We start from the raw sequence: 72,089 nt of genomic DNA, 5'->3' as shown, positions 1-72,089 counted from the left end.
CTATCAATTCCCCCAACTACACTTAACAGCATGAATGGGGGAATCTACAGTGCTGGCTATTGTAGTCTGACAGCTGGCATCTCTGGTTGTCACAATACCTGATTAGATTCAGCCGCTGTTCAGTCTACAATTTTCCATCCACCCCCTTAAATTTTCAAAATTTTCAGTTCAAAGGATGTACAGTTGGGGGATGTCAACAGGGCTACACATGACTTGAATTTTGTCTGGTTTATCAGAAACTGGATGAAATTTGCTTTGTGTATGACGAGCTTAAACTAGTTGTAAACCCGAGATGAAACAAATCCTCCTACATAATGTAAGGGGTACCTGTTTATCTGCAGCCTCTCTTATCTACAGACGATTAAAAGTGCACAGTTTATACAGCATTTCTGATCTTCAGGAAGAAAGGGGTGGGGATCTGATGTCACACACTGCACAGCATAGAACAGTGAGCTGCGTGTAATCTGAGACCTGAGTAGAGTGAATGAACACACCCCCTACACAGTCTCATAGGGAAACATGCAAAGCTGAGCCTGCCAATCACCTGCTGTTGGCTGGAGTGGGGATGGGGCTACCTCCCAGAATGGCTTGATGTTAGCATAGACAGTCAGTTGTGACTCATGCAGATAGCAGGGAGAGGAGATAAGAGACAAAAATCACACTAAATGTTTTGGGCTGAGGTTAGTAAAAACTATAGAAGGTTATGCTTTGTTCATTTTTAATTTCAAAGGTTTACACTAATTTAACTAATTTAACTTTAACACTAATTGTGTTACACATTTGTGGTATCTTCTTTAATAATATATTTTAATGCTTGTATTGAATTACAATTAAACTATATTCTTCTACTTATTTTATTTAATAAGTAGAAACTTTGTCTTTGAGTTGCCAAATTTAGTTCATTCACTCTGTATTAGCGTTTGGTGTAATAGCTCTTGCCAGTGCCAGGACAAGTTTATCCAGCGCCCAGGGTAAACATGCTAAACTACGCCCCCCCACCCCCTTCCCTTAGGGTTAGCATTGATGTTGCTGTCACTACTTCTGTTAGCCTTGTAACAGAAACAACTGGCACAGAGAGCCCCCATCCCTGCAATAAACCATTGCGCCCATGGCAGCTGTCCCTCCTACCCACCCTTGTCCTGGCCCTGGCTCTTGCCATGCATTTCATAGACAGTTGCATGGAATTAAATGAATGCATGGGATTACATAAATGCATCAGTATTAATTTGATTTAAAGCATTCCATTTACTGGAAAGGAACATGCTTGCAATGCTTTTTTCAACTTTTCTCCTGCAGCAAGCAGTTTCCAGACTGACTGATTGGCTCTGAATGGTCATACAGTATACACTCATCTGTGTGACTCTCCTGCAATGACATGTCATACTTAAGAGAGGAAGGTAGAGGATTTCACAGTTGCCTAGGAAATGTAGGTGACACAAAACCTATATATTGAATCTCTGCATATCGACAAGCTGTGGTATGAATGGATAATTACTTAAGATTAGATAAGCCTGGTGAAGGATACATAACTTGGACCAAGCTTGCATGTTCATAACAGATGCCAATAAAACAGTGTCATGTTGTGGTTTGAACATCACAAAGGGAGGGACTTCTCATGAAGACATTAGTGATGATAAAATTATAAAAAAAAAAAAAACAGATGGCGTGCAGTTGGATCGATTTGTTGAATCATCACACAATACAGATCGCTCACCATCTGTTCTCCTCTAACGAGGAATGACTTGGAACAGGACCATAGACAAAGAAATATAAATTATCTATGACAAGGAATCTTCTTCTTCTATGAATGTCATCATTATTAGCAAATATTTCATTCACTTACAAGAAGTGCAAGTGCAGTATATACAAAGCCAGAACAGGTTTGGCCAAGTTGTGGGTACAATAGTATTCATGATCGTGCAAAGCTACTGACACAGAGCCCATAGTATTATTGTGGAAGTACGACATATATGCATTCGATTTGCACCTTTAAATGTGTGTCTGGGCAACATTTAACAAAACATATTTAGTAAATCTCTGCCATACATGCACATTTCCTATGCTTTGTCTCTTTAAGCAGCAAGTACAGAAAATACCTGTTGATCCTGACAGAAATCCAATGAGATTCTAGCTGCCTGTAGTGAACTGACAATGCTGCCTCTGCTGCACTATAATCCAAAGCAGCATTGTCTGGCCTGCCTGAGCTCTACCCTGTTGAACTACAGAACAACACCCTCCTCATCTCTGTACATAGGGGGAGGGGTTCTGTTGCCCATCGTAAGGTATCCTCATTGGGGTATGATCCCCCCCAAAAAAATCAACTGTAAGGAGGCCAGCACCTGATTTTGATTTTCTGCTAATTAGACTTCTATGCACTTTCTAATTTAATTTTTTTTTTTTCTGAGAATATTGTGTAGCAAAACAGGATGTATTACTATGTGCCCATCCAGTCCCAAAAAATGCCATCTCTTCTAATGTCCTGGAATATGGCTCCACCATGTTCTTTCTTATTATGAGGTCATATAATCATGTTGGTAGAGGTATTACTAACAAGGGGGAAAATAATCTCACCAGATCATCTAGCTACCATCAACCTCCTGGTTCTGTGAACAACAGTAAGATTAGGTTCACACTGACCCATTCTCTGAAAAGTGATTAGTGTTGGGTCTCTTTCCAGAATGTGGCAAAGCAGCCACTGTCAGGCATTCAGGAGGCCTGTATTCCTGAATGCCTCTTTTTTTTCTGCTAAATGGCAATTTACAGTGAGACTAATGTGCAACAACTGTGAGCCAGGCATTTGGCCCCGATTACTTGAATAGTCAGGTTTCACAGACAGTACTGCCTGTCAACTCAACATGCTGCGTTAAATTTGCTGCGATGCTAAGCATTGTGCATTGGGCATGTGAACAGCCCCCTTCTTCTGCATTATGGATTTTAGGTGGGAAGTCAGAGGGGGTAACACCGTGGCTCAACGGACAGTTTTCATAGCCCCCAGCTGTCTGTGTGAAAGAGGCCATAAGGAGTGTGTTGATTAATAATTTGCATTTCCGCACATTGGCCATCAAAGCCACACCACACATTTACTGACCAAGAACAAGTGTGGGGAGGTGGAAGGTGGCCAGCCAAACCTTGATCCAGTATTTGCATAGCTGGGTAGTTTGGGTTGTGTGGTTCCCAGGGGTAGATGGTCAGTGCCATGTGGAAACCTCTATGAAGGAAAGGAAGTTACAGTTACACTGTGACTGGCCATAATAACATTTGACATTTCCAAAACTTGATGCATGTAGAGGGCTTCTATACTGTAGCCTGTCAGCATGGGGCTGTAATTCATTGTATTAGAAAAGGTGGAACAATATTTCTAAAAGTTGTCCACAGTCATAGGAGGACCTTTGCCCAATCTCGCCTATCCTGGTTTGATCAGTAAATGACCCGCTGTGTATGGGCACTCTTTGACTTGACCAACTTCATGTTGCTTTCCCCCCAGGATAAGCTGACTTGGGAGGTGTATAGAGGGGCGTCCCCCCCCTTTTTCATTGGCATACGCATGTATGTTGGGTGACCCCCAGAAAGGAAATGGAAAGGTCTTTCAGCAGTCAAATAACACTTGCATGCCTGACCACCATGTAATGTCTACATCTAACTACAAAGAGTGAGTATGGACAATAGGAGTAGAAATAAAGTTTTCTTTTAAATGACTTTGATTCTTGATGACTATTAGAAATTATCTAAAAGTTTCATAGCAGGGTGCTAAGAAATGACTGTACAGGGTGCATGCAGCAGGTATTTGAATCTCCGCTGAAACCTGTGGGTTTTTAAATACTAGGCCAAATGTACAGCGCTGCCTCTGACGTCAATGATCATTCCCAGTAGATGGTGTGCCGCTGCCGCTCACTTCCCGCAGATACACCTTAGGGAAACAATTATCCCCATGGTTTCCAATGTTTACTGGTGTTTCTATGATGAGGGAAGGAGAGTGTTGTTTTGTGAAACAGTCGTACAGAGGGAGACCTGAGCATGGAGGGACAAGATGATCAGGGAACAGAGGAACATTGGTAGATTTGCTGCCAAAATGATGTGAACAGAAAATATATCAGTAATGCAGGTAACACTTTGAAACTCTGCCAAATATTTTCATTTATAAAAAAAGAAAAAAAACGAAATCATTGATTTGATGAGTTATACTGTATATGCTAGCAACAATATAAACTCTATAGCAGAACTTAAAGTAATAAATATACCCATAACATAGTCCACATACTGAAATTATTGGAAAAAACTGAGGAATTTTACCTTTGCTTCAAGTAATCATTGATCTGTCTTATGCACCAGCTGCCTTATTTGCTGAAAGATGGGAAGAACGGCTAAAATGAGTGGCTTAACCCCTTGAGAGCAGGTAATGTAAGTGGCCATTGCAGATTTGAAGGGAGTTGAACCTTGAGTTTTTATACTGATCTTGGCTCCAGTACCTTAGTGAGATGCTGACCTGTACCAGTGCAGCAGGGCTTAAAGTAGAATGTTGGCCTCCCATTAAAAAATGTGTACTACCACACTTAAAATAAGTAAGTATATCAGCTCTTACAGTTCTCTCTTAGTGTCCCTGCAAAGTCCCACAAATATCGGTTGACCCTGCCAAGTAGCAAGGATCCTGCACTGCTTCTAAATTCAAAGCAGATGTCCACTCACTCATAGGCTGTGTCTGATTGCACTACAATGGGATGAAAAAATGTTGCAGGAGGTATGGCTGTCAGCATTGTCACTGCTGATTCACAAGCCTGTAGCTTATCAATCAGCACCTAGCCACATCTAGCCCTGCACACTGCTTTCTGGATTGACAGCACTGTGTCTGTTACTGAAATCCTCCCACTGTGAGCTGCAGTGTCTGGGAGGTGAGTGTGTAACATTGCTCCACTTTTTGCCCAACCAACATGCTTACACAGTAATAACTCTCATGAAAAATATTAAGGTATGCCTGTCAGGCTTATGTAGCACCCTCTTGTGTATAGTGTAGGGAAATTTAGTTAGGCTCCTCTGTAGGCAGAGGAGCCAGGATTAATTTGTTTGAAGTTAGTTGGCAGAGCTCCAAAGGCTGAGTCTCTGTTGCCTCTCCTTGGCTTCAAGAACCGCTGGTGGGTTCTAAAACTTAGAGGGTTGAGACCAAGAGATGAGGCCTGAATATTTATGGAGTCTCCTCTAATCCCTGGGTGATGATTGCCCAGAGGGTGGAGATATAGCCCATAAATATTCTAGAGCCTGGCCATGTGGGAGCAGAGTCCAGGGTCCAGTTGCCTGGAGGGGACTCTTGTGCTGGGGGGCTCGGCCCCTGAGCAGTTAGAAGGAGCCAGAAAGAGAACCAGAGAGAGACAAGGCAGGAGCCACAGAAGCCTCACACCCTTTCAGCCTCAGCTAGGCTTAGCTTAAGCCATTCTGGGAGCCATTGGTACCTGTCAAGGAAAGCTGTTCAGAAGTCACATGTGCTTCAGGATTCACCATATCCTCACATTTTAGCTTTGCAGTTGGATTCTACAGGTGTCCAAGATGGACAGGCAAAGAAAAAAACAGGCAAAGGTTGCAGTTAGGTTCTGCCAATGCTTACTCTGCTGTGCTAGACACAGACTTATTCATGCATTATGGTAAATTAAGCTGTGGGGGTTAGACAAATCGGTACAGCCATCTTTTTCAAAGTGTGTAATTTACTAAAGGGCGCATAAGGGGCATACGTCTCAGCCATATCATACAAATGTATATTTACATCTTTATGGTTTCCACATGACTGTCTGCTTCTGTACAGTATAGTCTAGTCTGGATTCTGTTCTTCGCACCATAGCAACTGAGTGGGAAAATGTGTTGCTAAATCTATACATTTAATCAGACAGTACACAAAGCCTCACAAAGAGTGAAGTCAACATGCTACCAGAGATATAAGATATTTTCATGCTGAACAATGAAGAAATTACAAAAAACATCACATAGCAAGTATATAGGCAGTGATTAGGATTTGATTTATTTTATGATAGAATGCACACTGATGCAAAAGTGGGAGCAAAACGGAGCACACGTTTCCCATAGCAGCAAATCATTTCTTTTCAAACTAAAATATGAAATGTGCTGCTGATCATTCTGGCCGCTCATACATGCAACAATAAATAAATTCATGGTCAAAGATCTGAACTTTTCAGGTTCGTTTTTGGTCAAAAACAATCTTTTGGGACAAAACACAGAAATATCAATTTGGATAAACCCAAGTGGATTTTCTGTAAGATGGATTATTCCTTTTCAATGAAAATGTATGTTTAGTAATGGAACCATTCCTTTTAATTGACTCAACTGAATGAATACAAGTGTTACATGTTTAGCAAATACTTTACCTTTCCAGAGAGAGATTCTCATGCTTTCCAACTCATCCTTTTTAAGGCCTTGTTCACATGTCCAGCTGTACTTATTTACTTAAATATTTTTTGACGGTTTTGACAGACAGATCTATAGTTAACCACTTTTTAGAGCCCCTGACCTCTATGATTAAGCCCCGGTGGGTGGGGTGAAGCATGTCAGGGGACATGGCCTGAGGAGTGGCATTGTCTGTGGCTTTCACGTGTATACATCCATACTAGTACCGACTATGGCGAGCGGCGGTTTCAAGCTAAAACACCTTTCAGAGCTGGCTCACAGGTGGCTGAGAGGCAATATGCCACCTCCTGAATGCCTGTTTTAGAGGGGGATCTCACTGCACCCTGTGCATTAGGCGTGGTTGCACAGTTGCACTGGGGTTGTGGTGTGGCCCTATTCACTTGGATTGGGTGATTTTTATGATTGTTCTGCTTGCCAATTGGGACTGCAGTAATGTGAAGAGATGTGTCTGCCAGCAATGTTTATTCTGTTGTGCTCAATGAGGTTAATTTACTAAAACTGGAGATTGAAATCTGGTGCAAATGTGCATGGTAGACAATCAGCTTCTAACTTTAGCTTGTTCAATTAGGTTTTAACAAAAAGACCTGGAAGTGGATTGGTTTATATGCAGAGCTGCACCAGATTTTCCACTCTCCAGTTTTAATAAAACAACCCCATTATTCACAACAGAAATAAACATTCTCCAATAAACTACACATTTATTAAAATTCTTACCCAACACTTGCAATTTAAAACTTTTTAAATGTTTAATGCTGCTACCTCCTGCTCTCTCAGTATTGCTTCCCTAAACTTCTGATCTTCACAGGAAAGAGTTACCAGTGGACAATGCAGTCTTGAGTCAGTTTGTTACCTTGAGGAAGGGAGGGGAAGGAGTAGGGAGGAGTAGGGGAGTGCCCAATGGGGCTGTGTGTTTTTATTGATGCAAACAACTCTAGTTCTTGCCTGCAGGGGGGGTCCATAGGATGCTGCAAGAGAAAACAAGAAACATGGAGCTGTGGTCATAGAACCAGCTTATACTGGAACATAGGCAAGGATTAAAGGACAAAAAGCTGCATACTGAGTAGACGATTAAATCAGCTGCTTAAAGTGCATAAAAAGCATGCAAGAACTGAGAGTTTAATAACACTTTAATTATCCAAATAGTCTGTGCATTGACTGTACTGAAATACAGGCCAATATGTATGTATTACTGCTGATTGGCTACTATGGCAAAAGCAACTAATTGGTATTGCTCTAATACAGTCTTTCTCAACCTTTTTTTTAACATGGAGGAACTCTTGAAATAACTTTGTGGTCTCAAGGAAACCCCTACCAAAAGTTTCTATTTCTGCAATGAATGATATATTATAGTGATGGTCACTGGGAAGAATGCTCCTAACACGTGTCGTTATTGGGAAAAATGACCCCCTTACAAATAGGTAAAAAGATCAATGGTGTCAGTGGGAACTTATCTGAGAGGTAGAAATTGCTCATTGCTAAAGGAACCCCTAGTAACCTCTGAAGAAACCCTAGGGTTCAATGGAACCCTGGTTGAGAAACCCTGCTCTAATATAATGAAGCCCTCTACACAGTAACATCCATTGCAAAAATTCTTTATTGGCTACATGGCAGAATACAACAGTAACATACTAACGCATTTTGAAACCTTACTCAAAGCATGAGCAAGGCTTACAACAAAACACATTAGCCTGTTACTGATGTATACTTCCATGTAGCCAATAAAGAATTAATGCAATTGATGTTACTGAGTAGCTAGCTTCATTATATGATAGCATTATTGCTACAATTCAAAGGCATTTGGGCCAGAGCATCGGTTCCCAGTCTTCCAGGTAATTTGCAGTAGAGCATGTTTTCCTTGTTGGACTGTAATCAGCACTAATGCCTCAACTCGGGCCCCTTCCTACGCAGAGGCTATGTACCATAAGTAAAGCTGGGCTCCAAAGGAGCAAAGAACTGACATCAAGTGTGAGAGAAAGGGTTAAGGAATGATTTTTATTCCTTTAAAATAAACTTGTACTTTGCTTATACAGGGACCCTGCCCCCAGAAATACTGTTATCTGAGATATTTTGCTCTTGTGCAATCATCGAACTTCCCAGCACATTCTCATGTGCAATTCAAGCTTCCAATAGCTCTTATAGGGGAACATTTCAGGATATAGTTACAGTAATTGTCATTGCTGACTTTTAAGTGTAGGTTTCAGGGATGTTATTTTTTTCTTTACTTCAAAACCTAGTTCCAGATCAGAGGGATACAGTCGTGTGTACATAATAGCACAGTCGTCTCCAAACTGCGGCCTATGGATCTGATGCAAGTCCTTTGCTTGTCTTTATCTTCCTCATAGGGTACTATTCCTCATGCTGACACCAACAATGAGATACCATTCCTTTCAATGACACCAACATTGGGACACAAATCTACCCACTGACACCAATAAAGGCACATAATTACTCACACTGACACCAACAATGAAGATTCTACTAACACCAAGGATGGGGCAGTATTCCTATCACTATCACCAGTGATGGGGCACTATTCCATACCTCCCAACAGTCCCAGATTGGGCGGGACTTTCCCGCATTTACACCTCTGTCCCGCTGTCCCGCTGTATAGAGGCTTTGTCCCGCATTATTCTGTTGATTATATCCTAACTTCTAGCTCAGAAGGACCTGTAGCGGTGTGTACATGCAGCAGAGCCAGGGATTGGTGAAAAAGTTGGCTGGGTGTGCACTGTGCAGATTCAATAAAAGACTTCACCTGTCAAATCCAAGATGTGATGTCGGGAATGGGAGGGACTGCCACCAACACCCGCCCCCTTTGTCAAGCAACAAGTGCATAGAGAATGAGGAATCTGTACATTGCTGGCCAGGGAAAAGGTGCCAAGCCCCTGCTTAGCCTGCTGTAATTGAAAGTGAAAGCAGAGCAGCTCTTCCACGGCTCCTTCAGCAGCCTCCCTGCTCTTCACTACCTACCATCCATATCGTCTATCTGTTCAGGGAGTTCAGAAGCCTAATATGAGTGTGCAGTCTGACCAGTCTCTGTATTGCAGCTGACCTCTCTCTGCTGACTGCCTGTCATTATTGTGACAGGCGACCGGAGGGGAGATGTCGGTTGCAATACAGAGACTGGATGGTGGTATGTGGCATCACATACACGGTGTATCCCCAGTGGCTACTCCTGCTCCCTTCTCTCCCTGGTCCCCCCACGTACCTTCTCTCTAACGCATCCCTTTGTCAGTTGCAGTGCCGCCTCGAGCAACAGCGCTGTACCCTAGCCTTTGTCACTCTTCTCTTAATGACAGCAGGGAGCTGTCAGCAAGCTGGGTTCCCGGGAGTGGATTGGCTGAGCGCAGACAGCCACGCCCCCAAACCCAACTTCCTGCACATACACAGCAGAGGATGGGAAGGTAGCTTTTGGTGTGTGCTGCCTGTGCGGGGATCTATAGAGAGCTGAGACCCTGGTGAGACACTATGCATGCATGCTGACTGCCCTGCTCCCCCTAGATGGGGTCTGCTCATGGTAAGCAACTTGCTGATCTATTCTCTGGGTCCTGACAGGTCAATTTTTAAATGATAGCACCCAGCTGTGACCAGGGAGAGGAGCACTTCCAGCAAGGCTAGGGTGGGGAAAGGTTGGAAGGGGCAGGCCACTTGCATCCAGGGGAGTCCCTTCCTCTGATGAGAATGTCCCTGCCTCTGATCCACCTAACCACTAAGCATGGGGCCAAGCATGGAGGAGGAGGTGTCGGCCATCATCCACTTGTGTGGGATCCAGTGGACTGGGTCTTCTGCTCCTCCCAGCCTGACCTCTGCTGCTCCAGGGCTGACTCCTTACCCTTTAGCACCCCATGTAGTAGCCCCTGCAGCTTCGCCAGTACCCCAGTGCTCGGCGCCACCATTCTACAACCGGAGCCAGAACATTCGGGAGGGAGACAGACAGCAGGGACCAGTATTAAACAGTTTTGTTTTTCTGTTTTTTAAAAAATGTGTGCCCCCTGGGACGTATCTGACCCCCCCAGTACAATTCTGCGCCCCCCTCCCTTTCCAAAGTTTTCCCCAACATTTATCCAATCATCTCCTCTGCCCCACCTTCTAGCACAAGTCCCCTCCTCTCCCAAAGGCCCCCCCCAGCACATATCTAACCCCCCGCCTTCTAGCACAAGCCTTCTCCCCTCCCAAAGCACACCCCTAGTATATATCTATCCCCCACTCTACCCCACATTCTAGCACAAGTCCTTTACCTCCCAATTCAACCCCCCCCCCCAGGACATACCTGAAGCCTGGGTTTTGTTTAACCATGCCCTTAAGCCCCTCCCATGCTATCGTTTGGCCGCGCCTTTATTTCTTTGCTGCAGCATGCTTCACCGCAGGTCACACGCTTCTACCCCCCCAAGTGTCCCTCATTCTCAAGTTTGTAAGTTGGGAGGTATGCTATTGTTCCTACTGACACCAATTGTGGGGCCCTATTCCTCCTCCTATTGACCACAGCGGCTATGTATGTTTTTAAGCCCTGTCCAACCACACCTGAAGGATTGTTTACTTCCACTGATGCTGGGGCATTTTCTACTCCCACTGGCTATAGCCTGCCACCCCTTCAATTCTGAAGGACAGTAAACTGGCCCTTTGTCTAGAAAGTTTGGAGACTCCTGCTATAGGGGCCAGGCAGCTACATGTTTTAAGGCTGAACTCTAGAAGGGGCTGATAAAGTGATAAAAAGTTACAACCTCTCTTAGGTGTTAATTGATATCTAAGCACATTTGGCTAGATCCCCCTCACTTCCTGTACCAGTGACAAGTTAAGGGATATATTCAGTATATTAAAGAAACAGCACAGTTTATCACGGGTACAGCACAGGTCTTTGATTTTTATGATGTCATGGTCTGTGTCATGCTCAGAAAAAAACCCTCAGCTCATCACAAAAGCAATGCACATGCACCAACTGAGCTTCAGGCCAACTCTTCTGCACAAAGACAGACAATGTGCACAGCCACAGTTATTCATGAATAATTCAATAATAATTCATAATTCAATATTAATTTAAATTCAAGAGCATTATTTTTATATATTATAGTCAACCCATTCTTATGTGTGCCGCTGCATTCTTTTTCAGGCTTTTTTTTTTTCACCTGATCATCCTGCCAGTAACACCCATCCTATCCTACCTGACCTAGAGTGACAATGATCACTAACTGCTCTGTATTTATAGGGGAAGAGTATTATCTCCCTAATACAGAACTACAGAACACTTGCCCCTCTCCTTCTCTATATAGCATAGCAAAAGGTGTACTGTAGTTCACAGAAAAAAACTGTGAATCAGAAACTGTGGTCAGCACAGGCAGAGTGCACAAGAAGGTATTAGCTCACAAGATTTCTGGCAGGTTTGACGCTTCTTTTGCACTTATCAAAAAAAAGATTTAACAAAACACTTTCAATTGTATATTTAACAGACCAAAAAGGAGCAAAAAAGAGAAGTCCATTGTTGGGATTTATAAAACATTTACATTTCTGACCTTACTGATGAAAACTTTTGGCAACTAGAAGTTTGAATGTGTGCATGCAGAGATTAAATTCATCACCTAATTCCTAGAATGTCATTACAGAATAAGCCAATATATCTTATATGGAAAGCAAACATAAATGCCTGAAGCAGCAAACATGTAATACGTAAAAAAAAAACAGGTAACCGTATAGGTTTTTTTTTAAAGCGGAGTTCCAACCAAAAGTGGAATCCGCTTTAAGTACTCTTGACCCCCTGACATGCTACATTTATAATGTCATTTTTGGGGGGGGAGGGGGGAGCGGGTACCTGGTTTTGACTCTTACCCGCTCCTACTTCTGCTCAGAGCGCCGTGGCGCCCCAAGCAGAAGTTCTCCTCTCCCCCTCCCTCCCAGCAATCTTCTGGGATATGTCAGAGGTCTCAGAAGATTATCCGTCCATTCAGGATGCGCAGGGTGACTTGCGCATGCGCAATGCGCACCCAGCTTTGAAGCCGCAAGCTGAAACAGCCGGGTGTCCACACTGGTGATGCCGGCGCTGCCGAGAGGAAAGGGGGAGGAGCTAGGCTTCGGGCGGTCGAATTGCTGAATCCTAGGACAGGTGAGCTGCTGACTTTTAATAAACACAGAAACAGCTGGAACTCCGCTTCTGACTAGTTTAGGGGAGAGAAGAAGCGCTTTTACTTACCTGATCCTCTGCTCCCCTACGCTCTGGCAGTGGACTGTCCCTCTGTGCCATCATGGCCAACAGAGGGCTACAGACCCTCTATTGGTTTTAATGACATCAGGACCTTAGACAACCAGATCATATGGGGGAAGACACTGCAAGACCAATTTAGGAGCAGTCTAGCAAGGAGCAGAGGGTCCAGTAAGCAAATCTTCTTTAACAACTCCCTAGACCTAAGCATAAAATGAGCTCTAGCAGTACAGTACAGGCACAGCCCCACTGCAAAGGATCATTTTTAATTCTCCCAGAGCTAGGCTTTAAAGCCAGACTCCAGCAAACAGCTAAATACACAGAGGACATGTACGGTATATATTTTGAACAATTTTACTGCCAAAAGATTTATAATTCTGTTTAGTCATTCATGTGATACAAAAATGCTGCCAGACAACAAGATCAGGCTGGTGACTGCGCACTTCTCTCCTGCAACTATGTAACACAGATGGTCAACCACCCACCCACTGAGTGCTGACCAGATAATTGAGATTCATTCCTACAACAAGCAGGGTATCACTGTGCTCACTCCTCCTGCCAGCAAGCAGGAGTTGTTGGCGTTCGATTGACAGCACTGTACAGGGGATGGCCGGAGGCCAATAAGAAGATATTTTAGCCCTGATTTAAAAATACATTTATTGATTAATTTTTTTCTAATGAATACATAACTGAATGAAATGGTGATCTTTTAATTCCCCACCTGGAGTTGAGTTTTAGCTTTAAAAACAATTGTGCCACCATTGTATATTTTGGCTCACATTTCCAGTTTTGTTAACACAAATCGGCATTTACATATTACAACTGGAGCACAATGCCTTTCCTTTCAATTAACAGAGACCAGCCACCAGGATCCAGTCTTATTATTACTCTCAATATGGATTTTTTGGCTAAAACATGTGTTTAAAAAAACTGCACCACATAAAAGATTTATTTTCAAACAAAAGTAACCGATGTCAAGGGTTCTCTATCTAGCCATATTGTACAGCGCTGATTCACAGTAGGTGTCTGGATGAAAGATGTACTGACTATTGTACAACGCATTCAGACGTTCTGCAATTTTTATATTGGAGCAGACGTATACAGGGAAGTACTATGAAAAGCTGAAATGCATTAACCTATAACCTGGCTAATGTATGAAAAATAGGTGTGAGTTATACAGTTTACGAGTTTGAATGGAATGAATAGATGGATGCTAGCTTTTGGCTTATCATAGACTAGACAGTTGGAAATAAAAATGCCTTGTCACTGTTATTCTCATTGTAATAGAAAGCAATTCTGCGACTGAAAACATCACATTCACCTAAAATCACTAAAATGTCTATAGACGTACAATGACTGTTAAATTGGTCACAAAAAAAACGATTTCTATTATTCATGTCTGTAAATAACACCTGTAAAACCAGCACTTTCTAACGCCACCATGCGGAATTTGTACCATCTGCAAAGTGCACATTAGCCCCCCATCCATCCTCACAGTAAAATGGAATATGGACCTCTCAGGGTGGTCTGTGAATGGTACACTTTGGGCTGATAAGGTTTACTATACTTTCCTGGCTGCAAAATCTATAGTAATGCACTTATCTCCAACAACAGTTCTATTGTCTCCTTTAGCCCTGGCTACCCAGACTCCACATTTCTCAAGCTGCTAGCAAGCTTTTAAATGAGTCTTCAATGCAGCACATTACATTGGGGCAAAAAAATGATCATTTTCAGGCATGGAGCAGCATAAGCCGGGAGCTCACCCTGTCAGACCCTCAGGCTTTTCTCTGGCCTACCATTCTCCCAGCTCCACAGAAAAGGGCTAAACCAGGGCTGAAAAATATCAACCTACCCATTTGGTTCCTCTGCCACCATGTTACCAAAATTATATTTCAAAAAGATCAGCAAAAAAAACAGCTGGGTTGACCATACCTAGGCCACCAATCTGCCTGGGAGGGTAGGTTAAAGACTTCCTAATGAGGTTCAATCTGTTCCCCCCCATAACACATGAAAGTACAGCTGTAGATCTTCGCATAGAGAGACACTGGCAAAACACAAACAAAGCTAACATACAGAAATACCAGGATCAAGTAGGTTTTAACCAGGTCAATCCTTTCCCTGTAAGACTGTAAGCTCCTTGAGGGCAGGAACTGATGTGAATGTACAGTATGTAAAGTGTTGTGTAAATTGCTGGCAGTATATAAGTATCTGTAATAAATAAACATTTGCCAAGTGGCCCGGATCCCATGGTAAAGTCACCAGTGATGGGAATAACGGCGTTAAAGTAAACAGCGTTACTTAACGCCGTTACTTTTGTGGGTAACTAGCAATCGAATTGATTACTTTTCCCCCCGCGGTAACGCCGTTCACATTACTTAAGCGCCGTTACCGCAATTACATCTACCGCCACTAGATGGCAGTAGTGTAATTCCTCCTTCCTCCTCCCTCCTCTACCACCCTGCCGGCGCTGTCTGCGGTACTGGCATGTGTGACATGGAGGAGGAGAGCGGAGAGGGAGAGCAGACCGGCCTAGGGGAACCGTGAGAGCCCTGCACTGTACCTGTATATCCACCAACCCCCCCCATGTACATCTACCTACCCACCTTATATACCTACCTACCCACCCTATACACCCACTGACCCCTATATACACCTACCTACCTACCCACCCTATACACCTACTGACCCCTATATACACCTACCTACCCACCCTATACACCCACTGACCCCTATATACACCTACCTATCCACCATATACACCCACTGACCCCTATATACACCTACCTGCCCACCCTATACACCCACTGACCCCTATATACACCTACTTACCCACCCTATACACCCACTGACCCCTATATACACCTACCTTTCCACCATATACACCCACTGACCCCTATATACACCTACCTACCCACCCTATACACCCACTGACCCCTATATACACCTACTTACCCACCCTATACACCCACTGACCCCTATATACACCTACCTACCCACCCTATACACCCACTAACCCCTATATACACCTACCTACCCACCCTATACATCCACTGACCCCTATATACACCTACCTACCCACCCTATACACCCACTGACCCCTATATACACCTACCTACCCACCCTATACACCCACTGACCCTTATATACACCTACCTACCAACCCTATACACCCACTGACCCCATATATACACCTACCTACCCACCCTATACACCCACTGACCCCTATATATACCTACCTATCCACCCTATCCATCCACTGACCCCTGTATACACCTACCCACCCACCCTATACACCCACTGACCCCTATATACACCTACCTATCCATCCTATACACCCACTGACGACTAAATATACACCTACCTACCCACCCTATACATCCACTGACCCCTATATACACCTACCTATCCACCCTATACACCCACTGACCCTTCTATACACCTACCTACTCACCCTATATACCCAGTGACCCCTATATACACCTACCTGCCCACCCTATACACCCACTGACCCCTATATACACCTACTTACCCACCCTATACACCCACTGACCCCTATATACACCTACCTATCCACCCTATACACCCACTGACCCCTATATACACCTACCTACCCACCCTATACACCCACTGACCCCTATATACACCTACTTACCCACCCTATACACCCACTGACCCCTATATACACCTACCTACCCACCCTATACACCCACTAACCCCTATATACACCTACCTACCCACCCTATACATCCACTGACCCCTATATACACCTACCTACCCACCCTATACACCCACTGACCCCTATATACACCTACCTACCCACCCTATACACCCACTGACCCTTATATACACCTACCTACCCACCCTATACACCCACTGGCCCCTATATACACCTACCTACCAACCCTATACACCCACTGACTCCATATATACACCTACCTACCCACCCTATACACCCACTGACCCCTATATATACCTACCTATCCACCCTATACACCCACTGACCCCTATATACACCTACCCACCCACCCTATACACCCACTGACCCCTATATACACCTACCTATCCATCCTATACACCCACTGACAACTAAATATACACCTACCTACCCACCCTATACAACCACTGACCCCTATATACACCTACCTATCCACCCTATACACCCACTGACCCTTCTATACACCTACCTACTCACCCTATACACCCAGTGACCCCTATATACACGTACCCACCCACCCTATACACTGGCAGTGTACTACGCAGGTACCAGTGTACCACGCAGCCAGCCAGTACCACTCAGCAAATACCACTCATACAAGTTATTTGACATATTTAATACTTTTTTTAAAGTAACGCAATAGTTACTTTCCCTAGTAATTAGTTACTTTTTTACTGATGTAACTCTTTTTTACTAACTCAGTTTCTTTTTGTGAGAAGTAACTTGTAACTATAACTAATCACTTTTTTAAGTGACATGACCAACACTGAAAGTCACAATGTTTTGAAATTTGTCCTGCCATATTCCAGTCCTAAAGAATCCAGGATATTCCCCTAAAACACCCCCAAAAACGTAACCCTTCCCATTCTTCAACCCATAACATCTAACCCTCCCTCCCAAGCACCTTACATTTAACCTCAAATTCCAAAACGTTAACTTTAAATTAGATCTTTGGTCACAGCACAAGCACAAACTTTCATTTTATAACATCACTATTGTAATTACAATACAAACAATAGTTATACTTGACAATCCAATACAAGCTTACTTGAAAAAGATTCTTTCATGTTGTGAGTGCTGCCGGCCTATTAGCCGTCTCTTTCAAAACTTCCTAGATTTGCTGCATGCTTTGCGGCTTCTCCTCTGCTGTTGAATTTCCATTTCTAAGGACTTTGTACAGTATCTCATGGTACTTTAGTGCTGAGTGAATTCTGCGCTAAATTCACCTACTGAAAATCCTCCTCAGTACCTCTATAGTTCAGAAGGTAGGCTTTGTGAGATGTGTGACACAGTGGTGCCCACTCACAGGGCATAGTGCCTACATGTTACAGAAGTATAGTAAGGTATACCTGTGCTGTCTCTGATCTTTGCAAACTGCATATATATCCATTATATGGCATTCTAGAAAGACTCTTATTATTAATGCCTGAATGTAGCTGGGTGGGGTAGAGCCTCCCTGTCTTAGCATGTGCACAACCACATCAACATTAGATGCTGAGTGGTCCCCATTGTTTTGTTTTTTAGTTTTATTATTTTTTTTCCACTTACCCTATGTCTGGCAAGGGACTCAAGCCTTTCTTGGAGGGATTTCAAGATGTTCTTAAGGCAACAGAATATAATTACACCAGAATATTCTATGTTGGCTTCTGGGGCTCTTTCCAATTAGACAAGCCTGGAGCAGCTCCAGCAGAAGCCTCCAGAGGGCACCATTGTAAGTTGTCCAAGCCACCCCAGCTGGCTCCCAGACTGGAAACATTTTCTGCAGAGAAATCTTATTTATTATCTTAGAAACCTCCTAATGCCCCCTCCCTATTTTCTTTCATAACACATTGGCTTAGTAGTTTACACAGTAACCATGCAGAGCTGGCTTCACGCAGGAGATTTTTAGCAAGTATAATCTCTCTACATTTGTGCGGGTTTCCTCTGGGTGTTTCAGATTCCCTGAAACTAAGGGTTAAATTGGCTTCTGACCAAACTATAACCAGTGTGTGTCTGTGTGTGAGTGCCTGTAATGCTTTTGTAAGACATCAAACTGTAGCAATGACTTGTAATGATGGTTTCATATGCTCATGCTTTATCAATAGGGGAAATAAATAAAAATTCTCTCTCTGAAAAATCACATTTTGTATTTCTCATGGGCCCAGCACAAAGCCTTAACTTTGATGCATGCTATAATGAAGGCTGATTGCAAGGGTCAAGATATGGTGAATACTAACAACAATTTACTTGGTAAAGCTGTCCCATACTTCCTATAGTATAGTACATGTATTGTGGGCAGGAATGGTAGACTTCTGGTATTTGCTGTTTATAGGTATTAGCCCTTCAGCATTTCTTAGAAATGGTAGGAGATTGCTAAAAGACGCTTTGCAGTGGATGTCCACCTAACTAAGAACATTCAAAAATGTTTCAACTGATAACTGTCCTCCTTTAGGAAACATTAACTTATTTGCTGTCCTGCAAACTTTCCATCATTGTAGTAACTCAGTGAATCAGACAAATCAGCCAGTTAAGCTAGAGCTAAAGTGGTTGTAAAGTTTGAAGGTTTTTTTTTTTTTACCTTAATGCATTCTCTGTATTAAGTTAATAAATCTTCTATTGTCAGCTCTCCCCAGACCCCCCCCCCCCCAAATACTTACCAAAGCTTGACTTTGATCCAGTGCTTTGCTCGAGAGCAGCAGCTCTCTCTTTCACTCCTCACTAAACTCAATGAGAGCAGTAGGAGCCATTGGCTTCTGCTGCTGTCAATCATACCCAGTGACTAGGGAGCAGCCAAACCACACTGTGTTTGTCAATCGACACGCAGAGCCCACAAACGTGCCACCAAAGAAAACAACTTCCTATGGTGGCACATGGAGTAGGAGCCCAGAGCTCCGGTGGGGGACTTCAGAAGAGGAGGATTGGGGCAGGTAAGTATGACACGTGTTTTATTAAAAAAAAAATAACTGTATAATCACTTTATTGCAACCCTGCCAATATAAAAATCACAAACAGTTATACATGCAAGATAAGAGAGAAAAATACCCAGCTTTTACACTTCCTGTGCCACTAGAATGCTGCCCCATTCAAGAAGTCTACTAGAAAGCGAACACTTCCAGGTGTGTCAATCTCTTTGGTTCCCCACAGCCCTTAATGGTTCCTCCCTCCAAGCACCATGTTACTACAGGACACAATAGTGAAGTGGAGTTTAGTGGAAGGAATCAAAAAGCACGGTGGGGTGCAAAGAAGATTGACACTACCAAAAGTGGGCTTGGACTTTCCAAGTGGGCTTCTTTTGCTTTCTTCCCAGGGGAATATTTCCTGAATGAGCAGCAGGAAAAGTAACAAAATAAGAGAGAAAGATGGGGCTTTCAAGGCCAATAGGAGGAGGAGGATCACATATATCACAATTTGTCTAAAACACATTATTTTTATTGTACACATATTACATAAAAAATGTACATCAAAGGGGAACAATTCCCATATATGACGTATATAAAACAAGAAAGAAACGCATATGTAGAAATAAATTCTCGTGTGGGAATGCAGATACTTGGTATCAGAAGATGGTAATAGGGTCTCTGATGGAGCACGGTCTAAGGGTCCCCAGCATGGCGACGTGTTTTGCACAAGGCTTCCTCAGGGCCAGAGAGACCAAGACAGACCGATATTTCCCAATGCGAATCGGATCATAGCAGACAGAGCAGACTGGTGGACCGAACAATCAGGCTATTCATAAATAACAATGCCGCAGTAATCATCACAAGGCCATATTGAAGTAATGATTCTGTAATCTTCAAGGAGTAAAAATACATCTACGAATACTCGCACCTATAATGGGACTCCCGCTATGACAGCATACAGCCAAAGTGCGTGAGGGCATCTCATTGGGGCACTATATATCCACATATTCTGTAGCTTATACAAGGCCAGACGTTCCAACTATAAATCATCCAGTAATATCATGAGGCATGTAAGTTCAAAGTGGGTTCCACCTAGTCAGTTTGCAACAGCAGCCGACCCATGAACTACCAGGCAGAATAAGCCTGTTGCGTGCCCATATCCGGAATGCCTGCCCAGCAGGAAAAGTAAGTATTCACTGTCTTCTTCTGAAGCTACACCTTAAGAATGATGAAGACTTAAAGAAGTTGTAAATCCCCCTGTAATTTTGTACCTGTAGGTAAGCCTATATTAAGGCTTACCTATAGGTACTGCAAATATCTCCTAAACGTGCACCATTTAGGAGATATTTACTGTATAGTGCGCCGATGACGTCATCGGTGAATGTGCTTTAAAGGAACGGCCACCTGTGCCATTTATTCACAGCCCTGTGCCGTGACTGGCAGAGACAAGAAGATACAGCTTGAAATCAAATAGAATCTCTCCAATGTGGACACAGACAGTGCAAAAAACATGATGAGCACTAACCATTCTTTGCTCTATCCAAAAAGAAAAAAAAAGTATTGGCCAGGGTCAGGTTTTAGATATCCTTAACTATATGCGTGTTTCGGGTCATTGACTCAAAACACCAAAACAATGAAGGAGAGTTAACCTTCCTAGCGATATTCCCGAGCGTGACTCGGAGTTAGATTTTAGAGCCAAAAGCGGTAAACCTGAGCCACACTCGGGGTACCGCTAGGAAGATCGCTGGATCCTGGAAGAGGTTTTACTTACCTTTTCTCCGGGATCCAGCGAAGACTGCGAGCGGTATGTGGTGGCGGAGCTCTCTCCCGATCGTCTCCGTGCCCCGACTTCCGTCTCCGGTGACGTGGCGTCCGCCGGGGGGTGGAACCGGCGGCAAATTCAGTAAAACACACCAAACACACTGATACCATTCAAAATAAAATAAAATCACATTACATTGCCCCCCCCCCAGTGCCCTTTCCTGCAGTTTTACTGTACTTTTTATGTAAATATATGAAATATATATATAATAAATGTATACAGTTGGTTTGGGCTGCTCATTCACAAGAATTACATGCAAAGTAATGGTACCACTTTCAGCACCTAAAATCCAAAAGAATCATACCGCCAGGGAGGTTAAGCAGCGGCACAATGTGCATTTCATTAGTGCCAGTTTGTTTCAAATTTAATGCTAACAAAATTAAATTCCATCTTTCAATGCCAGCCTTAGATGTTTTACATTTCACAACACTTGTTAGCACTTTCAAGCTCTAAAATAAAGAGAAAAATAAAGGTATCTGGTTGTCAGCACAAAGCCAGCTTTTGGACCCCAGCACCTGCCTTTGTTGCCTGTTAAGACCTGTATGGTCCGAACAGTCTTCAAACTAACAATAATCTAAAAACGCAGAGAACGTGTGGAGCCTTTGTGTACCTTTGTTAAATGTTGCATTGTTTTCTATGTGCTCAGATACATGTATATATACCCCATACCCCTTTGATAAGTCCTGCCCTTCTAGTTCAGGCATCTAGTACAAGAGCCTCAGTGATCACTAGAGTAGGGATGAGCAAGATGATTTTAGTGTAATTTCCAATTTTACCAAAGGAGAAGCTCAACTTTCTTTATTGAGTTGCCTAGGTGAAATTTGTTTTTTTAAAAAAGATCTACTGATTTTAGGGGTAAATAGTTTGTCAGGCTGAAAAAAAACAATGTCCATCTTGTCCACCCAATAAAAAATAAATAAATAGATACATTAAATAATGAAATTAATGAATTAGCAGATAAATAATGAATATACAAATTATTTCCCTTTTTTCCCCCTTTTTTTAGAGGTTGTGGGTTTTTCTAGTGTAGTTTATTTAGTTTCATTTAGTGTTTTTTATGTGTGTATTTGATCAATATTTGTGTATTCTTGCTTTACAATATTTCATATTGCACCTTTTTTCACTGTCTGCTTTTTCTTTCCATAAAATATGGAGTGGTTATTTACAGGCACTAGAACAGGTCCAAGATAGCGCAAAAGGGCTTCCGTAACTATTTGGAGCAATATTAAGAAGAAGAAGGGCCAAAGTTCTTTTGGTTGTACTTCTCCTGTGAGTCACAAGAGTACACTTCGTTCTGTACTCCTGTGACCCATGACACTCAGCCAGACTAGACTCTGGGGGATCCACCCAGATGCCTGACAGGCTCCCACCCTCTCCACAGCGTGTTGCTCTAGTGAGCGCTGGAGGGACAAAGTAGAAAGCAGTGACTTTTAGGTTCTGCTCCTGCTCAAAGCAGACTGAGAACTGAGCAATCAGCAGTCTTTGATCACTCAGTTCTTAGTCTTAGAGGCGGTGGAGGATCTAAGCTATGGCATCACATCGATGCTACATCCACCTAGGTGATGTATGTTTTTGTTTTTTTTTAATCCCATATTTCTCTTTTAAAGACCACAGCACCCTCACCACCAAAAACCTTCCCCATTGACTCAAAGAAGTAATTTCACTCAAACTGTAAAATCCAAATGAATAATTTTCCTCATCCCTACATTAGTGGCTCTAATAATGGAACAAAGGCCTAAAACTGTATGTAAGGTATGTAAGTTCAGGATATATATATTTTTTTTTTTTTTGCGGTTTTCCAGTCACTAAGTATGGTGGCTGAATTACTTTTATTTTCCATTTTTTTTCCTTTATTGTTACTCAGTGATTCTGTCAGTATAAACCCTTCCTGTCCTAGGTGAGCAGCGTTGTCAAAACACATTTGTTACAACTACAGAAGACCCCACCTTCCTCCTCAACCCCATAACAGAAAGGAGAGGGTTGTTCTATAGTCCACAGGGCACCTTGTATTTCACACTATTAGATTACAGAAACACACACTGGACATTATATAAAACAGTCATAAATTGGATTCTAGGACTTTACAAACACTAAACTAGGGCTAATTTTCGGGGTAGGGCTTATATTGCAGCCCTCCCCGAAAATAACAGTAGGTCTTATTTTCAGGGAAGGTCTTATTTTCGGGGAAAAACAGTACCAAAAAGCACAGTCAGATACTATCTCTCTCTCTCTCTCTGTAGACTATCCTTCAGCTAAGCAATACATCCTGGTCCACCCAGTCTGTTACTAGGCATAAAAAGGGCAGCAGCATACTAATAAAATCTTTCTACCCCCCAACACATTCACAAACAACCCAGTGCAGAGTAATAGAGCCCTGTGTGCTGGTACTTTGGGAAATACAGCATTCAGGGCATGATATCAAGACAGATTTACGTATAAAAGGCAGTTGTATGCACAAACACATTAAATATTTGTCTAATGAATGTCTTACTAATAGTGCCTACTGCCTAAGGTTCAATTTAAAAACCTCTCTTTGTGTAGTTTAATTATATACGCACAAGGGATGCTTCTTATTGTGCATTACATTTGCAGACTTTGCTCACTGATTGTGTTGTGCTGATCTTCTTATCTCCCTACAAGACACAGCTGCTCCATATTTTGCACTATCCAGTTTTAAGGCTCTTTCACACTTGTTTTAAATTTTGAAGCAGCCTAAGGGCTCTTTCACACATGGAGTCCATCACATCTCTATGCGGGAAATCGGATGGTAACGGACCGTCGGTCCATTTTCATCCGATCCATCCGATCCGATCTGATGCACAAATGGAAAATAGGGTTTCCATCTGTCTATATTTGACGGATCTGATGTCAGCGGATATGTCTCCGCTGACATCCGATGCCCCATAGGTATGCATGGGGGGACCATTCAGATCCGCCAAAAAAATGGACAGGCGGATTTAAACGGATGAATGCCCTATTTTTAATCCGTCAAAAAAACGGATTGGACAAAAAACGGATGACAGCAGATGAAAAACGGATGACAACGGATGAAAACAGATGACAATGGATGAAAAACGGATGACAACGGATGAAAAACGGATGAAAACTGATGAAAACGGATGAAAACTGATGACAATGGATGAAAAACGGATGACAACGGATGAAAAACGGATGAAAAACGGATGAAAACGGATGAAAACTGATGACAATGGATGAAAAACGGATGACAACGGATGAAAAACAGAAGAAAAACAGATGAAAAACGGATGAAAAACGGATGGAAAACGGATAGAAAACTGATACATTTTGACGTGACTGAACTGATGAACTGAACGGACCTGTCCGTTTTTTTGGCATATCTGCATGGTCCCCCCATGCATCCCTATGGGGCATCGGATGTCAGCGGAGACGTGTCCGCTGACATCCGATCTGATCCGTCAAATCTGAACGGATGGAAACCCTATTTTCCATCTGTCCAGCGGATCGGATCAGATGGGATCGGATGAGAACGGACCGACGGTCCGTTCCCATCCGATTCCCCCATAGAGATGTGCACACAGTGCGGAGAACAGCTGTCATTATCCTACTCAGCGGGGGATCGGCGGATCGATCCCCCGCTAAGATAAACGGAGTCCGTCTGACGGACCGACTGTGTGAAAGGGGCCTAAAAGTGCATTGACACACGTATAGAGTTAATGAGCATTTCAAATGTATTGTACAGGCATTCATGTTGCATCAGGGATTACTTCCTAAACGCCTTGTGTTTTTTTTTTTTTTTTTAACAAGACTAAAATGGGAAATAATCACTTATGACACTCAGCAACCAAGTGCAGATGCACTGTAAATGCCATCAGTGTGTTTACAGTGCGTTTAAGGTACAGTTGTGGTGCGTTTCAATAGAAGTGAATGGAGGGAGTCGCAAAGTGTCAATGCCTGCCAGACTCTGCAGGCAGCGTTTATTTTGCCTTGAGGTAAAGCTAACGCTGCAGCGTGAACACCTCCATTCGCTCCCTATTGTAACAATTCTGTGAAACATTGATTCCCTCCCTATTGTAACAATTCTGTGTGGCACTGATTCGCTCCCTATTGTAACAGTTCTGTGTGGCACTGATTCGCTCCCTATTGTAACAATTCTGTGTGGCACTGATTCGCTCCCTATTGTAACAGTTCTGTGTGGCATTGATTCCCTCCCTATTGTAACAGTTCTGTGTGGCACTGATTCGCTCCCTATTGTAACAGTTCTGTGTGGCATTGATTCCCTCCCTATTGTAACAATTCTGTGTGGCATTGATTCCCTCCCTATTGTAATAATTCTGTGTGGCATTGATTCCCTCCCTATAATAAAAATTCTGTGTGGCATTAATTTGCTCCCTATTGTAACAGTTCTGTGTGGCATTGATTCACTTCCTATTGTAATAGTTCTGTGTGGCATTAATTCGCTTCCTAATGTAACACTTCTGTGTAGCATTAATTCCATCCCTATTGTAACAATTCTGTGTGGCATTAGTTCGCTCCCTATTGTAATAATTCTGTGTGGCATTGATTCCCTCTCTATTGTAACAATTCTGTGTAGCATTGATTCCCTCCATATTGTAACAGTTCTGTGTGGCATTGATTCCCTCCATATTGTAACAGTTCTGTGTGGCATTGATTCCCTCCCTATTGTAACAATTCTGTGTGGCATTGATTCGCTTCCTAATATAACAATTCTGTGTAGCATTGATTCCCCCCTCCCTATTGTAAAATTCTGTGTCCCTATTGTAAAAATTCTGTGTGGCATTAATTCGCTCCCTATTGTAACAGTTCTGTGTAGCATTGATTCCCTCCCTACTGTAACAATTCTGTGTGGCATTAATTCGCTCCCTATTGTAATAATTTTGTGTGGCATTCATTTTCTCCCTATTGTAATAATTCTGTGTGGCATTAAATTGCTCCCTATTGTAATAATTCTGTGTAGCATTGATTCCCTCCCTATTGTAAAATTCTGTGTCCCTATTGTAAAATCTCTGTGTGTCATTAGTTCACGCCCTATTGTAACAGTTCTGTGTTGCATTGATTCCCTCCCTATTGTAACAATTCTGTGTAGCATCATTCCCTCCCTATTGTAACAATTCTGTGTGGCATTGATTCCCTCCTTATTGTAACAATTCTGTTTAGCTTTGATTTGCTTCCTATTGTAACAATTCTTTGTGCCATTGACAGGCTTTCGGGAAGTGACCATTGACCATTCTTCCAGAAGCGATTTTGTCAAGTCAGGCACTGATGTTGGATGAGAAGGCCTGGCTCGCAATCTCCACTCTAATATATCCCAAAGGTGTTCTATCTGGCTGAGATCAAGACTCTGTGCAGGCCAGTCAAATTCCCCCACCCCAAAATCGCTCATCCATGTTTTTATGGACCTTGTTTTGTGCAGTGGTCCAAATCATTTGGTGGAGGGGTTCTATGGTGTGGGTTGTTTTTCAGGGGTTGGGTTTTGCATCTTAGTTCCAGTGAAGGGAACTCTTAATTAGGGATGATCGAACGGTTCTGGTCGACTATCGGTTCGACCTGAACATTGGGTGTTCGAAATTCGGCCTAATTCTGAACTTTTTGCAGTAAAAGTTCGGAATTCGGCCACCAGAACCGCCCAAAATGCAATGGGACAGGAACTGGGCTTTAAAAGCCCATGATTGGCCCAGAAACATCAGTAAAATGTGATTGGAGTGACTACAGGGTCCAGAGCCCAATGAGGAGTTAATACGCACCCCATACGCCCCCCCCCCAGTATATAACATAGCCCTGCCAAAACTCTAGCACTATAATACAGAGCCTGTGGAAGAGAGTGGAAGCATTTGTGTTGCTCCAGTGTCATTTTGCAATTATTAGTGTGAGTAAAGGGATATGCAGTGTAGTTAGGGTACTATATACCACTATAGTTAGATTCAAAAATCTAGTTTTTGTAGGGATAGCTTTAAGTGTCAGGGTGACCATAGTGTAGTTTAGGATGACCTGACTCTGCCATGTCAGGGTGACCGTAGTGTAGTTAAGGGTGAACTGACGCTGTCATGTCAGGGTGACCATAGTGTAGTTAAGGGTGAACTGATGCTGCCATGTCAGGGTGACCAAACTCTGCCATGTCAGGGTGACCGTAGTGTAGTTAAGGGTGAACTGACGCTGCCATGTCAGGGTGACCGAACTCTGCCATGTCAAGGTGACCCCACTATGCAGATTCTGGGTTAGGGGTATACATATATACATATATATATATATATATATATATATATATCAAAAACGACAATTTTTAAGAACTTTTTTTTGCCTGATTCATAGTCCCTGGGGCATGACCCAGAACCCTAGGCACTTTTTAGGGGCATTTATTGGGTTTTAGGGCTTCAAAATTGTGTTTTTTGATTCCAGAAATTCGGGTCCCATTGATTTCAATGGGGTTCTGGAATCCGAACCAAACTTTTGGGAAATTCTGGTGTTCTGTTTGAACCGAACTTTTCAAAAGTTCAATCATCCCTACTCTTAAGGCATCAGCATTCCAAGAAATTTTGGACAATTTCATGCTCCCAACTTTGTGGGAACAGTTTGGATATGGCTCGTCCCTGTTCCCACATGACTGCACACCAATGCACAAACAAGGTCCATACATGGATGAGCGAGTTTGGGGAGGAGGAACTTGACTGGCCTGCACAGAGTCCTGACCTCAAATCGATAAAACACTTTTGGGATGACTTACAGTGGAGACTGCAAACCAGGTATTCTTGTCCACATCAGTGCCTGACCTCACAAAGGCACTTCTGGAAGAATGGTCAAACATTCCCATAGACACACTCCTAAACCTTGTGACAGCCTTCCCAGAATAGTTGAAGCTGTTATAGCTGCAAAGAGTGGGCCAACTCAATATTGAACCCTAAGGACTAAGACTGGGATGCCATTAAAGTTCATGTGCGTGTAAAGACAAGCGCCCCAATACTTTTGACAATGTAGTGTATCTTTGATCATAAGCCTTCAGGTCTGCTGCTCACCTGGTTTCCTAAAACCTGGGCAGCTGCTACTATGCAGAGGAACATACTTGTTATTGCAGGTTTGGCAGTCATCAATCAGAGAACTGACCAGTAGTTTTTTTCTTTATGGCTTCAACCGCTCATCTTGTTTTAATCAGGTGGTCATGTGGAACAAAGATAAAGTTAAAGCTCTGAAAATTCAGGGTTAACTGCTTGTTTAGGTCTAGAGGGCATAGAAAAGAAGTTTACTTACCGCATCCTCTGTGCTGCTAGACTGGTCCCCGAGGCCCCAGCAGTCTAAGGTCCTGACATCATCAAAACTGATGCAGGGTACACAACCCTGCTTTGGACGTTATGACGTCGAGGGATAGTTTCCCAGCCAAAGTATAGGGAAGCGTCATCTGCCGGGGGGAGCAGAGGATAAGGTAAGTAAAAGTACTTTTACTCTCCCCTAAAAAAAAAAAAAAAAAAACAGTTAACCCATACACTGCGGGTACAGCCCCACTGCAATGGAGAATATTCTGATTTCCTGGAGTTGGACTTTAAAGCGGAGTTCCACCCTGGATTTTTTTTTTTTTTTTTAATACCCCCGGGACAGTCAGGGCTAGTGCATTCCACAATGGCTAGCCTCTGATCTGTCCCAGGTTGCACTTACCTGCAAGACGAAATACTTACCTTGCAAACGTCTTGTCCAGCGCTACCATCTCAGATGTGGGCAGCTTGAAGCCAGCGCGTCCTCTTCGGCGTCTTCTTCCGCCTTCTGTGGTCCCACGATGCTCTGCGCCGGCCCCGACGTCACTTCCGGGTCGCGCGCGTCACCCCTCCACAGCTTCTGGGCATGCCCAGAAGCTGTTTAGAAGGGGATGACGCGCGCGACCCGGAACTGACGTCGGGGCCGGTGCAGGCGCAATGATTCCTGGGAGCTATGACGTCCAGCTCCCAGGAATCATTGCAGAGCCAGGAAGTGACGACGGGCCGCGGCCGAGGAAGGAGGAAGAAGGAAGTAAGGTAAGTATATTTTCTTCGCTACGAGGTAAGTAAAAAAAAAAAAAATATGCGATTATCCATTTCTTTTTCAGGTGACCCGGAGCGAGAAGATGGAGGTAAGTATAAAAATAGGGTGGAACTCCACTTTAAGCTCTCCATACACTGTTATATTTCTTTTGTTCAGCAGATTGAGCAGAAGAAATCTCACAGATGAATCTCACAGATCAATGAATTGCGCTGGATTACTAGACTTAAAGCGACAGTCCCACCAGGACTCAATGAAGCCCAAAGCTTCCGCCCTTTCCTGGAGGGCTTTTCATCAGGGAAAACTGATTAATTTTCAATATTACCCCAACTTTGATTTTTCTCCACACACATATGACTCCTATTAGATTAAGGAGATCGGGGTATCAATCAAACTGTTTTTTACCAATTTTATTTTTGATCCCCCCTCCTTTTTTCTGGAATGCCTGGAATGCCTGACACAATGATCCTCTCCCCTTTACGTCTCCCTCTCGGGCCCTATCCCGGCACACTTTGTGCCCCTTGCTTCTATACAATTTACTGCTGCTAATTATCGTTATAGTGAGACTTAGGTGACCACTAATGTGTATCACCACCATTTTTTGCTTTTTTGTCTTCATGTACTTGTCTTTCTGTGTTACAAAAGAATCATTATGTCAAATCCCCTTTCTTGGTGCCTTTCCCGAAACTTCAGGAGCTCCCGGCACGGAAAGCCCCGAATCCTTGAGATCGGGGCAAATAGAACCGAGGGTCGATGCTTTGGTATCCTCCCAGATCCCCACAGGATCATTCGGTTTCTTCCTCCGTGTCGGCGGCCTAAGTGTCACGACCGGAGGGTGTCAAGGGATGCGCCGCGTCATGTACGCAGGCGCGCCACTGACCGTGTACGGTTGCTGTCACAGGGCTTCACACAGCGCTTATGCGCATGCGTGACAGCCTATTTAAGGCCGGGGAACGCTCCAGGAACTCCAGTCTCTCTCCAACCGAGGGAGAGGAAGCATCTTGGAGACTCTTATGCTGCGGACGGACGTCTTTAACCCCTACAACCCTACAAAACTGTAAGTTTTCTTTGGTGGAGAAGATTCTCCTTGAACCTATCTCCTCCTCAGAACCTACGGCCTTTGCAGCCGTTTCTTTTTCCTTGTTGGAAGTCACCAATTCTTATGTTAAATCACCACCCACACGGACTGGCACAAAAACAAAAAACCAACAACAAAATTGATATCTTTTCAGATTGGTCCCACTGCTAGATATATCCTGGACCCCCCTTTGGACTTTGAATTGAATTCTCAGATCCCAAGTAAATAAAACTACTTACTACAATCATTATTTTCAATTTGGTTGTTCTTTCCAGCCCCAATACTCAAATTATCCGTCTATCCTACACAGCATATAGTTCCTGCAGCACCTGAAGAAAATCTCGGGAAGACACATTCACAAGAAATCGGATACAAAAGTGTATGTTAAATGCTAATTAAGAAAAAAATTCCTCTGTATATATATATATATATAGTGTTACTGAGCTACTCACACATTATATCTCAATAATTATAGAATCGGTGATACAACCTTGATAAAGGCCTAATCTTGGCCGAAACGCGTCGGATTACCGATTGGACACCCGCTCTGAACTAATCCCTATTCTACAGGGATCAACAGTGCAGGATTGTCCTGTTTTCAAAAACGATGAAGTCACATAATTTTCACGTGTAAACACACTCTACCTTTTCTTCACTGGCACTCAATGGGCCTCTACCCATTCACACTCCAATGTTGTATATATCCTGTGTTTTTTCCCCCCTTTTTATTTCAATAAATATCATTATATTATATATTACTATTTTTCTATATCTTTACTCCTGCCCATAAAATCCCCCCACCTGACTTGAGGCACCACAAACGACATATAAATTGTTGGGATGGTGGCAGAAAACTACTAACTAACTTACAATACAAGATCCACAACCTCTATCTTTCAAGAAATCTCACAGATTTTCTCTATCCATACTAAACAGTACAAATAATCTTACTGGGCGGTGGCAATCAGAATACCCGGAGAGTGGCTGCATCTGATTGGATGTGACTGCTGTTCAAATGATAATTTTCCATCAGGCTCCTTTGACAAAAACAAATTGACTTTCATTATACGGAGCCAGCAGGGCAACGCACTGAGCAAATTTTGATTTGTTCATTAAAAACCAGCCAAACTTCGCTCACTGTATGGCCACATTTGAACTGCATGTACAATTTTTGTCTTGATACAGAGATTTAACCAATTTTGTAGGAGTCACCTCATTAGACTAAAGCTACACAGGAATTTTTTTAGTAGCTACTAAAATTGCTGGTAATGAATTGCTAGAAGTAGCAACTACTTCCTAACTTAACTACTACTTAACTACTAGGTTAGTAGTTAGGTAGCTCTGAATGGAGTAGGCTACCAAATAGCGTATAGCACCACGTAGCAGGGAAATATGTAGCATGATAACAGAATGTTCCAATTGTGTATAATTGATCTATACAAATTGTTACTTTGTGTGTTTCAGCTGTTTTTGTCATTGGGATTGGGGTGCCATCTTATGTCTATGGGCATGGGAGGAATTATTCACATCTGAGATAAGCAGTGTTGGCAAATTATTCTTGTGCCACTCATCTATTTAATTTTTCCCCAGCACTGAAATTCTTGTATATTTGTAAGGTTGGTTCTCCTGAAGGCCTTGCAGTCCTGCAAATCTGTTGCCCTGAGGGTAGCCTTAAGCCTCGTACACACGCAACGAATTTCCACCGACCGGTCGTCCGTCTTTTGTCCAGAGTGGTGTCTGTTGGTTGGAATGTGCTCTAGACTGCACACGAATTTTCCCGCACGACAGAATTCTACTTCAGAAGTGATGTCATGTGTTGGATTGCTTTCTATGTGTTCTTTCATCTCTGAGCATGCCCAGTCTTGCTCATAAGATTTTCCCCGTCGAAATCTGTACTAATGAGACCAAAATCGGACGTGTTTTGATGGTCGAAAAAAATTTTTATAGCCTGCACACCAGGATTTTTTCGGCCGAAAAGTCGGAGTCGGTTGTCGGAAGCATCATACTAACAAGCCGAAAATCGGCAGATCCGTCGTCGGACGAAAATTCCCGGCCGAATTTCCACTCGTGTGTACGGGGCTTTACATACTGTATCCTTACATCCAACCACCCTGTAAGATCTATGGACAGCCATAGGTTTTTGGGGTTATTGTTCACAAAAAAATATAACATTTACAAAAATTTAGAGGGCCAATAATCATTGTTGATATCCTTTAGATGTTTTGCTTTAAATATGGCATTAATAGACATCACATTTATTGCACTGGAATCTGTTGGGAACCACTTCATCTAATTATCTAATTATGGCACAGTTGGGAATCCAGAAAAAAATAAAATAAGTCAGCTTGACACCACAACATAAAAAGGTAAACACTCTTCTGCTAAAAGATCCAAATCATCTTGATGTCCCAGACTGGCCAATAACCCCAATCTCGGTTTGTCAATTGCTTAATTTTCATAGCTGCCTTTATCCATCGGTTAGAGGAAAGTGTGAACATTTATTTCACATCTGTATTTCGTAGATTGATTTCTTAAGTAGAACAATGAATTGCTCCCTGGCTAGCTAACCACCCTCAGGAGGTCCATTGCATTATAGTCTTTCCCTGTTGTCACTATACCTACTATAAACCTTATGTCTTTGATGTGCTTAATAGTCCTATTAAGTACTAGCTGATCATCACCACCATTTAAATGATACTAATTGTTCTTTACTTCTGAGAAATACCAAACCGCAGGCCCCTTGTAGGTCATTTAAGGACAGACATAAGTGTGGTTCTAGGCCGTGACTTACAGTACCACCCTTACTGACCATGCAGAAGACAGGGGAATTGCTTGTCAAATGACCATATCATGCACAAATGTGTTTTTCACCTAAATGTTCAGTCCTTCAATATCCCAGTGGTTAATAGATAATCAGTGTAAGGAGAACAGGGAAAGCTGGTATTGGCAGTGCTAAACTGTGCACTCAGCCTTTTTGCCGAGCAGCAGGTTCTCACAACCGAGAGAAATAGAGAACCCTCAGTATCAGTCAGCTCATATATGAAAAGGCCTGTGCAGATCTGAGGCTAGTTAAGGTGGTATAAACAACAAGTAAGATGTGGCTCTGGAAGTGGAGGCTTTATCCTGCCCAAAGCTCTACAAAGCTGTTCTGGCTCCAGAACCCAGAACATCACTTATTAAGATCTGAGAAAAAGTGTGTTTTCTTAAAGGAGATGCACAGCCAAAGCTATTTTGGCAGTACATCTCCTATGGATCACAGGAGTGCAGAACGTTCTGCCCTCCCGTGTCCCATTTTCAGCAAAGAGTGGGCTGAAGTCCGCTCTCTGCTAACGTCACAGATGTCGGTCCAGGCACTGCGTCATCACGACTATGGAGTTAGGATCCGCCAGGGGTTTAGGTTGATTTACTAAGGGTTCTTTCGCATATGCATTGAAAATAGGTGGTAGGGTCAAGTTTTTAACACTTCCCAAATGCCTGACAGTCAGCAGCTCTCTGCTCGGAGAGCTGTCACAAGCGAGCGATCGGCGGCGTTCGATCGTTTGGTTTCCAGTGCGGAAGCACCAGGGGACAGATGCTGCATTTTAGGTTAGTATAAATATGCAATAACCCCAAACCCCGTACTTCTCTTTTAATGGCAGACACAAATTCTGGAGCCCCTCACTATGTGTAGCTCAGAAACCTATCAACACATATATACACTGACACTGTCTACAACCAGTGCCTCAATGCAGGAAATGTGTTTTCACAATATACTTGAACCATTTTAGACAAATAAGGTCTAGAACAACCAGATTTGGCTAGTAAAGGACCCATACAGAGAAAGTTGAAATGTATGCCCAAAAGACATACACAGTGTACTGAATGATATTGATTACCTACTAGTTGATCTTGGTCAATGTCGCTAAACAATTTTGCCGTTTTTTTTTCATTCAATGTTTTTATTGCATTTTACAAGGTTTAACATATAAATGAATAAAAGCAGTAACATAATGCTAAAGAGAAGGCTAGTACATCGAAATGTGCATCACATAGATAATCCAGATCACATAATATAGAGCATACGAAAGGTACAATACAACATATCCAAGGACATTAGTATAGTATTTGCTATCCATCTATGGTTTCCACAATTTGTCAAATAAGGCACATGTGGAGTTTTTGTGTGAATACATTTTTTCATAGGAAAATTGCATCTTAATTAGATCTATGGTTTCAGAGGGGTTGGGTGCCATATTTTTCATCCAGTGTCTGGCTATCACTGTTTAGCTGCCACTGAAGTGTGTAAGACGACCGTCCTAAGGTATGAGGACATTTCTCTATACCCAGGTGGAGGTTGGCAAGGGCAGAGTCATGTTTAGATAGTAACCCTGTGGATTCTGAAGTGATAAAGAGGACCATTTTAAAGTTTTTGGCTGTTTTAAAGTAACCCTAAACAATATTCTTTAAAATAATCCATATGCATTCACTATTTAATGTGACTGTAATGTATTTTTCATTAAATAATTTCTTATTGTGTTTTTCTGCTTTATTTTCTAACATCCTTCAGGAGCTTCCAATTCTTCCCTTTTCCCCTTCACTTTGCAACAAGCAGTGCACGGTAGTTGTGGTAATGTGCACTGCTCTATGCACACTACACATCCCATAGTTTATAATCTTTAGTCCATTTCAGGAGTGAGCAAGAGAGGGTGGCTAATTTCCTATACTCAGTGGGACCATGGAGAACGAACATAACCACCCATTATCAGAAACTCAGATCACAGCAGCTAAAGAAAAAAAAAAAAAAAATACATTTTGAGGTTTTGAGGTGGCTAAGAGCAAAAGAAGATTTTTTTTTTAATTTAGGAATACATACTTAAACATTTTTTTTTTTTACTTAACCACTTTACCACCGGAGGATTTTGCTGTCTTCCGTCCAGACCACTTTTTGCGATTCGGCGCTGTGCGAATTTAACTGACAATTGCGCGGTCGTGCGACGCCGTACCCAAACAAAATTTACGTTCTTTTTTTCCCACAAACAGAGCTTTCTTTTGGTGGTATTTGATCACCTGTGCGATTTTTACTTTTTGCGCTATAAACAAAAAAAGAGCGTTTATTTTGAAAAAATAACAATATTTTTCACATTTTTTTATATGAAATTCCCCCCCAAAAAAATGTAAAAATCAATTTTTTTTTTAATTTTTGGCCAATTTGTTTTATGCTACCTATGTTTAGTAAAAAAAAATCGCAATAAGCGTATTTTGATTGGTTTGCGCAAAAGTTATTGCGTTTACTAACTAAGGGAAAGATTTATGTCATTTTTGGTGTTTTTTTTTTAACGCGTAATGGCGGTGATCTGCGATTTTTTTTGCGGGACTGCGACATTGCGGCGGACAGATCGGACCCTTGACTGACATTTTTGACACTTTTGGGGGTACCAGTGACATTTCTACAGTAATCAGTGCTATATATATGCACTGTTACTGTAAAAATGACACTGGCAGGGAAGGGGTTAATTTTATTGGAGAGGGAGGGGTTAACTGTGTGACAGAAGGACAGATCGGATGTCCAGCTATGCTGAACACTCCGATCTGTCAGTCCCTGTCACTATGGAGATCCGCCCGCTGTGTTTACACACAGCGGGCGGATCTCCAGACTCGATCCCCGACGATCGGGGCAGAGCAGCGGCAATCACCGCTGCTCCTCCCCTGGCCCGACTCCCGCTGTGAATGAATACAGCGGGAGCGAGCCTCCGGCGGCGCGCGAGCGCCGCCCACAAGGGGCGGAGTCCAGCGACGTAGGTCTACGTCGCTGGACGGGATCGCGGCACTTTGCCGCAGTAGCCTCCATGTGAGCGGGGCTAAAGTGGTTAAAGTGATTGTAAAGTCTTGTTTTTTTTTTTTTTTTAAATAACAAAGTTGGAGCATTACCAGCATTGGACATGTTTTTCCCTTTCTCTCACCCCTAGACACCTATTATGCTTAGCGTTGTTATGTTTTCTTAATTTGCCCAATTTATTGTGACATTTGGGGAGTGTTTTTATTTTCAACTGTTTTACTATCAATTAAGTATTTTGGGAAATCCTGTTTTTTTTGCCATAGCAGAGAAGCAGGGATCTTTGAATGTAGTGCTGGTTTAAAAAACTATGGGTTGGGCCTATTTTAGATATGGGTGTCCCTTCCCAGCAGTAGGATATGTTGGTAACATTGGATGGTTATTTGGTTATATATGAGGATACATATGTGAATATTTGTCCCAGAGGTGGTGTAGTAGTGACTGATGGCCTTTTTTCACTGGGTGGCAGATACTGCCAGGTTGTTGTAATTATTTATGTGCCTTCAAAAACCTTAAACCTGGTAGGATCTCTTATACTGATATTTTGTTTATCTGTTATGAATTTAATGTGTTTTTTTCTCAATTTTATAATTAATTCTGTTTCTTGCATTAAATAAATGGCTATAATGCCCATTCAAGTCCAAAAAATGTATAGTTGTTGTCTGGTTATTAGGGATGGGAGGAGGTGTAGTAATTTTGGGTTACAGGGTTGGAGGTAATTTTGAGCCTCAGTATTCTGCAGTCCCTCAGTCATGAGTTTAATTTAATCTTAAGTCATACTTTTATGCTGCAAAATAGCAGCTATACTTAGGTGTGTGCCCTGATAAAACTGTTTGCAAGTTTAAATGATAGAGGGAACACAGTTTCTTAGAATGAGCTCACACCATAAATTTTATCCTGACACCCACTCAAGAATCCAGGTTTCTGCATTTTTCAAATTACTCAGCTGCTGAGAAATGCTCACAAATCAGACTCACCATCTGTCTAAAGACAGAAGTCAATCACTAGGGACATCCCAAAGATTTCCGTCCCTATTGGGCATTTTTTATTCTTTGGTTATTATTTAGCAGGGTGCATAGCTCAGATGCAGCTCACAGTTAAAAAGATACTCTTACAAGTCCATAGAATGGTTAGAACATGGTGTTGCCGGTGTCTCCCTCCATTGTGACATAACTGTTTTACTCTGTAGCTGGATTCTTTGTTGAATCTGCAAAACTGTTTTCTAATACAGGTGAGCTCTGTCTCCAAATTTTTCAAAATGAGGCAAAAATCTGTCCTTTAAATAAAAATACTTTGAATCAAACATAAAAAAGTGAACCTATTGCCTCGTTTCCACCGAGTGGAACGGTTCGGGTCGGTACAGTTTGGAATGGTTAGAATGGTCCGGTCTATTCAGATGAGCGTTTCCACTGCATGTCGGGCCACCAGGGACCATGCGGGGTTTATACCAAATGAGGTGTTTGTTTTGCTCTTTCATTTGACGTGAGCATTGAAGTTTTCCTGTCCGCCAATTAGTGGAATCTATCGTGTGACGCCAGTAGCTCCGCCCTAACCGTACCGTATCATTTCCTATGGCCCTACATCTGAAGCAGGACCAGGAATGGTGTGGTTTGGTTCAGTTGTATGGGCCACTTTCATAATGGAAACACTCAAATTAGCGTACCGTACCGAACCGACCCGAACCGATCCGCTCAGTGGAAACGAGGCATTAGTGGTTAAAAAAAAGAAAATGTGTAGGCTCAAAGGCTGTACAGACATCAGTAAAGATGTCTAAATTGTGATCTCTATGATGATGTCTGTTTGGGTTGTATGGATTTTCACACCTTACACAGACCTAAACTAAAGTATTAATTGCTGCAACACTAACCAACCAGCTTTCTCATTACTGCAGTCAGATAAGGGAAAGGTTTGTTTTGGTTGGTTCCTTTATGTAATTACCACTTGCACTTTACTCTATGCCATACAGAATAAGCTTAATTGTCTGTGCACCTAAAATCTTATTCCACTGTCAATATTCTATTATTCTAAATGCATCCCTGTGCTAGAATGGTGAGTCAATAGACAACACTTTAAGATTATACAGTAAGTTTTGATACATTTTTTTTCCAGTACAGCCAATGTCAAAGGCTTTAGGAAAGGTTTCTAATGGTGATTTGTTTAATATTTAACTTCAGGGGAAATCGTTTCAGACCGCTATGGCTCCTTCTTCTAGGAGATGACCCAGGTCCTGCTAATCATCCTGATGAAGGCACATTAGTACTATGAAAGCATTTAATGATTTCCTAGACATTTTGCTAGCAGAAAAACAAGATATCCCATATAAAGTTATAGCAACTTCCGGCCTGGAAAACTGTGATAATAAAAAGTGTGAGCTCTAAGGTGCAAACCAGACATATTTTGCTTAGTATACAAATGCTAGAACTAATGTTGTGGACCTAAATAAATTCAAGTCTTCCTAAGTTATACTTAAAGTGGAACTAAAGTCAAATTATGAATAAACAGATGTTAGCAGATATAGATTAACAGAAGGGAATATGGCAGATGTCTTTTCTGCCATAAAACCTACTCTCTTTCCTGCTATCTTTTTTTATTATTTGGTGCATGAATAGTTCAGCGTATAAATGTTAGGAGTAAGAGTGCAGTGCCTGAATGATGTATCTTCTATGTGCATATCATGTTTGGCCAACCAATGGAAGAGATTGTCTCAATATAGAAGACTCCTAGCCAGGAAGAAAACCAGGAAAAGATGGCAGCAATGAGGACAGAGTGATGAGGAGGCGTATGGACCTCATATTGCTGGAGGTGCGTACACTTAAAAAGCCCTTGGAAACCAGCAGCAGCACAGAATCAGCTTAAATGACATTTCACATACAATCTGGAGAGTTTTAGTCCTTCTAAGGAAACCCTTTAATGTAAAAAAATAGAAAGTCAAACATGTAACTGGTCATACTAAGGAACAGAGCTCCCCTTGCCGGAGACCAAGATAAACATCTAAAGTTGATGATCGATTTAAACTACCAGCATGTACCTCAACTAAAATGTCACTTGTGGGTGGGTAGACCTTTTAAAAGTCAACATTTCTGATCTTGCTTTTTAAAAAACCTAGCTTACTTTTCATGACGGTCTGCCGTACATGCTGATTGCCTGGATTTAATACCTTTTGAGCCAAGTAGGCAGGTCAGTAGTTATGAGTCTTATGACCTCTGTTTGACTCTGTTTGCTATGTTCTTTTTCTATGCCAATGGCTTAACATATAGAAGCTAGATGTAGTCAGTCAAAAAACATTTTTGGATGTCAACAGATGGAGACTACACATATATTTATTTCAGACATTCCTTAAGGAAGAACTTCAGGTATGGCATTTGTTACATCGCTATATTGGTCCACCTTGTAAATATGCATATACCACACCTGTGGAGAGTGTGACATCACTGTCCTACCTTGGTCAATCAAAGAATGATCAGCATTCATGCAATCATTCTCTGAATGGCACCCATTCAAAGTGGCCATCCTCCTGTGTTCACAATGCAGCAAGGCAGTCACTCAGAATGCAATTTGGAAGCTAGTGGAGATCACTGGAGTAGTGGTGTTTATTACAGTGATTTCCATTTTCTAGAAAGATACAACTAGTATCATATGTGCATAATTACATTGATCCAAGCGGGCCCAAGGTAACTACAGTATGTATAAAATGCAAAAAAAGACATACCTGGAACTTTTCTAACAATGAACTTGTTTTTTTTTTTCATTGAAGCCAATTTGCTATATCTGTGCAAAAAGTATCTTGCCAAAAATCTTACGAGTTTAGAACTCAAGCCTGCTGTCGGCAGCTCTCAGAGCACTGCTGAGAGTCTCAGCCACCTGCTCCTGCCTCCTCCCCAGTGCAGCACTCCAGTGAGCACTGGAGAGGCAGAGCAGAGAATGGTGGCTGACAGAGAGAACTGAGTGATCAGCGGTTATGTGATTGCTCAGTTCTTGGGCTTAGAGCCTGCAGGGGACATCAGATGTTGCAGCCATATACTGTAGGTGAGTGTGAATGTTTATTTTTTTTATTTCTCACACCTCTCCTTTAACTGCAGGACCAGTAGTTGAAAATAAAAGAGAAAAAAATACACTGAAACAATGAATGCAGTCACAACAACATCTAAGGACTGGTAAGTTGTAATATACTAACCCTTTTCTTTTGGTTTTAGATCCACTTTAATTGACATTCCCTCTTCCATTCAGTCCTGGGAACTGTTCTCACACCAAGACATCACACTTTATTGCACACACTTAGGATTGTGGACAGATCTCAGGGTGTTTACTTTGGTTTCCTATTTGTTTTTTTTCTGCTTTATATAGTTATACTTTTTTTTACAACATATAGATTAAGGCCCCGTTCACATACAGGCGACGCTACTTCCAGGGGCGACCTCGGAGCGGCCGCCACGGACTTCATAACATTGAAGTCTATGGCGGTCGCCTCCTGGTCGCCCCAAAGAAGCTCCGGTCCCTTCTTCTAAGTCGGAGTGACTTGTGTCGCTCCTATTAGAATGGGTCCGCAGCTTCCCTATGGAAGGCGACCTACCGCGACCTGTGAGGCGACCAGGTCGCCTCACAGGTCGCCTTAGCGTGAACGGGGACTCATGCTTTACCCAATTTATCTGTTGTATTATATATCGTATCTACATAATATGCAAAAGTGATTCAATATTAGACTTTTATGATAATAGTATATTCTATACTACGGAATATTCCAGTCTCTCTTTTAGATACATATATAGGATCTTGCGTAAAAGAGAAGTGTGGGGTATTCAAAAAATAAACACACATACTCACCTAGGTGGATGCAGCATCGATTTGATTCTGCATCCTGTCCCCTTCTACCTCTACACTGCGAACTGAGTGATCAAAGTTCAGTGATTGCTCAGTCCTTTGTCTTCAGTGAGCAGAGAACAATCACTGTCAGTCAATGGCTCTGTGCTCTGCCCCTCCAGCACTCACTGGAGCGCCGAGCTGTGGAGGGGGTGGGAACAGCTGGCTCAGACTCTCAGTGGTGCGTTGAGAGGCTAACCCAGCTGCCAGTCCAGGAAACTGGGTGGATCCCGACATTAAAGTTACAATAAAGTCACAATAAGGTTTCCAGAACCTTGCTCAGCTGAGTGACGTCAGCTAACAACAGACCTTAACCCGCTGTAGGCTAAATACGGGTCACAGGAGTGCAAAACAAAGTGCACTCCTGTGACCTGTAGAAGACGTAGGGCCAAAAGAGCTTTGGCCCTACTTCTCATTTAGGAAAACCAATCACAAATAAAAAAAGTACAAACTCAGGATTAAAATGATTTCCTCCTTGTGTCACATTGTTACCTATCCAGTCCCTTTATACCTGTACAAACTGATTGTTTGATTTTTAGAGTGTCACTAAATTCAGGTTTACAAAATAAATTATTTTTAAGTATGTATTATTAATTCAAAATATCATCTACTGCTCCCAGCCTCCTCCAAATCTCCAAATGTCTTTTTTTTTGCTGCTGTGATCTGACTTCCTGTTAGAGGGTGGCTACGTTCGTTATTCATGGTCCCACTGTATATAGGAATGTAGTCACCTTCTTTTGCTAGCTTCTGAGATGGACTATGACCTTAGGCATTGGTAGTGTGCATTGAGCAGTGCACATGACCAATCGTAAGTAAAGGAGACGTTTGGGAGCTCACAGACAACATTACAAGGAGATAGAAAAACACAGCCAGAAATGATTTCATAAAACATAGATTACAGAGTAATTAAGTAGTTGATGTGTATGGGTTATTTTGCAGAATAAGGATATCGCTAAGTGTCACTTTAAACTGAAAATCATCATTCCCACATGAAAAAATAAAGACAAAGCCATGGATGTCCTTCATGTCATACACCGGATTCAGATATACAGCATATGTTCTTTTACTATTTCTTTAGAATTTTGTCATTTTAATTCCTCATATGATTCGAGATCTGTCATCTTTTGGGTGGCCGAAGCTTACAACCCAACTTTTATTTTAGTGCTGGACAAAGCAGGGAATGGATAGATCATCTATCAGATTTTAAATGCTGTCTGCATCCACACTAAAGATCTTCTTCTGTCAGATTTTAAATGCTTTCTTTGTCCCAACAGAGAAGATTTTTCTTCCCTTCCTGTTCCGTTTGACAACCTCACCTGGACAAGAAGCAACATAAATGTTCCCACATGGGGACACAGACAGTAATAAAATCCTGAAAGTAGTTCTAAACCTTCCTCATTCTACTAGTAATATTTTTTTCTTTATTGCTGCCTATGTCCCTATTGGGATGATAACTCATCACTTCCTGTTCTGTCTCTCACCTAATGCATTCTGCACCTTTCAAACCTATCCAAAACTTAAAAAGTATCCAGGTTTGGCTTTAACACACAATAGTATCCTTAATGATACCACTGTAAAATGCAGTGTGCATGACCTGCAGTGTAAAGCATGCTAATATCAAGTCCATTATAATCCAGGGACACCTACCCTAGGAGGAGGAGGAAGCAATAAAGCAGGTCCTTGCACTATATAGTTGAAGGTAAATCTAAAGGAAATAAATACATTTCATAATGTATGGCCAGGTTTACACAATAAGGTCCATACATAGAATGCAATAAGGTGAAAAACCTTAACGTGGTTGTAAAGTTACATGTCTTAAATACTTCTTTCTGTTTAAGGTCTCACTCCTTGTTCAGTACAGTGTGTGTTTTCCTAAACTGATAATGCTAAACACCTTCTTTGTAGAGCTCTGCTGTCCTGTCATGTGACCTTCCTCTGTTTCCCTTCCCGAGTCCCAATGCAAGCCAGCAGAGGGAGGTCACAGGACAGGACAGCAGGGCTCTGCAAAGAAGGTAATTAGCATTATAATTTCAGGAAAAAAAGTAACTTTGTATAAAGTACCCATCCCTTAAATTCTTAAATACATAAAATGCTCAAGAAAATAAAGAGCATTCATAACATTTTTTAATGTCAAAAAGGTGAATATGTAGAGAAGACCCTAAAAAGTAATAGCAAAAAGTGCTTTATCTAAGAGCTATTCCTTCCATACTTTGTGCAGAAGGAAAAGAAGGAAGTTTGCTTTTGTCTTCATCATCAGGCAGTGCAGTGTCATTTTTTTTTTTTTACACAAGTGCTTTAGTATGTCCTTTAAGGATGTTCAAGTAAACTTCTTGTCTTACAATGTGGGTGTTTCGTTCTCAGGGGATCATCTGTTGCTAGCTAAACAAATGCTAAAGTTAGAATCTAAGAAAAAGGCATCATCCAAATTAATAAATAATTTTCTTTTCTTACTACTAGGAAATAGGTAGTAAACTCTCCCTGAGCAATTTCCTCCATTTAAATATTTAAAACATGCTCTACAAATCACTGTCTCTAGATCTCTTCTAACCTGGTTGGTTTACTTGCAATCCATCCCTGTCCACTACTATGACGTCGTCCAGCGCTTGCGTATAATGTCCTCTATTCATGGCACGCTTATCTTGCCATTAGTCTATTCAGTATTATTAAATGCATGAACAAGAGACAAAAGACAAACAAAAACAAAAACAAACATAGTGACAAGACAGTTGGGACTTTAAATGAGGCAATGCCCATCCAAGGCTAATTGTCTCCATCCCTAATTAGGTATATATAAGGGGGAAGGGGAATAAAATGGATGGTTGGAAAGGTACAATGGGATCGGCATATTGGGTATAATATGTAATAATAAATATAAATATCCATAACGTAATATTGGTATTACTTTTAAGGAAGCCGATGACCCAATGAATTTTGGTAGGATAAAACGGGAAGGGGGGGGGGGAACGGGACTTTGTGTGAGGTGTGTGGAGTCGGTGGGCATAATAGATGAGTACAGTCACCTGAATAAGATAAAATATTTAATATATAACATATGTAAACCTCATAAATTGACATGAACAGAACATGCATGATGCATAAAGTTACATACATGTGACATAGTGTCGCATGTATGTCACATGTATGGGGTAATATTTTGAATACTAATTTGAGATGCATCTGCTCCTGATGAGTGGGAATCCCCACGAAACACATCGAGCCTAATATAGATGTGTCCCCCTATAATATTTTATATTTGGACCTTATACAGTATATTGTCAATGACCTCTATCCCAATGTATACTTCACCAATTTTGTATGATTCTGCATCAAAGATGTTCTTCATTGCCTCTTTGACAGAATGTCACATGTATGTAACTTTATGCATCATGCATGTCCTGTTCATGTCAATTTATGAGATTTACATATGTTATATATTAAATTTTTTACCTTATTCAGGTGACTGTACTCATCTATTATGCCCACCGACTCCACACCTCACACAAAGTCCCGTTCCCCCCCCCCCTCCCGTTTTATCCTACCAAAATTCATTGGGTCATCGGCTTCCTTAAAAGTAATACCAATATTACGTTATGGATATTTATATTTATTATTACATATTATTCCCAATATGCCGATCCCATTGTACCTTTCCAACCACCCATTTTATTCCCCTTCCCCCTTATATACAGTATACCTATTCAGTATTATGGCGTGGCACCGTCATGTCTTCACTGCAGCATTGCTCTGCAATCCCAGGAGACTACAAGCCCATTCACTGTTTACACCCTATGTGACTTGCAATGTCACAGGGGGTGTAAACATTGTGCAAAGGACAGGACAGGATACCAGACAGGGTTGCCATAGTAACCTGGGTCAAAAAAGAGGCTTGGCTTAAAAAAAATAAATACATAAATCACTGGGCATGTTCGAAATTACAGCAGGAAGACACAGAAAGGGGGGAAGCTGACACCACTGTTGCATCAGAAGACAGTACCCAACATGGCGCCGGCTTCAAATGGGAAGCAAGTAAATAAGAAACACACAGGAAAACAGTAACAACCATGCAAATGTGTCAGTAATTGGGCACAATGTAATGGAAAGCTTTATCATACTGGCTGCATTGAGAAGAAGCCCACCAGGGGCAGAGTTTACTTCCTCTTTAACTAAAAGAAGTATAAGGAGGGACTACCATAATGATTAAAAAATATTTATTTAAAAGTTCTGCATCTGCTCCAACACTCCAGTACATGCTCCTTCTACCGTTTAAAAGATGTTTAAGCTGTTTAGGTAAAGTCTTATAAAAAATAACATATTGATTTATTGGCTGTCAGATTCTTGTATGCTTGGTGGCACTTAGTGTAGAGCTAAGTGTCAGGTAGCCAATGCTCCTTTAAATTGACAGCTGGCGCCTAATTTTCAAGGTTCACGCTATTTGTTGTCAATGTAGATGGCTCCTAAAAAAGTCCTGTTGGCTCCTGAAGTAGAAAGGCTCCTAAATTCCATATCCATTTGTCCACCACTGACTTAGTAATAAGCATAGCTGCCAACTTTCAAACCCCAAGTCTGGGATTCTTACCAGGGGAAAGGGGTGGTTTGTCATGTAGTGGCAAATTGTGAAGCGAGACAAAATATGGGTGTGGTTAAAAAATGACAAACCATTAAGGGGTATGTATCACATACCACCTCAGCCTACAAAGAATAAAAAGTGGTCCTGAAAGCTGTAACAAGTAGAAAGAGGGTGTAGATAAAATAAGGACGTGTTAAATACAGACTGTATAAGACCCATTGAAGCCAGCGATAAAAATAACGGAAGTCCAACCTGACCTCACTCCATTTATAGACAACGTTTGTGTTTCTGAACCTACTACTGTATACTGCTATGACTTAATTTACTGAACTTTTGTAAAAAAGTTTATTTTCAGTAACTGCCAGGTTATCTAAATCATTATAACTGAAAAAAGCACAAGAACTGAGTTTCCTATCCCTTATCCAGTGGCTTAAGTGGCTTATGTTGGAGGGTCTGTCTAACCTTTAAGTACCAGTTACCTAAAGTGCTACTAAACCCAGGACCCTGCATTTACTATATCTGGTCTCCCACAGTACACACAACATGGAAATGCAAAAAATGTGGTAAACGTAAACTGCTGAATATCTTTTCTCATCAGCAGTATATACAGTATCTCACAAAAGTGAGTACACCCCTCACATTTTTTAAATATTTTATTATATCTTTTTATGTAACAACACTGAAGACATTGCACTTTACTACAATGTAAAGTAGTGAGTGTACAGCTTGTATAACAGTGTAAATTTGCTGTTCCCTCAAAATAACTCAACACACAGCCATTAATGTCTAAACCGCTGGCAGCAAAAGTGAGTACATCCCTAAGTGAAAATGTACAAATTGGGCCCAATTAGCCATTTTTCCTCCCCGGTGTCATGTGACTTGTTAGTGTTACAAGGTCTCAGGTGTGAATGGGAAGCAGGAGTGTTAATTTGGTGTTATCGCTCTCACTTTCTCATACTGGTCACTGAAAGTTCAACATGGCACCTCATGGCAAAGAACTCTCTGAGGATCTGACAAAAAGAATTGTTGCTCTACATAAAGATGGCCTAGGCTATAAAAAGATTGCCAAGACCCTGAAACTGAGCTGCAGCAGGGTGGCCAACACCATACATTGGTTTAAAAGGAAAGGTTCCACTCAGAACAGACCTAGCCTTGGTCGATCCAAAGAAGTTGAGTGCACATGCTCAGCGTCATATTCAGAGGTTGTCTTTGGGAAATAGACGTATGAGTGCTGCCAGCATTGCTGCAGATGTTAAAGGGGTGGGGGGTCAGCCTGTCAGTGCTCAGACCATAGGCCACAAACTGCATCAAATTGGTCTGCATGGCTGTCATCCCAGAAGGAAGCCTCTTCTAAAGATAATGCACAAGAAATTTAACAAACAGTTTACTAAAGACAAGTAGACTAAGGACATGGATTACTGGAACCATGTCCTTCGGTCTGATGAGACCAAGATAAACTCATTTGGTTCAGATGGTGTCAAGCGTGTGTGGCGGCAACCAGGTGAAGAGTACAAAGACAAGTGTGTCTTGCCTACAGCCAAGAATTGGAATGGGAGTGTCATGGTCTGGGGCTGCATGAGTGCTGCCGGAACGGGGGAGCTATAGTTCATTGAGGGAACAATGAATTCCAACATGTACTGTGACATACTGAAGCAGAGCATAATCCCCTCCCTTCAGAGACTGGGCAATATTCCAACATGATAACGACCCCAAATACACCTCCAAGATGACCACTGCCTTGGTTAAGAAGCTGAGGGTAAAAGTGATGGACTTGTCAAGCATGTCTCCAGACCTAAACCCTATTGAGCCTCTGTGGGGCATCCTCAAATGGAAGGTGGAAGAGCACAAGGTCTCTAACTTCCACCAGCTTAGTGATGTCATCATGGAGGAGTGGAAGAAGACTCCAGTGGCAACCTGTGAAGCTCTGGTGAATTTCATGCCCAGGAGGGTTAAGGCAGTGCTGGAAAATATTGGTGGCCACACAAAATATTGACACTTTGGGCCCATTTTGGACATTTTTAGTTAGGGGTGTACTAACTTTTATTGCCAGCAGTTTAGACAATAATGCCTGTATGTTGAGTTATTTTGAGGGGACAGCAAATTTACACTGTTATACAAGCTTTACACTCACTACTTTACATTGTAGCTGTCATTTCTTCAGTGTTGTCACATGAAAAGATATAATAAAATATTTACAAAAATGTGAGGGGTGTACTCACTTTTGTGAAATACTGTATCAGTGTTGTGACTTCTATCAGTGTCTGGTTAAAGCTTGTAGGAGTAGTTGTCGTTCTACTCTGACTGTCCTATGAGACTGCAGGACCCCTGACCCTCTGCCTGGATAGTGCTGATTGGCTCTGTGCTGATCACATGCACCATCCCAAGAAAGAAAAAACTCTCTAGCTATACACACCAAACTGAGCATGGGCAGAGTAACTCCAAAGGTGCCGTCTTGTCTTATCAGGAGATGGGTTGGGGACTGTGGAAGAAGGGGAGGATCAGTGAAGACAGGATCAACCAGCCTTTTTAGAAAATGCAGAAGATTAACCCCTTAGGTTCCACAGTGAGTATAAAAAGCATGCTTTGCTCTATATACAAACTGATTTTACTGTTGTGGGTTGAGTAACACTTTAAATGCTTTAATCCATGGCAGTCATGATAAAAATGAGCTAGCAAGCAGGAAGTTAAACAGTCATAGACTCTCACAAAAGCAGTCATGCATATTGGGGGGGGGGGGGGGGGGTTACAAAAAAATAAAGCACTAAGAATCTGGTGCAGCTGTGCATGGTAGCCAATCAGCTTCTAACCTCAGCTTGTTTAATTAAGCTTTGACAAAAGAAACCTGCATTGGTTTCTATGCAGAGCTCCAGCAGATTTTGCACTCTCTGGTTTTCTCACCTTACACATGGGCTTTCCGATCACGTCTGCTTGTCAGTTTTTCAGGCGAACCTAATCGGATGCTCCATGCACCCCTATGGAGCAGCAGATGTCAGTGGTGACGTCTCCGCAGACACCCCCTGCTATCCGATCCGATCCTGTCCATGAAATACGGACAGATAGAAACCCTATTTTCCATCTGTCTGGGGGATCGGATCAGATAGGATCCGGTTGAAAAGGAACAGGCGGTCTGTTTTCATCCGATCTCCCATAGAGGAGAGATGGGATCTGACAGGTCTGTCTCTGCAAAGTGAGTGGAGACGGACCTGTCATCCCACCTGCTCAGCAGGGATTGGAGGATCGATCCCCGCTGAGCAAAACGGAGTCCGCCAGGCGGAAAGCCAGTGTGAAAGGACTTTTCATAAATCTCCCCCACAGTTCTACCATGTCTGGTATGTCTGAAATGTGGAATCTAAAGTAGTATAGATGGAGCAAAGTGTCACCTATGACTGACTCTGTAGTAGAAAAGAACATAATGGAGCTCATCCATTCTCAGTCCAACCTCTTTTTCCTCCAGCAGCATACAAAACGTCTTGTGGTCCTCGCTGTGACAGAGAGGGATGCTGTTGTCAAACAACCAAAAGCATGGATGGACCCCAGCAACCATGATGATTGGTCAGCAACCCTTCCCTAAAGACAGAAATCTTCCATCTCTGGTGATCAATCATTTAGTACGAGAGAAGGGATAAAGGGGTTGGGGGGCGTAAATATGTTACTTATGTGGTTCACAGATCTCAAATAAAGTGTACATCTGCCCTTATATGTTCTATGTGACCCTCCTACACTACTTTATATTAGCTGCTAGCGTAGAAGAAGATCTTTAGCAGTCTCCATGGCAATGGTATAGCCTAACAGATTGGTCCTGGGTTTATTTGTGAATTGCAAACAGTATATACCTAAAATAGTGTGCCTTTCTCACCTCAACAGAGTGGGCTGGACTCACCAATATACAGAATACAGCTGCTGCCCACAATGAATGAAGAATCAATGTATTAAAAATGAATCATGTCATCTTGGTATGGTATCTTCCACATTAGAAAATGGTCTATCTATCTCTGTCTATCTATCTATCTATCTATCTATCTATCTATCTATCTATCTATCTATCTATCTATCTATCTATCTATCTATCTATCTATCTATCTATCTATCTATCTATCTATCTATCTATCTATCTATCTATCTATCTATCTATCTATCTATCTAACTTTTATACATATCTCTGATATAAATTCTGTCAACCAGGAGGCTCATCATGCATTTAGAGGTTAGACACACCAGTGGCCATACTGAATCCATGCTTAAAGAAAAAGCGCTTTACAGATCAGAAGCTGGTGTTTTTGTTATCCACTAGAGTTGAGCGGACACCTGGATGTCCGTGTTCGCCTGAACTTGAAAAAAAAGTCCGGGTCCGTGACCCGGACTTTTTCCGAACTTTACCCGGACACCGAACCCCATTGAAGTCAATGGGGACCCGAACTTTCAGGCACTAAAATGGCTCTAAAAAAACAATGGAAAGGGCTAGAGTGCTGCAAATGGCAGCAAAATGTAGTTAAGAACATGTCAAGTGCTCTTAAAGAAGAAAAAATTCCCCTTTAAATTTGTAATTTTTAAATAGCAGATTAGAACAGCACTCTGTAGTAAAATATAGCAGAACGCTGCACACAACAGACTGATAAAAATATATTTTTTCTCCCTCCTCCTCCTCCTCAGTGGGCTCAAGTGAGGGAAAAAAGATCGTTCACTGCACCACCCCCCACACAGCAAAATCGATGTAGTCGCTAACGGACGTTTGTTCTGTCCTGTGTCTCCTAATCTCTCCCTGCCTAATCTCCAGCCTGTCCCTAAAATGCTCAAATATCTTTCCCTGCCTACACTCCAACCTGTCCCTGCATTCTTTTCGGGCACAATGTTTTTTTTCCCTGTCTGTCCCTAATCAGCAGCAGCCAGCACCGTTATGTGTGCTCTCTCCCTTCACTACAGCAGACTGACGCACAGCGCGCTGTGTCTCTAGCTTATAAAGACCTGGGTCACATGCTTTAGCCTGCCAATCACAGCCATGCCATTAGTAGGCATGGCTGTGATGGCTTCTATGGCACACCAGTTAAACGCTTGTTGATTGGCTTTTGAAAGCCCGCCATTAAAAGCGCGCCATTACATACAAAACAGGAAATAAAATTACCGAACACGGATTTTAAACCCGAACATACAGTAAAGTTTTCGGGTCCGTGTCCGGGTAACAAAAATCCAATTATCCGGTACGGACCCAAATAATACAGTCCGTGTTCGCTCAACACCATTATCCACCCTACCAACTGCTCAGTGTCTGTCATCCATCTTTGTCAATCCTTCCACTTTCTTCCCCTTGCCTAACAAATACAATTAAAAATACTAACAACAACATAGAAAGCCATCTGCAACTCTCCCCTGAGCTACATCACCAGAGTTGTCTCCAAATATCACCCAAACCATCCTCTCTGCTTCTACCAAGACTTGCAGCTCTGTAGCCCCTTCGTCACCTCCTCCCATGCTCACCTCCAATACTTCTCAGAGCCTTTCCCATCCTCTGGAACTCCTTACCCTAGTCTATCTGGCTAATTTCTACTCTGCCCACCTTAGGAAATCCCTGAAAACCCATCTCTTCAGGAAAGCCTACTGTGCCTCTGCCTCCGCCCAACAATTAAATGTTTCCTTTCTTATCAGCTCATCCCCACCTTTTGTACACTTGCCCCTACTTTTTAGATTGTAAACTCTCATGAACAGGGTGCTACTACCCTCTTGTCTCAAATTGTACTATAACTTTACCGTCTCCCTTTATAATGTAAACCAATGTACAAACAGTTGGTGCTTATGTCCTGACTAATCATGATAAAAATAATAATACTGAAAATAATTTTGCTCCTACCATGCCAATCTGTTGACAGCCCTAATTAATTGTCAGTCCCACTGATGTCTATGTTAGTCCCCCTGATGTCTTTGGCAGGGCTTCTTAAAGCTGCAATAAACCCAAAGACAAAAACTGTATTATATTGCAGCATACCTATCATTAAATGTGTGGCCTACATCACTTTTCTTTTCTTTTGCTTTTCCCCCCTCTGTTCTCACCTGGTGATCTGGCCAGTACCACACCTCCTGTATTAGTAAGACACATATCTGCATGAATGGGCACAGGCGCATGGCAGACAGCAACATGGTCAGACTGGGGGTGTTGGAAGGAGTGTTGGATGGACTAGTAGATCTAAAAACACTAACAAATTGAAGCCAAATTTCAGCTCACACTTTATAATCAGTTACAGCCAACAGTTTTTTTTTCTTTTTGGGATAAAGGTTTTAAATGAATAAATAAAAGCTGATTAAATAAATAAAATAAAAGAATAAAATAAAATAAATAAATAAATAACTAACTAAAATAAAATAAAATAAATGAATAAATAAAAGCTGAACCACTTAAGGATGGCCCCACTTACATTTACAACAGCAGGGCGGCCCTTAAGAGCAAAATCATGTCCCTGTACGTGACGTTTTGGAAAGGTTCAAGGGGGCGCACTCAGGAGCCAATCAGCGGGTGTGGCGGCCGCAATGGCTTCAACCCACCCACGGTCGTTCAGGAGAGCGACAGAAAGGAAGTCTGCCTATGTAAAGAAGGCAGACCGCCATTCTGTCAGACAGGAAGAGAGAGATCTTGTGTTCCCACTAATCAGGAACACAGATTTCTCTCTGCCTACACTCAGTCCATCCCCCACACAGTTAGAAGGCACTCCCTAGGAGCACACTTAACCCTTTGATTGACCCTGGTGTTAACCCCTTCCCTGCCAGTGTCATTTATACAGTAACAGTGCATATTTTTAGCAAAAATGTGTCACTAATTCCCGTGTCATATTTGTCCACTGCAATGTCTCGATCGCTGATTGCCACCATTACTAATAAAAACAATTAAAAAAATAAAAAGTCCATAAATCAATCCCATAGTTTGTAGACGCTATAACTTTTGTGCACACCAATTTAAATACGCTTTTCTGGATTTTATTTTAACAAAAATATGTGTCAGAATACAAATAGGCCTACACTGATAAAGAAATTCGATTTTTTTTTTATTGGATATGTTTTATAGCAGAAAGTAAAATCTGTTTGTTTTTTTTTCAGAATTGTCGCTTTATTTTTTTTTTATAGCACAAAAAAATAATAACAATAACAATAATAATAATGTGATCAAATACCACCAAAAGAAAGCTCTGTTTGTGGGGAAAAAAAGACATACATTTTATTTGGGTACAGCTTCAAACGACCGCAGCGACAGCGCAGAGCCGTATTGCAACAAATGGCCTGGTCATTAAGGGCATAAAACCTTTCGGAGCTGAAGTGGTTAATCACCTCTGCCAGTGTTAAGTGGTTTGTCTCATCCATGTAAACTGACACATTCTACTGGAGAGCTTGTGCTTTTGGAACACAAACAGACTTGTTGGCTGGATCACCAGATGGAAATAGAAGAAAGTAAGCCTAGAAAAGAAAACTAAAACAGCCACCACATCTAAGAATTAGTAGGCTGCAATATGATGTTTGCTATTGTGTTTATTACCATTTTAACCATATTTTTTTTTTCAGGGGACCCAAATAAGAAAAATGTTATTGTCACCATACAGGAACCCAAGAGAATCATTACCAAGATATCAGCAAAGCCAAACAAAGATGAATAACATTGGGCCATATACAATCTTGTGGATATTCTTCTTAATTTTTGTAAGCATTGGTAGAAATTCTTCCTTAAAATTCTTTTTAAGGATCTTTTTGACAACTAGCATTAGGGTCTCCTCTCCTAACTGCTGTGTCTGTGTAATTCACTCTATTTCCCCATACATTTATGTGCTGTCAGTCATGCTAGTTTAATTATTTCACTGGTTTTTAAAGGGGTTGATGGTGCCATGGGTGGGAAAATGTATTATATTTTAATCCAATAGAAATTAACACTCTCTGTGATACATGAACTCTTTATAGGCAACATCTTAGATTAAGACAGGGAGGGATTTGAATTATAGATAAAGTGTGCTTTTTCGTGCCCCACTGATTTCACACTTGGGTGAACTAGGTTATATTTACTATACATTCGTGCCACAAACACCTCTCCAACCCTTTTTGGGTCCTAAACCATAGTTTAAGGAATACTTTGGGGACTTCGCCAACAACTGACTGGCTGAAAGGTGGTACTCTTGGTGTTCACAGTAAAGGGGAATTTTACTGTATATATATATATATATATATATATATATATATATATATATATATATATATATATATATATATATATATATGTATATATATATATATATATATATATATATATATATTCAGTGCACAGCTATTCTGGAATATTATTATAGCATTTTTCCTTTAAGTAATTTTTGACTTTTAGATGTTTACGTGTTTGCCCTTTCATAACTATGTTATTGAATTAAATATGGATCAGCCACTACATAGAGCTCTCAGTGGCTCAGTGCAATTAGTGCCTTTCTGCTATTGAGCTATTGGTGTAAGATTGTCAGCCACGTTGTTTGACTGATTTATGGACTTGCATATGAGAAGGTGCAGTAAAGCACAATCACAAGGTATAAAAGAAAATAAAAAGTTTTGGAAATTGACATTCCCAGCAGCCAAGAAAGTATCAGTAATCTGTACTAAATTTAGGTGGGAACCTTTTTTTTTTCACAAAAATGTGCTTTATTGAGGTAATCAAAACAGTAACAATATAGTGAACAATCATCAAAGTATATAACTTAGGCATAACAGTACATCACACATTAGGTCAGATAGTACATTCTCGTTTTTGTGCAACATTAAGCCCGTGTGATAGGGCGTCAAGGAATCATAGTAGGTTGGTATAAGGGTAAAAAACAAGGGGTGGAATGAAATATAGCGGAACTATAATGTGTGGATGTGCAGTATCAAGAGCACTTTATCATTAGCATAGATTTAGGAGTGCAAATCTTAAAAGTGTAAGTCACCAATAGATAGAAGATTGAATGGTGACAAAGACAAAGAAAAAGGAGGAAGAAGTAGGGAAGCTAGAATAGAGAGAAATATTATGGGGAGAAAAGGAAGAGGAAGGGAGGTAAGGGGGGAAAAGGTGGGAATCTGACCAACCTCCATGAAAGCCTTTGACACTGGGGTGACACATCTGTTCTTAGAGAGAAATTATAAGTGAATAACAACACAAATGGCTATTTATTACTCTGCACTATAATAAAAAGAACTAAATAGTGGAGATTCCGATTGCAGTGGAGATTCAGATTTCTGCATTGTTCTAAAGCGGTAGTAAACTCTGCTTGGTCACTTTTACTTATAGGTAAGCTTATAATAAAGCCTACCTGTAGGTAAAATCAATATCTCCTAAACGTGCATCATTTAGGAGATATTCGCATGTTTTGTATCCAGTGACGTCACTGGTGCAGGCGCACTGAACAATAAATGTGCCGTCCATTCAGAGCTTTGTGCCGCAGTTGTGACTCCATTGGCGAGAGCCCGCTAACCCAGAAGGAGTACTCAATGCATACTGCACATGTAATCTTAATTTACAGGAATATCATTTTTTTTTTTTCTTGTACTAGACTTTACTACCTCTTTAAATAAAAAAAAAAAAGGTCTGCAAAAATATTAAAAATGTCATTCTTCACAGTAACAGAACATTTATCACAACAAGAAAAGGTACTTAAGCTTTGAATATCAAAGCTTGTGTGCCTAAAGTCTCCAAGGATGGAAATCCAGCCCTATGCACAAATCCGAAATACTGGCACAACTGCAACAAACTTTTTTTCAGCATTGTAAAGTACAGCATACCTAGTTGTATGTCCCATGAGGAGACTGATTTAGGAGTAGATGCTGATATATTAGACATTGTGAGAGCAGAAGGGAAGACAAAGCAGACATGAATGCAGCAAAGTACTGTTGTATCTGAAGGGGCTCCCAATATGGGTACAGTAACAGTTTTTATTTTTTTTAAGATGAATGCTTTTATATGTGGCAAAATATGAGAAAGACTTTCGATCAGTAAAGCACCTACTCTATTGTATTTATCAACTAATATTCATTTCTTGTTTTAAAATGCCTTACAGAGAATATATAATGATCAACAATAAATTGATCATCTCCAAATGACGTTTCATCTGAAAAAGATCATTTGGGAAACAACAAAGTAAAAACCAATTTGGTCATGTTTGATTGACTTTATTCCCAGTGTTGACCATACTCTACCAACAAAACAGATCATATATTGATTGCAACAGCCAATTGGTGTGAATAAATTCTGAAAGATACCATTTTTTTTTTTTTTTTTATTGAGATAACATTTTTATCAAATCATGTCGTTACATGCATTGCCAGCATTAGATCTTCGCTATGGTTGCGCTGATACACGTTAGTACCAGTTTAGGTAGAATCTTGTTGACCTACCAAGAGAGTTTTGTATGGTGGGAAAAACGCCACGCAGAAACTCGTGGACAGAACACACAGGTGTGCAAGGGCCAATTGATCATTACTAAGCCATAATGCTATGCAAGGTGTAAGAATATAATACATGTTTTCTGGAAGATTGGCAGTTATTAGCAAGGCGGTCTTACAGCACTGGAATGCAAGGTTCCATTTCCCTTAAAGAAGTAGTAAACCCTAACTCAGCAATTTCTCAACCAGAGTTCTGTGGAAGTCTAGGATTCTCCAGACTCCCAATGGATTTAGTAAGGGTTCCCCGAGAGCTCAGAATTATTATAGGAGTTCCACTGGTGTAAAAAGGTTGAGGAAGACTACCTTAACTGAATACCTGTCATTTGCTACGTACACTGTGTATCATAAACAATCGTTGCTCCATTCCAGCCTAATGTGTGTTGAAGCCTGTAAAACAGGGTGACAGGGTGACAACACCAACATCCATTAGGGAGACAGGGAACATTCTCATTCTATATCAAGAATTAAAGTCTACAGCTTTTTTTTTTTTTTGGAGGGGGGAAAATTCTCTTACAATATAAGACTAATTGGATAGGATAAATAAGGAGAAATTAAATGTAAAATCTTCCCTCTAATGTGACTGTACACATTTTCACAAATATTATAAACAGGAAGTGCGATCAAAATTAATCTGTCTGCTTTATTACTACCCTATACAGTCCACCAAGCACAAGAGGAATATAGATGTATTTGAGCAACAGAGAGGCTTGTGACTTTCCTCTGCACCCCTGTACTCCATTATGTCTGCATATTTTTCCAGCAAATGTCTACAGGTAGCTAGACAAGGCAAAATAAAAAAGTTTTAAAAAATGTCCAAAGGTACTGCCTCATATTTTTACCCACAGATGCCCTGTGGTTATTTATAGCCATTGCTTTAGGCATTCTGTTGCCTATCACTTTTGGATTAATATTTAAGTACTTATGATCTTTTTATTTCATCCTTTATACAAGTTAAAATACATATATTTAAGGACAGCAGTTGCTTGGTTAATCTAGAGCACATGAGAAGTCCACTTCCCATTGTTCAGATATGAGTGACATAAATCTTAAAGCCAGAGAGCTTGATAACACAGTCAGACGCTGAGCAAGCTGTTTTCTCTTCTCTCCTCCAACTGAAACCAAACTATAAGCATACTGCTAGCTTCTCCAGGGTATTTTTTTACTAAGAGGCAAAACAGACTGTCGAACCTAACAAATACAGCCGCCAATGGGTTAACAAATATGATCAGCCCCGAATTCTAAGAACAGATTGTTGCAGCTTTAGTGCTGTTAGAAAATCACTACAAAATTAAAACTGTGGCGCTTCAAAATCAAAACTTGATATATTACTCTTAAGAGAGCATTCACTTTATCCTTGTTTTAGAGGGTTACAAGTCAACAAACCACCTTGCAATGTGCTGCAGACAAAGCTGCATCCAGGAGAATTACTGTGTGTCTTCAGCAGTAGCCAATTGCCCAGATGCATAAAGCAGGTGGGAATTTCAACGCAGCAAAGGCTCTATTGGAAGACACAGCATTGATTTCAGTCCCTGCTCACAGTCTACTATGGCAGACTCTTGATTTAAATAGCTCTCCATGGGTTGCCTGCAGCCCTGATTATTTCTGAAACCAGGTTAGCTGGCATCATTGTAGAAGCTGGGAATATATTCTATTCAACAGAATAATAAAAAAAAGACACAAAAAGATAAGATCTGCTGGATGATGAACTGGAATATTTAACCTATATGCAGCCTCTTTGTAATACTTTAGGAATTCAATGTCTGAAACTAATTCAAACTGAATTCATACAAAGCACAATGAAAAGAAAGTCCTCTTGCACCAGAAAGGTGTTGGAATGCAGCAAACACTTAACTATGACCAACTGTCACAATAGCACCACCCCAGCTTCTTTATAATGCCAACACAGGGGCTCCTTGGCATATAGGTGCCATGGGTTTTCCTTTAGAAATGACCATAGGCAAGCAGTGAACAGACAACATGAGCTAGAGAGGATCTGCAGTGTTCAGAAGTCTGTGTGGAATTTTAATCTATGGATGCTGCAATGCCAAAAAGAACCAGCAGCCTCCCCAAAGTTTATTGATAAATAGCCTGCCACAAAAACACATGGACATTGAATATTGCACAAAGAGCCAGCTAGTTCATGGCACCGTCATGGCACATATCACCTATATCTGGACTGAAGTTGAGGTTCCAACATGCAAAGATGAACTGAGTCTGTTTTGTATACAGTAAACAGCTAGTAAAGGCAAATGTATCCCAAATGGAATACAAACCAACAAGTTCTAGCGATGCTGCTTTGTACATTAGATACCAAGAACACTGGAACTGTACTTTATTGAAATGACTGCCTTTGTTTCTGTCCTTTGTTACTTGTGTAATGATGTCTCTTCTATTATTTTGATGTGGAACTTCTTTACATACCGTAATGTCCATAATCTACAACAGTCAATGGGGTTTATTTGGTACTACGGTGCATAAAGCATCACCAAGCTGTAACTCAGAGCAACAAGATACCAGTCCTAATCGGTGTAGTTGCATTTAAACGAATAAAAGGTCATCAGTAATTGGTTGCTATGGGCTATTGCACTTCACTGCACTTTGCACCAATTTTATGAAATTAAACAAGGAATTTAACTAATATACACCAATGTAGTACTAAGATACTATGCATAAAAAAATGAATGCAGGAACAAGCCACATAAAGTAACAGTCCTAACCATATATACTTAGTAAAAGTGAGAAAATTAACTGTAGTTTTTTTCTATAGATGATCCAGCTTGTACAATAGTGCCAGCTCTACTTATATGTGGTTTAGACTGAAAAACAATAGGTTGAGAGAAATACAAGTAGACCCAGAAAAGTGCACTTCATATCATTTTTTTTATGATGTTGCATGCTGTCTGGATATGGGTAATGTCATGAGAAATCATATAACGTGTCAAGTTTTTCTTTTAGTTAAAAATCATAAAAGTAAAATATAAGCAGTATCTCTCTACAGATCTATACACACAGATATACGCATGTCTTCTTGTCCCTATATATATGCATTTATCTATCTATGACTGTTTGAAGCAAGTTAGCTGTCAGGCACTTCCTTCTCTGAAACATGCAGGACTTTTAAATTAGGTCAATCAGTGTGAAGACGCCTGCATGGGAAGACTACTGTATGATACAAAACAGGCTACTCTTACTCCAACATAAAATGCAAGCCCTTACATCATCAGACTATGAAATAGTTCATAGCTAGCTCTATAATTAGCAAGCCTATACACAAGCAACATGCAGACCACACCGACCATACAACAGAAAACAAATGCCACTTTTTTGCTCCTTTATCACTGCAGAACAGAAGACTGTGTAAAATCTACCTTAATTAGCCTGCAATGATTAAATGACTGTCAATTTTCAGCTATTTACAATGGAAAAAAAAATGCCAGGCAAGTTCTATTGTCTAGACAAAAAAAAAAAGCAGCCATTGCTAGCTAATTTTAGCTCTGGTAGACTTTGCTACTACTAGGTACATTAGTTTCTGTCCGTACAAGCTTGAAGGAACAACTGCAATATATCAATAAGCTGGAAGTTAAGATACATGCAACTTACAGTAGCAGAGCAACATGCAAACCTTTTAACAAAGCCTGCGTTTAGAAGTTAAAATCACTTCCCTCAATTTGCTGTATTTACCTGATGCTGAAAAGGAAGGTCAATCAATTAGGCAACAAAGTCCAAAACCGGACACTTTTTTTTTAGTAGGCCGTGATGGGATAAGCAATCATTTTAGAAGCAGACATCCCGACTCCCCACTTAAGAGATGCACCAAGGAAAATTGACAGACCTGTTCCATGACAACTAAACTCTTGTAATGTGTTTGAACGCCCTCCGTTCCTCTTCATTCATCCAATCAACTTTCCTCCGCACCTCTTCCTTCAGCTGATGAGACGAGACAAGAACACCTCTCATCTGTATGCTAATTATTGTGCCACATGGACAATAGTAATGATGTTTTCAGACAAGGAAGTAAGCGACCTGAAGTCAAGGCTAGCTAGGAGGAGGCTGACTCGCCGCTAAAGGCTAAGAATGAATGGGCAAAGTGCGTGCAGGGCTGAAGCTGAAGCATTGACTGTATCCTCTGTGATGAGAGCGGTAGACAGTCTGCGAGGCAATGGGCTTGGAAGCTTAGCTGTGTAGTATGCATGAAGCACCAACTCCCTCAGAGACCACATTACTGCTGCAGAACAGCATCATTCAGTAGTATATTGCTGACTTACCCGGTCTCACACTGACATCCTCAGAGAAGAGCAAGACATGTCCATTCCCCAAATCCTATCATGTGGGTGCACTTCAGTGCCGAGCTGTAGAATTTGCCAGCTCTGCCTCTGGATTAAACAAATGATCTCCAACTCTTCTTGCTTATTGGGCTGCTGAGCACAGTCAGACAAGTATAGGGATGTACTGTATGCTTTAACATTGTACCCACAGGCCCCTAAATCTCCAGAGCAGACTGGGTAGCGTGTGCAGTACTGTATATATTGTAATAGATGGGAACTCAGCACCATAGCCTGCTGAAGCTGTGAGCTGGTATTTTATTTCTCTTTTCCATGATTTTTACATATGACTGGGTTTATGTAATGAAGGCATTAAGGTTAATGGAAAGAAGTGCTCAAGAGCTTACATGAGAAATAATTCCATATGCCATACATTATATTATCTCAAATAATTTCAGATATATACAATGCATGATTAATCAGAGACAAAGGTTATTTTTAAATATAAAAATTGTATAATGAATCTATCAGCCTTATTTCAGTACAGTATGATAGGGGGCACAGCTGGGAGCTGATCAGGGCTTCCTGGCATAAGAGCATAGGGGGATGTCTAATATAACTTATGCAATCTGTCTAGAAGCAGAAAACGTGACTGCCATTAAGTCACATTGTGTTTCCTTAGCCAATCGCATACATTCCGTCAAATTACAAAATTGTAAACAGCTCGGGATCTTCTTCCAGGACTGCCTGGGAGACATATTTACCTTTGCCGCTCTGCTGCTGCTGCTAAGAAAACAAGGCCGACTATTCTATAGTCTATACGGTGGCTAGACAACATAGGGCACTGCAGCTGTTGCAGACCTCCAGCTACCACCAACTGCAGCCAGCCAGTGGCTGATTATCTCTAGTGATGCTACAGGACAGTATATTACCATAACTAAGGTGCAATTCCGGTTTCACATTCATGATTAGGATAACTGGAGTCTAATTCCCCACAATAATGCAATGAAAATAGATATCAAAATGCCTTTCTCTGCAACCCATCTGCATTCTATATTATCCCTGCCCCAAGCAAGCCAGCGTCACTTTTAAAGCAGGTGTAAGGCAATCATCAACTTTTTAAAAAGTTTCCTCAAGTGTTAAAACACATTTGCAAAAACAAAGAACAGTTCTGCAAAAGGAACCCTCAAATGTGTTTATAGAATATAGCAACCAACAAATGGCATACAAACATGTCATTAAATCCTAAAAAGAAAGGAAAACTGTATTATTAAATGACCCGACTAAAAACAGAATGTGCTTATTTATAATCTTCTAAAGCAGATTTTCTATAAACGATTGCCAAAGGACTGCAAAAACTATAATTCTCAACTCTCTCAGCTGTATACATTGTAAACAGGCAACAGATGATGATCCAGAAATAGGAAAATGTAATTAATCACATAGTCTCCCAGTTGTTGAGGAACTACAGGACCCAGCATGCTCTAGCGGTGGGCACCCCTGGCACCCCGAGTCTTATATAAAGGTCTGAAAGTGGCTTTTCACCATTCTGTGATAGTTCAGTCACCCTGGATATTCTGATATCTGTCATTTCAAAAGGGTGATTTCAAGACACTATAGTTTACCATACTTCAAATAAATCCCATGTAGGACATGATTTTTAATAATAAGCACAAGCAAAACACTACTTGACAACAATGTGACTGCAAGGCTTTTAAATGACTTCGAAAAATATTCACAGATACACATGTGTGTGGTTAAGAGTAGGAGTGCATAAAAGATATACACAATAGTAAGTTTGAGGGAAAAGTGTGGCAGGAGAGGAGAAAAGTAAAATAAATGGAGAGAGCTATACAAATAGTCACAAAATACAAAAGCATTTTACAGTGCAAAATTGTGGGTTTTAAGAAAAATATTGTAATGAAGTATTGAACCATAAATATAATAATACACTAACCCAACTACAGTTGGGCTATTATATTACACAAGAGTAAACCTTTTTCCAGAATGACGTATAAATAGTACACAGACTAGGCATGCTTGTTAATGGTGAAGGGCTACTAAAAGTCACCAAAAATGTAAACTTGCATGTTGTTGTATTCTTATTAAAATATAGAGATCTGGATCTGGTGGAAGTCAATAAGACATGATCATTGGGGAAAAATAAACATATATAGTATTCAAAGCAATAAAAAAACTGGCAGCGGAAAAACATTGGGCTAAACATATAAATTAGACATAGTAAACAAGTACCGTATATGTCCAGCTACTGGCAAACTACAAGACAACTACATGTCCTAGGGGCTCTTTTGTTTTTTTGTTTTTGTTTTTCCTCAGTAGATACGAAGCAAAGATCTTCTATGATTGGTACAATTAATGCTTATCATAGCAGTCATAATGACAACTTTAAATATTATCAGAGAAGACTTCAATAAGACTTCAATAAGTCAAAAAGCGGTGCGCTACTAGTAATACATATTAGCCATACCAGCCAATCAGAATTCATCTTTCACTGATGTGTCAAGTGTAAAGTGAAATCTGACTGGTTGGCATGGGTTAACACACGTTGCCCAGTATTATTGATTTTTTTTGCTATTTCATTTAGAGCGCCTAAATGATATGCGAAAAAGCCCTATTCACTGCTGAAGCTGTTCAGCACTGGACAGCTCCTGGTGCTGAAACAGGGAAAAGTCAACCACAGCACAGACTAACAAAGTAGACAGGAGAGAGAAAAAAATACCAGCAAAATAGATAGAGGTGGCAGTGTCTCCGTCTGAATGGCACTGTCTACAGAACAATGGCAGCCAACTCCAAATCCTACTATAATCACATTAATGAGATTAATCAGTGAATTAGCAGCAGTCAAATGTCAGGGTGGCAAGGCAGAATCTAAGCTTGGTAATTAACTTTTTCTTTCTTTTTTTTTTTTTGTAGGAGGGGGTTATAGATTTAATGTCTTATTACTCTGGAATAGTTTCACATACCACCTCAGAATCTAAAACTTATGATAAACACACACACAAACACAAAATTGTGCTAGATCAGTATTATAGATCAACATATAATAATATATCAAGTAATAAATATCATGTCTATTTATTAAATGAAAATACTGAAAAAGTCAACTCATAACTGCAGTGTATAAAGAGCAATAAAATAAAGGCATCAGTCCTTCTCTATTATTTGGCAAAGTATCCAATAAACCAGATAATTGGCTCTTTAAACTGTGCAGCCTGAAAGACAATCACATAATAATATCCCATTTCCTCTAGACCTGAGGTTCCTGAATTGGTATAGAGCAACAAAGATTTAGGGGGGAAAAAGCCTAACCCCCCTGTCTACTTTGAGATAGATTGTGTCAGTGAATCCATCAGTCTTCATTAGAACTTAGATGACATGTTTTCCCTAGCTACTATTGGTCAATACAAAGAGATACCATACAAGAATCATTCATCACTTTAACTTCACTCTGTATTAGTGTATAGAAAATAAAATAATATAACAAAGCAAATAAAAGTAAACTGAAACTGTAACATTAAAAATAAACTAAAACCTTTAGGTTCGTTTGAATCAGTTTAATAAACTCTCATTTGCTGAAAACAATAAAAAGTTTACTGACTGTTACATGCGGGTCAGCGGAGTCTAAGTTACATAAAATAAAATAGTTGGTGTGCATATATATGGGAAAAAAATAATAATAAAAAATATATATATATATATATATATTTATTTATTTTTATATATATATATATATATATATATATATATATATATACACTTATAATTATACTACTGTTCAATTATTGCTTTTATATAATTATTAAATTATACTTATGCAGCTAGTATATTTTCAAGCTACTTTCTGAAAAAGATATATATATATATATATATATATATATATATATATATATATATAATATTATTATACAACTACTGTTATCATGTCATTATGTAGTTGCCACTTTTTCAAGCTACTTTCTCAGAAAGAATAAAAGATAAATGCAAAAAAAAAAAAAGAAAAACTGCAATAAGACTTATATATATATGTTAAACTTTACTGCTATAGTTTAATTTAATGCTCAAAAACACACAAGCACCATGAAATGCATGCATGCATACACAACAGCATGGATCAACAAGAGTGAATTATGATATGAAAGTTAGCCATGTCACGAGTACTGTACCAAACGTCATCTAACACGTTTGCTAAGCTAAAGGAGATAAACAATAGTAAGAATGAGCATACCATAAGAACACTAGTGTCCTTCCTCCACCAATATCTGTATTAGGAGCCCATATTCCATGTAAGAAAAGACCCTCCAGAAGCCAACAGGGGAAATCTCTGTCTCGTCCTCTTTTAGTGTGTGTGTCTCTCCTGCTCTCTCTCTCTCACTCACTCTCTCTTTAGTGTGTAGAAGCTTAGGGGAAAAAATGTCGCCCTGGCAGGAATGACAAATGCAGTACGATAGGCTAGCAGGCCTCAGGGATCTGCTTCAGTTGCACACACATCCTCTAATGCACGCACTCCCACTCATGCTCTCTATAGGCTTTTTTCACATTTTTTTTCACCAGCTCTAAATCCCCGGCATATGACCTTCTGTTAAATAGATAAAAAAAAAATTGCTTATCAGTCATGCAAATGAGCCTGAATTCATTTTCCACAACAGATGGCCTCATAGATAATGATGATGGAAGAGAGAAAATTGAATGTCTCTCGCAAGGTGGCCATAGCAACCGAGTGCAGAATAATATCAATAATAAGCTGGCTGCATAATAAGGTTGTCAATCCCACGAATCAAAGTCTCCTGCTAAATCAGGTATACCGCCCCAACCCCGTTATTTGTTAAGTCTACACTTAGACGTGATATATATTCACCTTGGGGCTCTAAGAGGAAGGTGCTGCTGGGATTATTTTTAACCCTCTCTGTTTCAAGGTAGATGAGGAAATACTGGGAAATAGATCAAGGTTGTTCATTGAGGACACAAGCAACGTGCAAATTCTGGAGTGCGGCAACCCATAGCAACCACTGATGTTATGTAAGAGATGCTGAAATTGCCATGGGTCACTGCACTTAGCAAATGGTCATTGCACTGACTTATGGAATAAGCTTATCTGCTTATTTGTATATTGAAAGGAAGGAAGTTTAGAATGTATGGATGCTGTACATGCTAGGATACATAATAGTCAAGCTAAACAAAATATATTAATCCAAAAAAAAAACCACACTCAGAATTACTGTGTTCAATGTGGTTATTATGTCTCTATGTGAAATCTAATTTGATTTGCAAGCCTGGATATCAGCCTGGATGCAGCAGGCAGTGGAGTCCTCTGCGTCTGGTTGCCTCGTGGTAATGAAAGGGTTATCCCATGTAATGATATTGTGAAGCTCGGGGTCTGCAGTCTGATGTGCTCATTGACTAGGCTGCCTATCCTTCCCGTGTCAACCTGCTTCCAGTCTCTGTGATGTGGAATACTGCAGTGAGGCAGGAGCAGCTCCCACCTAGGCTCCCAGGGGGCTGTCCTGCAAAATGAATCAGCAGCCATCCTGAGCAGACTGATTAAAATGAAAATGGCAGGGCACATGTCTGGGCGGACCTCGGGTTCAGCCTTTCTGCCTGTCTGGCAAGCATGCTCAATATAGCTTTTGCTAATAATGGCTTTATGCCTAGACATTTTCTGCTCTAAGCTGCAGTCCCCAAAGCTGTTTCCCCAGGATTGTGGGAAAAAAACACAGCGAGATCACAGTAGAAAAAGCACCGCATGCATGTAGGTGTGTGTGTGCATATGTTATATTATGTCATATGCACATGTTATATTAAGGCATAACTGCATGGGCACTGATCTACCTTTGCTGTATGTATGTTAACATAAATAAATTATAGAAATAAATTAAGATATATATATATATATTTCTGTAAATGCAAAGATTGGTAGAGATTGATATAGATAGATAGATAGATAGATAGATAGATAGATAGATAGATAGATAGATAGATAGATAGATAGATAGATAGATAGATAGATAGATAGATAGATAGATAGATAGATAGATAGATAAATAGGTAAATAGATAGACTATCATTGTATATGTCTTGGTTTAAGTCTCTATGTGTGTATGTATACATGCACGGGAGTACGATATTTATGTGTATGCCCCTACAGTAGGCCTAATAACAATAATGTGTGCTCCCAAAATGTAATCTAATAATGTATGTACCTTAAATTAAACCAAATAATAGTATGTGGCCCTAAATTAAACCTAAAAATAATGTGTGTTCCCAAAATTAATCCTAACCATAATAATAATAAAGCAAAATCCCAATTTATCGCACATTAAAAGTGTAAAGCAGTCAATCCCCACTATCAATACGAGTCTGCATACAAGCTTGTTAATACTGTCTATCTATCTATCTATCTATCTATCTATCTATCTATCTATCTATCTATCTATCTATCTATCTAGTTTACATTTACCTATCCACCCACCTACCTACCTAACATCTATCTATCTATCTATCTATCTATCTATCTATCTATCTATCTATCTATCTATCTATCTATCTATCTATCTATCTATCTATCTATCTATCTATCTATCTATCTATCTATCTATCTATCTATCTATCTATCTATCTATCTATCTATCTATCTATCTATCTATCTATCTATCTATCTGTCTATCTGCATCTAGTTCACATTTATCTATCTATCCATCTGTCTGTCTATCTATCTATCTATCTATCTATCTATCTATCTATCTATCTATCTATCTATCTATCTATCTATCTATCTATCTATCTATCTATCTATCTATCTATCTATCTATCTATCTATCTATCTATCTATCTATCTATCTATCTATCTATCTATCCATCTGTCTATCTGACATCTCCTTATGTAATATCTACTTTATGCAATATTATCTGCTTCAGCAATAATGCATTACACCAGCAAGACTCAACTGCTACTTATCACCAACAAAGAATAATGTCAATAGCAATCCATTCTAGGGTAGCAAAATAAAACTGCGTCCTGCTAAACGTGTCCTTCTAGATGACTTCCTATTCTTCTTTGTTAGGGAAGAAAAAAAAAAAAAGGAAAATAGAAGAAGCAGCGGTGGCAGACACAGGGCTGTTCAGTAGAGCAGCAGGACAGTCCCCTGTGTCACCATATAGTGTCTGAGCTCTTGGCTGGCTTGCCCGTGTTTTATCCTCCCTCGGAAATTAGTGTCTTCCTATCACCCCCTCTATATAAAATTTATATATCTTTTTCTAATGGTGGGGGAGGCTGGAGAGGCACGGATTAAATATGTCGCCCCTCTGCTCCTTACTGCTGTCAGGTCCTCCTGTCTCCCTGCCTGTCTGCTGCTGCTGCAGTGCGATTCAGAAATCAATAGAGCTCTTCTAATGGAGGCTGCACTCTGTAAGCAACTGCAGTCGGCTATGCAGGAAGACAGTAGAAGGCAAAGAGAGAAAAAAAAACAACGTCCTGACGTCTGTAGCTGCTGATTGGGCGCTGCATCGAATGTTCTGCCGAGCAGAGAATAGCAATCGCTTGTGCTGTCTGGAAAGGTGGGGGTTGAGATGATAGGATGCATACATTTTCCCCCCATCTCCAGGAGACAGAGGATAGGTTTTTCTCGCAGCCAACCATACAGTAGCATCTGAGGACAAGTCTCCTGGGTGTGAGTGGTCACTATAATTTGAAAAATGACACCCATTGCTTGTTATGTAAGTGCAGCATCAAACATCAAACCCACAAGAAGCATGCGTCCAATGCACCCACAACAAGGGGGCCGGGGGAGGAGGCTGATCACAAGGCAGACAGCGTTCCAGTCACAGGTTAGGCTTGCCTTTTTTTGTTGTTGTGAAAGCCTGCATCAGTAAACATTCAGCCGGATATGATAGGGCAGTGCACAAAGCCTTGATGATATGCAATAACCCTTTGCTTCCATTCATACAATAGGTGAGTACTCCAGTACTAAGGGAACCCCTATACAAAGCCATTGGGTTACAAAAGATTGTCTTCAAATAAAAGAGCACCTCCAAGCATTGGAACCCCATTCAGACCGGTTACAAAAAAATATCATGCTTCATGCAGTCCCATGCAATTAAGCTGGCCACACACTAATAGAATTTTGTTTGAAAATTGTCATTTTCAGGACATTGGAAGTGGGGTCTAATCATTGTTTATTTTCGACCATAGTATGTCTGGCTGGTGTATGTTTCCTACAAAGGAGCAGGATGGTAAATTTTTCTCTAACGAAATTGAAACTGAGAATGTGGTTTTGGGTTGGGAAAAATTGTACATATTGTGTAAGGCACAAAAGAAACCTGTTTAATATATCTGGGATTTTATTTATTCACTTGCCCTCCGGAAGATTAACCCCCCTTCATGACCAGGCCATTTTTTGCAATATGGAACTGTGTTACTTTAACTGACAATTGCACGGTCATGTGACGCTGTACCCAAACAAAATTAATGTCCCTTTTTCCCACAAATATAGTTTTCCTTTGGTGGTATTTGATTACCATTGCAGGTTTTATTTTTTTGCTCTATAAACAAAAAAAGACCAATGATTTTTGAAAAAAATTACTTTCTGCTATTAAACATATCTAATAAAAAAATTTAAAAAAATTGAATTTCTTCATCAATTTAGGCCAATATGTATTCTATTATATACCCTATATTACCAAAAGTATTGGGACCCCTTCAGCCTTTAAACGCACATGAACCTTAATAGCATCCCAGTCTTAGTCCGTAGGGTTCAATATTGAGTTGGACCTCCCTTTGCAGCTATACCAGCTTCAACTCTTCTGGGAAGGCTGTCCACAAGGTTTAGGCGTGTGTCTATGGGAATGTTTGACCATTCTTCCAGAAGCACATTTGTGAGGTCAGGTGATGTGGGCAAGAAGGCCTGGCTTGCAGTCTCAGCGCAAATTTATCCCAAACGTGTTCTATCGGGTTGAGGTCAGGACTCTGTACAGGCCAGTCAAGTTCCTCCACCTTAAACTCACTCATCCATGTCTTTATGGACCTTGATTTGTACACTGGTGTGCAGTCATGTTGGAACAGGAAGGGGCCATCCCCAAACTGTTCCCACAAAGTTGGGGGCATGAAATTGTCCAAAATGGCTTGGTATGCTAACGCCTTTAGAGTTCCCTTCACTGGAACTAAAGGGCCAAGTCCAACCCCTGAAAAACAACCCCACACCATAATCTCCCCTCCACCAAATTATTTAGACCAGTGCACAAAGGAAGGACCATAAAGACATGGATGAGTAAGTTTGGGGTGGAGGAACTTAACTGACCTGCCTCAACCCGATAGATCCCCTTTGAGATGAATTCGAGCGGAGACTGCGAGCCAGGCCTTTTCGTCCACATCAGTGCCTGACCTCATAAATGCGCTTCTGGAAGAATGGTCAAACATTCCCATAGACACACTCCTTAACCTTGTGGACAGCCTTTCACTAAGAATTGAAGCTGTTATAGCTGCAAAGGGTGGGCCAACTTAATATCAAACCCTATGGACTAAGACTAGGATGCCATTAAAGTTCATGTGCGTTCAAAGGCAGGTGTCCCAACACTTTTGGTAATATAGTGTATTTTTGGTAAAAAAAAAATCCAAATAAGCATATATTGATTGGATAGGGTCCCCAACTATGGGATGTTTTTATTTATTTATTTTTTACTGGTAATGGCTGCGATCATTGCATTATAGCAGGACTGCAATATCGCGGTGGACAGTTGCTTTTTGGGGAACAGGGGCACTAATACAGTGATTAGTGCTAAAAATCTGTACACTGGCTGGGAAGGGGTTAAACATCAGGGACGGGCAAGGGGTTAACTGTGTGCCTAGCCAGTGTTTTGTAACTGTGTGGAAGGTGCTATTACGAGGAGAGGGCACTGATCCATGTCCCTGTTTTGCAGGAACACAGAATCAATGCCTTCTCTACTGACAGAATGGCAATCTGCCTTGTTTACATAGGCAGATCCCCGTTCTGAATGTAATATGATTATTACCAACAGCGCATGTCTCAAAGGTGATGGTGGTATAATGTATGTAATAATAGGTCTGTTGATCAAATCAATACTGGGTAATATGTGGTTATTGCACGTATGAGATTCTGCTGCTCATATAAACAGTGCTCAATCACCTATCTATTGCCAATCTCTATTACATAAAGTGCATCATATGTTGCATCCTCAACTAAATAGCAATACAAATAAAATACATGTAAACAGGGCATACAATCAGTGCATATCTGTGCAATACATGGAAATAAAAATACATGCAATACTCATGAACTCCTGCAACAGTGTTTTATGCCAAAAAACATATAAAGATAAAAGTCTATGAGACTGGACATGTGTAAAGCATAAAAGGCTTTTAAAAAATTGTGAAAAAATATTGGTGGTATGTGTCCAAAATTAGTCCAAACAATAAATACTGTGATTGTGTCTAATAAAGAGCCGTCAGAAGAAAAAATCCTCAGATGTGTACAATGGTGGTGTCACCCTCCGTGCTCGTGCAGTATGGTGTAAGAATTCAAACTCACCAGAAGATGTTGACCTCCAATACCGTATGGTAAGTGGGTCAATAATGCTTAAAGGTAGGTATTCAGCAGGGGTTCCATCCGTCCGTGCCCGGGTGGTCCTGGCTGTTCCTAGCACTGAGTGTGATGGGGAAAAAAGATCACACTCCTCGGGGTGTAGTATTTATGGAATTAAGTTTATTTAAAAATGTTTAAAAGCAAATTATAAAACGTTGGTGGTACAGCAATGCAATATAAGAACCGCTCAGTCACTACCGAGGAAGCCTGGCTAGGACACCAACATTCCTCTCGTCCGCAAGTCGGACTACAGCCAGGAAGCTCCGCGCACTGGCTGTATGACTATTTTTGGACACATACCACCAATATTTTTTCACAATTTTTTAAAAGCCTTTTATGCTTTACACATGTCCCGTCTCATAGACTTTTATCTTTATATGTTTTTTGGCATAAAACACTGTTGTAGGAGTTCATGAGTATCGCATATATTTTTATTTGCATGTATTGCACAGATATGCACTAATTGTATGCACTGTTTAAATATATTTATTTGTATTGCTATTTAGTTGAGGATGCAACAGATGATGCACTTTATGTAATAGAGATTGGCAATTGATAGGTGATTGAGCACCGTTTTACCACTTTACCAACGGAGGATTTTGCTGTCTTACGTCTGGGCCACTTTTTGCGATTCCGCACTGTGCGAGTTTAACTGACAATTGCGCAGTCATGCAACGCCGTACCCAAATGAAATTTACGCCCTTTTTTCCCCATAAACAGAGCTTTCTTTTGAGGGTATTTGATCATCTCTGCGATTTTTATTTTTTGCGATATTAATGAACAAATGCGACAATTTTGAAAAAATATTTTTCTACTTTGACAGTTAAAAAATATCCAATATATTCAATTTTTGTCATATATTTAGGCTAAAATGTATTTAGCTACATGTCTTTGACAAAAAAATTCTCAATGAGCGTATTTTTAACCGCTTTAAGACCGGAAGATTTTACCCCATTCCTGACCAGGCCATATTTTTCGGCACCGCGTTAATTTAACCGCCAATTGCGCGGTCGTGCAACGCTGTACCCAAATTAAATTTCCCCATAAATAGAGCTTTCTTTTGGTGGTATTTGATCACCTGTGCGATTTTTACTTTTTGCGCTATAAACAAAAAAAGAGCGACAATTTTGAAAAAATAACAATATTTTTCACATTTTTTTATGTGAAATTCCCCCCAAAAAATATTTAAAAATCAAAATTTTTTAACATTTTAGGCCAATTTGTTTTCTGCTACATATTTTTGGTAAAAAAAAAAATCGCATTAAGCGTATTTTGATTGGTTTGCGCAAAAGTTATTGTGTTTACTAACTAAGGGAAATATTTCTGTCATTTTTGGTGTTTTTTTCTTTAACGAGTAATGGCGGCGATCTGCGATTTTTTTTGCGGGACTGCGACATTCCGGCAGTCAAATCGGACCCTTGACTGACATTTTTTAAACTTTTGGGGGTACCAGTGACATTACT

General features: G+C 40.8%; 1 long non-coding RNA gene across 1 annotated transcript; it reads right to left on the bottom strand.

The window, feature by feature from the left end:
* Positions 1-12,709: 12,709 nt before the first annotated feature.
* Positions 12,710-60,562, bottom strand: LOC309549268. The gene is made up of 3 exons (XR_014225012.1): positions 60,017-60,562; positions 28,254-28,401; positions 12,710-12,744 (listed from the first exon to the last, which is right to left on the bottom strand). It is a non-coding gene; the product is annotated as an uncharacterized lncRNA (long non-coding RNA).
* Positions 60,563-72,089: the final 11,527 nt, after the last annotated feature.

Source organism: Pelophylax lessonae (assembly GCF_965119305.1).
Source record: "Pelophylax lessonae genome assembly, chromosome: 3".
In the NCBI taxonomy this organism is placed as follows: domain Eukaryota; kingdom Metazoa; phylum Chordata; class Amphibia; order Anura; family Ranidae; genus Pelophylax; species Pelophylax lessonae.
The sequence above is the reverse complement of the archived record's forward strand: the minus strand, read 5'-3'. Positions and strand labels throughout refer to the sequence as shown.